The following is a 72,089-nucleotide window of genomic DNA, read 5'->3' as shown; positions in this document are numbered from 1 at the left end:
GAAGACATGAGGGGGAATCTGAGTCTGGTGGCTACTGCCATCTCAACCATAACCTTTCAAGCTGCATTTAACCCTCTAGGAGGCCTCATCCAACAAAATATCAGACCCAGTGATGCTGATTTTAACCTCACTTCCAGTAACAATGCTTCTCTCAATGGCTACGCACCCCTCGGCTGCTTGCCGGTCCAAGATAGATATTGGCACAAGCGCTACTTATGTCCCGGAAAAGCCGTACTTGCTTGTACTGAGATACGTCGATTTGACTATTTTATAAACTATAATACCATCTCTTTTGTGGCATCTCTGTGTGCTGCCCTCTTGCGTGTAAGTGGGGTTCCTCTCAAACACAGATTTGTGTTGGGGCTGCTATCTATAGGCATGCGTATAGCTCTCACCTGCCTTCTAAGCGATTATTTTGTTGGCCTCAGCCTCGTCACCCCATACACCGTGCGTCTCGATGAGGGGGTGATGATAGTCACTCAAGTTTTTATTGGTTTGTATGCACTGATTGGTGTATGTATGGCGATGAAATTTGTTACATGAGTGGTGAAGAAATTTAATATTGGGTTTTTGGACGTACCTGGACGTAGGTGATATTCGGTATGCTTTTTGCCTCTATGAAGTCTGTTAATAGGTATGGACACATACTTATGGTTTATAGCAAATGCACAGAAGGGAAGAGTTTTGGGAAGAAGATTTTCCGGGGTGAGAAAGAGAAGTTACTCTGCAATTTTTTCTCATCATGCGCATATCTTGATAGATATGCGCATACTCCCACTCAACAGTTCCCACCAAAATTCAAATAAAAATTGGGTATTATACTAATATCTATCCTAATCTTTTAGTAACTTACAATTGGACCCGAAGCCTCTTGGGCTTGGGTCTAATCCACTAAGAGTGGATTAAGTTTTATTTTAACATCTCCCACTCACGTTTGGTGGATTAATGATTATGGATCACCTTCTCTTCTTTTTTTCATACTAAGTGCTTTGCCGTAACCGCATGGGCAAGACGTCTTCATTTTAGGTGTTTGTACTTGAAATCTCTTTTGCAAGATCAGCACGAGACAACATTCTTTGTGTAGCTTGTTCTCGTAGCTTTTTGTTAAATTTTATTATACCTCATATGTCCTAGATTTATTTGTATACACTTTCTTATAGCTAATCTAATCCCTCTCGAGCCAATATAAGACTCAGATTGCCTTCCTTATATGCATAGTGTCCACACTTATGAAACTAACAAAAATCATAGGGGACATGTCTCAGACACTAGCATAGGCATGTATATTTCAAGAAATCTTCCTTTTGCCCATATATCATTTCAGTATGCACTAGCAGCTTTCCTAGCATAATACCTTAGATTACATCAATCATCATCATGGGTTGTATGCTAAAGTAGCAGACACTGAAATATATTTCTATGATAATGTCAAAGTCAAAAGACATCAATAGAAGTATTATACCTTTCAGCGACTCACACAGCAATGACGCAAGGATCTTATCGTTTGCTTACTATTTGCATATTTGTTAAGCACATGCTGCATAAATCGCATGCTACGATGTTGCTCTTATCCTATAAGAGCGTAGTTGATTTGGAATTTATTATTAGCATTGTACAAACTTACTTCTAACATTCAAACCTAATTTCTTCATTTCACTAATCACATATGATATCAATTTGTGAACAATTTAAATGTGTTTTTCACTATACCAACCGGGCTAGGCTTCTCTCCATTTCTTTTTCTCTCCGCCACAGTCCGTTGCCCTCTTCTTCTCTTTTCCCTCTTTCTTTCTCAACTCTCCACCAAGCCTTACCAGGTTGCCTCTTCCTCACACTTTCTACTTAACTTGAACACCTCATCTATGTTCCCAAGACAATATAACAAAACCCGGAAAAAAATAAAGAAAAGAAAAGGTAGACACACAGACATATCTTTACTTCTATTATCTTGATATAATTGATTTTTTTTTTCCAAAAATTGATTTTATTGTTAACTCTCATCACTTTTTTCATCATAAATATTAGTCCCTCTGTTCATAATCCATTAATTTTTTATGTTCAATATGTCAAGTTCTCTAACCACATATGACCATGTGTCCTATTTCTAAAATATTAATATCTAATAATATTTAATTATAAATTCATATAAAAAAAAGGCACATAACCCTTGAAATAATAAGTATAAAGAACTTGAACTAGACCTGATTCTTTTCCTCCACAATTTACCTTATTCGTTTCATCACCTGAACTAATCCTAATTAATGACAAGGTGTAAGTAGCTAGTTCTATAAAATCTTTTTTTTATTAAAAAGAAAGAAAAAGTGGGAAAAAAATCATAAAATAGACTTTAGCAATAAAAAAATTATAAATAGGAGCCCATTACAACATTAATATTGGTTTTGACAACAATTGATAAGCAATTGACAATAATTTTTGTAAACAGGTTCTTGTATGCAATTTTTCAATTTTAATGGTCTTTCATTGCAATTTTTCCAAAAAACTATGCCTTCAAAAGTTTATTTAATATTGAAAAAATTAAATGGTTTTTAGATTGTTTATAAATTTTATAAGAAATGATTTGTAGTTTATCGAGTTTACCAAATAAATATTTAAATTCTTCTTTGTTTGCTTATAATAATAAAGAATGTTTTATTATTCAATGATTTTTAAATTTTATGGTATCTTTATTTATCTTTGTAATTTCATCAATATTCTTTCTCATCCTTTTCACTATTACAAAAAAATAAGATATAATATTGCAGCCCCAAACAAATGGGAGCTGTTATGGTATTCACATAAGCAATTTTTATAACAATGTCTTGGTTGGTGAAAGCATTTATATACCTCTATCATGCAGTTGAATGACTAGACGTGTAGTGGATAAAATATGTACTGCTTGGATTTATGATTTGATAATTTAACTTTTGTGTAAAAAGCCAGTTTAAGTCAAAAATAAAAAGTAACTTTTGTTTTTTGTTTTTGAAAAGTAGAAAGAGAAAGTTAAAAAAGAGGTGGATCCTATTTTTAAGAAATTTATTACTTTCTCTTATTCATGTGATAAGCTTTAAATGATTAATTTACGGATAATAAAAAATTAGTTAAAATTATTTAAAAGTAATAAATAGATTATAAATATATTCTTTGGTCCATAATAAGTCATTTTAATTGATTTGTCAAGTAATTTATATTTTGAATCATGTCATTCTTCTAGAAGTGATTTATATTGTGGTGTAGAGAGAGAACTTTTGATTTCAAATATACCTTTATAATAAATAAAATAAAAGAAAATATATGAAGCAATGTAACTAGAGAGTATAACATAAGAGAGAGAATAATATACATTCCTTGATAACATTTTTTTTGTTATTTTATAATTAAACTTACTTTTTCAATGATAATCCAAACAATTCTACTTTTGTAAATTGCCTTATTTACACAAACCCTTAATGAAACCAAGTTTGTTTGTACCTTGTAAGGCCAAATGCATGGCACGGCTCCAAATGAGATAATTATTGGAACCCGTAAGCACTTGAGAAACCAGAGTGGTCGCTTGGGTGTCAGACAGATGTAAGAAAAGATGATGATTTGCATCGATCACTGGAATATTGGAGGTCATTTTCTCTGTCATTATAGTGAGTTCTTGAAGGATCTTGAGTCTGATTACAGAACTTGATTAGTGAGACGAAGACAAATCTGGGAAGCTGTCGCGAGTCGCTTGCGTAACATTTGATAATCACAAACTTGTTGAAATCTTCAGAGTCACTGTGGCAACAGATCACGGATTCTTGATTTATTTCAATGAGGCAACTGCAAAAAGATTGAAATGGCGGTTTCCCATGCTGTTCTGGGTGAGCCGAAGCTTTGTGAAAACAGCGAGATGAATATTGATTCAGAAGGAATTGTGAAACCCTGCTAGATCGCGATCTTGGCTTTGCGTTCTGCAGATGGTGTTTCTAAAACGACAGCGTTGCAACACTGCAACTATAATCTCTTAACGGTTCCAATCGGAAGTTGCCATTTCTGGGAAGCTTCTTAACTTCGCAATTTTTGATGGAGTGGCCAACACCGTTTTCCATTTAGCAATCGCATCCAAGCAAGTTGAGGTATGGTACCCTTCCTGACATAGAGAGTTTTCTTTTTACATGAACGAGTTATATTTTTCGTGAATTTTTGGGTCCCCCCCCCCCCCACCACCACCCCGAAGTCATATATGACACTTTCCACAATATACTAACATGTAAGTTTATTATTTCAGACTATAAGACACCTCTTATCAATCCCAAATGTACTAGAAATGGCAAGCTTGAAGAACGATAGGGGTCTTACAGCCTATGACATCCTTAAACGTAATCCAAAAGATTTCAAAACCTAAAAAATACAAGTCACGCTGATGGACTATTCTGCAATTAGAATTGGGAAGAACGGAATCCACACGCATTCAACTCGTCACCACCAGTTGCAAGACCAAAACCTCAAACTCGAAAGAAGAATTGAAACTGCTTCATAAAGATTTTGAAATGGATTGGAGGCTGATTCAAACACAAGGGTGACTGGGTAGAAGAAATGAGAGGAAATCTGAGTTTAGTGTCTACTGTTATAGCCGCCATAAGAGTTCAATCATTGATAAACCCACCTGGTGGCTTCATCCAACAAGGTTTATCTCAAGGCTCATCCAATATTGAAGCCCTAAAGTGCACTTTCCTTCCTAACAACGTGTCCTATTGTCCTGGGAAAGTTGCCTCACCTTTTAGTTCCCAAGATCTGTTTTTGCAGTTTGTAATTTACAACACTATCTCTTTCATTTCATCACTTAGCGTCACCCTCTTGCTTGTGAGTGGAGTTCCTATGAAGAACAAAGCTTTGATATGGCTTTTATCCATAGGCATGCGTATCACTCTCACAACGCTAGCCCTTGCTTACTTAACTGCTCTTGTATGGTGATGCCAAGCCATCTTTGGAATAATAAAGCAGGTTGGAGCACCCTTGCAGCCTCAATTTGGGCCTGGTCTCGATTGCTTGTGCTGATTGTTGTGTTAATCACGCCGCGGTTTATAATTTGGATCGTGAAGAAATGTGCCAGACTAATCAGAAAGCTGTTGCCATGTGGAATTAGAGAAAGTTGATGCCGTTTCTTTATATATCACATCTCAACTAATGCTATTTATTGTCAGGCCGGTCATAAGTGGCATGGGTTGCTTTTAGGATAATAATTCATGATATATCATGTTTATATATTTCTCTTATATACTCTCTCCGATCCTAAATATAAAACCTATTTTGTAGTGTAAATACTCCCTCCGGGCCTAAATATAAGACCCATTTTGTAGTTGATGAGAGCCTTTTGTCGTTTGCCTTGGGGTTCCCAATCAAAAATAAATCCAAGTAATGCAATATAGTACAAAACTCGGGTCGTTTCACTTTGAGGAGCCTTTATTTGAAATCCTAAGCAACTAAGTATCAAAAATAAAGAATTGACTTGGAAAGGGATTGATTTTCTTTTTAATTAACTAATTGGCAAAATTTAAAAGGATGCAAAATGAGTAAATAATTTTTGGATTTTTTAGTTTATAAAATGGATATGAATGAAATAAATAAAGAGAATTAATAAGTGACAGCAAATGGAAGAGCAATCCTCTAGCACAATGATTAAGGCTATCACTACTTCAATTAATTTGGGAGTTAGCTAAATTCAAAAGACTCCAAGGGCCACCCCCTAGACTCGGTTTAATTAGAATAATCAACACCAAGCCACCTTGCATATTAATTATTCGCAATTAAACTGTTTCAGCACAATTAGCCAAAAAGAAAATCAAAGAAAAACAATTAACATTTTTAGTCCAATAACCAAGCCACCTTGAATTACTACTAAATGTTCACAATAATTTCAAAACATAGTCTGACCCAGTACAATGTAAAGAAATTAAAGCTAATCACAGCATAATGTTAAATGCTAATCAAAGATTCCAACAACTACAACCAATCTCAATACAAATATAAATCATCATAGCCCATTCAAACATTATAAAATTCATTCTAAGACCTAGAAATCATAATTATAATGAAAGAAGTAAATATTAGAAGAGCTGAAACTCCCCTTTGAAGCTCCAAGTTCAAGCCATAACCATTGCTCTAGAGAATTGGAAGAATTTAGCTACTCCTAACCATCACCACAGCTCCACCAAAATTCCAATTCGGTTCAGCCATGAAGAACAATGAAGATGGAATCTGGAGGAGTGATTTTGCCGTGAAGCTATGGTCCTTCGTTCTCTCTTCCTCGCTGCTGGTCTCCTTTTCTTTTCCTGCCGCCAGTCCCCTCTCCTTCGCGTGTGCGTCTTTTTGTTCAGCTTCCGCCTCCCAGGTCCTTTTTTGCGCCGCTCACGTTGAAGATCATATCAACAATAGGTTTAGTGGGGAGGGGGCAAAACGCAACGTTTTGCTCCCCCCTTTTATTATTTTAGTTTTTTTTTCTTTTTATTTATTTATTTTTTTTTTCTTTTCTTTTTTTTTTATTTTTATTTTTTCAAAATCTTCCAAATACCTGCAAGCAAAAATTCAAAGATAAGGTAGCATTAATTGTCCTCAAAAATCAATTAGTCATAATTAAATCAAAACATGACAATTTTGCCCCTATAAAATAATAATTCAAAATAAAATAAATTAAATCAATTAAGGCAAAAAGGGATCAATTAAGCTGATAAAACTCATATAAAAGATACTAAAATATATAAAAATAATTGAGTTTATCAGTAGTCTAATTTACACTACAAAATGGGTCTTATATTTAAGACCACAGGAGTATTTTAGATCTGATCTGTTCTAAGTTTGTACTTTGTAACAAGATTATATTTTCATAATTTAAAATTATTGTCATCTCAATCTTCTGATTAATTGAAGTTTTCTGTCAAATTAAGATGTGGTTGTGCAGAAGTCATGTTTATGAACGTTTGGCATCAAAATAGGGAAGAAAGGAGAATTTATAAAAACCCATACGCGCCCAGTACCGGAAACAAAGTACCAAAATGTTGGAAGAGAACTTGTTTCATAAGGATTTTAAAACAAATAGGAATTTGATTTAAATATAAGGATGATTAATGGGTATAAGATATGCGAGGAAATCTGACTCTGGTGATCAATCGTTATATCAATTACCTTTCAAGCTTTAATTAACCCACTTCGTTGCTTCATTCAATAAGGTTTATCGATCTCATCGTCAAATGTTTTGTGCTGGAGAAGAAATCTCATCCTTTCGTTACCCGTGGTCTTGCATGGCCTTAGCTGTATTGCTTGTTCTAATTATCCAGTTGTAATCGTGAAATTTGTTTTTTATGATCTTAAAGTATATAATGATCAAAGTATTGTAATTTTCGTTTTAGTGAGTTGAAATTCACATAATAAGTACCTAAGTTATTTTTCACCATAATAATGTGCGCTATATATAATAAGTAGCGTATAAACGAATCATATGTGCAAGAGAAATGAGAACTTTATGTGATAGCAGCGGCAAAATGAGAGATCTTTAAAGACATCACTTAGAGTGGGGTATCAATTTTGAACTCATGGGTGCAGCAAAACCCGTTAATCCTCTTCAAGATTTCAAGAACTGCCTTCTGTGAAACTCCTTTACACGTACGAGCTTGCTAGATCATGTTGAATTCACAAGGGCCCTTCTCATGCACAACTCAAAACTCGCCATTGAGTTGGACTCTTGTCGAAGCACAGTACTCCATTTGGCTTCTGCGGAGGGTCATGTCTACATTATTGTGAAGGAACTTCAAGTTTTTGACGAAGCATGCTTGGTTCGTGATGAAGAAGGAAGAATTCCTCTACACTGTGCAGTTATGAGAGGACGATCGAATAGAGGTTGTGAGAGAGTTGGTAAAAGCGAAGCCAGAATCCCTGAGTTATAGTGTTAATGTTGAAACTGTTTTTCACTTGTGCATAAAGTAGAACCATTTGGAGACCCTCCAAGCTTTGGCAGAACTGGAGCTTGCCGTCACCGGCGAGCCTATCAACTTCACAAGCTCTGATGACGCCGGCAACGCCATTCTCCGCTTAGTAATTATGTTGAAGCGACTTGAGGTACGGTTTATCAATAAAACTTTTATTACATGGCTTTGTTTTGAATGACTCCTTAGAATTTATCTTTCTTTTTTCGTCTTGAAAGACGTGTCCCTCAAAACCTTCAATTATAAGTCTAGGGCTAGTGACAGCAGGATCTCTTTGGCGGGGGTCTGTTTTTTTTTGTTCCATATTAGGTTAAAGTACACATTTAGTCTTTTAATTTTATATGAAGTTTCAGTTTGGTTTCTTAATTTTAAAATATATACTTTTAGTCCTTTAATTCCAAAATTGTTCCTCTTAAATGATAATTTTTTGTAACAATTATGGTTGCTTTGAATATTATATTTAATATGTTAACATTTAATAATGTTTTATCAGTATTCAAGAGCTCAATATTATCATTTCTTGTCAATAGTTTTAGAGTTAGAGAACTTAAAGTTAATGGACCAAAATAAAACCTTGTGTAAAGTTAAAGGACTAAAAGTATACTTTAGCATATTTTTTAATATGTTTTTTTATGGGTAAATGAGGAATAAAAATTTTGTTGTGTTAAAAAAAAAGATTGCGCCTTGACCATATTAACTGCGACTTGCTCCTTAAATCCAAGAAATTCGATCGATTAGAACATGTAAATTTTACCTTTCTGTTTTGATACTTAATAGTTACATCAACTATATATATTTTAGCTAGACTTTTCACATCTCGGGAAGACGGGAACTCAATTCTTGCCCATCGATCCTATACCCGAGCAATACACCGACTTGTATTTATTTTTTGGTTTAGATCGTGATGTACCCCTTTTAATTCATACTTGAATCGAACACGACGATGATGTTATATTGTGGTTTGTTCTTCTAGTAGTGGAAGGCAATAGGGTTAATTTGCATGCTTTATTATTTCTGGGATGCTCTGTTAATTAATGTCATTTGAATTTAAATCTGCAATAAAGATGAGAAAAAGATGAGAAAAGAAAAGAAATATTAATGTTCCTATCTACTTTGGTGTGCTTGAGTTTTCGTTGATGGGAGAGGAGTATAACTATTGGTTATATTCATCATTTTGGGAATTGATGCCGGTGATAAAATAGAGTAGAACATTATATTTAATTAATCATATACAGTTGAAGGATAAACATGGTTAGGATTATATCAAGTCATTGTATTCCAAGCTATCTATAATTGGAACATTTAATATATAATAACAATAATATATAGTACATCGATTACCAATTCCAAGTGCTAACTGGGTTGCATAATTTTTTTTTTTTTGCCCCCAATTGGGTAATATAATGACGAGTGTTAATTTTTTGGAACGTCTAATAGATATACATTTGAATTGGTCTAATGGAGACACGAGAACTCAGCCCATGAGATAAAGACCATCGATCCTCTTGTGTTGTACTTCCCCCCAGCCTATATGATTAATATAAAAGCTAGTTTAATTTTTAATTTGATTCTAAATATAATATTTTGATTCATTTGGTTTTTAATATTTATTTATTTTTTCTGAAGTAATTCTAATAATTGTTGCACATATTAAATTTTTTATTAAATGATAACTTTAGTGAATACATATTATTAGTAAAAGTATTTTAAAGAAAATAAAATATATTTATTATAAATAATTAAATTAACTAATTTTCTTAATTTTATCAAATTAGTCAACTAAGTCTTATAATAAGGACCAGTTTTAGTATAAGAATTAGTTTAACATTCAGTTTAATTCTAAACATAAGACCCCAATTCATGTTGTTTTTTATGTTTATTCAATTTTTTTCTAAGGTAATACTTGTAAAAGTTATACATGTTAAATGTTTCATCAAATAGTAATTCTAACTAATACACATTATTAGCACAGGTATTTTAAAAAAGATAATATCTATTTATTACAAATAACATACTTAACTAATTTTTTTAATTTAGTTAAATTAGTCAACTTACTCTTATATTAAGCACCGATGGAGTATCATGTATGGTTTTTGTTTGAGCCATCTAACTTCACTAGTGTTTTTTTTTAAGAATATTTTGTTAAATTAATTGAAATAGTCACAAAAAACGAGCAAAAAAAACAACAGGGAAAAAAAAAAACAGAAAAACTGGACACTCTATCCATAGATCCACTTTAATCCATTATATTGTTGGCTAAGCCACGTACACATTACCTGTCAGAATTTAGCTATTACAAGGAACATATCGGATCTAACAGCATTATATGTTATAATAAGCATATATATAAATATGTACATATTTGTATGCACATCTACTAAATTATATTTCTCCTGTTTTTATACTCCTCCGGTCTTTAATATAGGACTCAATTCTTGAGTTGGTTTTGGTCCTAAATATAAGACCCATTTATCATATTTATCAATTTTTTCTAAATTACCCATATGAATATTCCTTCAACCATAATTAGTAGAAGAGGGAGAGGGAGTATTAAGAAAGATGATTATGGTGTTTTAGGAAACATTTGTCATTTTTCTTATAATTAACTAACTTACCTAACTTCCTTAATCTAATCAAATTAGTTAAATAGATTTTATATTAAGGACCGGAAGAGTATTATTCATTTTTCTTTAAACTGGGTCATTGTAATTAACTTTTATTGAACCGTACAAGTCAACATGTCAGGATACTGTTTTTAATAATAATTTGCGTCTGGTGTACAATTGGAGGCCGTCGAATTCTGGCCGAACTTCTCAACTTATTAAGCACCAACTTGTTCCTGACGGAAGGCCCATAAAGAACTTGATCCTGATGGGTCAGACCATAAAATTATAGTAGTCCTGTTGTTGTAGCCCTTCCATTTACTTTCGTTTGGAACTATTAACTAATCTTAAGACGCACATATGACATCAACCTGATGTGTCGGACAAATTGATTATTGTGAGATGTTGGCCTAGAGGAACTATAAAAAAAAATTAATAATAATATATCAAGCTAAACAACACGGAAATACTATATATAGAGGTACTTAACGAGAAAGAAGGTATGGTTAAATAATTATCTCTCTCTTTCTATCTCTTTTTTAAATGACAAACGAAGAATGCTGGATTGATCAAACATGCCCACAGAAAAAGGTCTTCCGAAAGAAAACTAATTCCATGTGATTAAAATAACGCAGAAGTTAGCTAATTTACATATACATTGTAAAATACAAATGGAATAAATTGAGGGGCCAGAGATCAACAGCAACTATAAATTGGAGAATGAGTTATCGTGAACTTACGTTTCTAACTACCTTCTTCTTCACTTGGTGTAAAGCAAATAGTAGATTCTAATAATTTTTCGCGAGAGATGGAACTCATGAAAGTCGAAACTGCTCATCATCATCAGGACGATGAGAGAATGACAGTTCTTTACGAGGCATCATACAGAGGATGTGTTTCAACTTTGAACATGCTAATACAGCAAGATCCATTAATCTTGCACAGAATTAACTCGCGAGCCATCCTTATTGAAACCCCATTACACATATCAGCTTTACTCGGCCACCTTGAATTCACCAAAGCCCTTCTTGCTCGCAAACCCAAATTAGCCCTTGAGCTTGACTCCTTCCGAAGCACACCTCTCCATGTAGCTTCTGCAGAAGGGCACATCGACGTTGTGAAGCAGTTGTTGCTGTATTATGACGAAGCGTGCTTCGTTCGTGACCAAGAAGGCAGAATTCCCTTGCACTACGCTGTTATAAGAGGGAGACTAGAGGTTGTGAAAGAGCTAATTAGAGTAAAGCCAGAGTCTTCGAGGATTCTTGACAAAGGGAAGACTATTTTTCACTTGTGTGTCGCGTACAACCACTTGCAGATCATGAAAGCTTTGATAGAGTTGGCAACTGATGACACCTACGAACTCCTAAATGCGAGAGACTTGGACGGAATGAACACTGTTCTCCATTTGGCTGTCATGTTGAAGCGAGTTGAGGTACTTCTGACTTATTTTTATAATATAATTCTGCAGTACTATATTAATAGGTTGAGTTCATATATACAGCTAGACGCAAACAAAGTCTGCACTAAATTGGAATTTCGCATAATGAAAGAAGGATCATAACAAATATTCTCAGGGACCAAGTATCAATTATTCTATTCGCCAATTTTGTCGAAACAAAAGACTGTGATCTTGATACCTGATAACCCACTTCAAGTGCAAGAGCTTACTATTACATCTCATGAAGACCGCATATATCTGCTGCCCTATTCGCGTTTATATATATTTCAATCCTTTATCTGTACTGTTATACTACCTCCGGTCCTTAATATAAGACTCTATTTGACTTTTATTTTGGTCTTAAATATAAGACCCCAATCCACTTTGTCTCTTATATTTTACATTTTTTTCAAAGTAGTCCTTCTAACAATGATAGTTCTAATCAATACACTTGATTAGCAAAGATATTTTAGGAAAGAAAACACCTATTTAGGATAAATAACTAACTTGACTTACTTCCTTAATCTTCTCAAATTAGTCAACTGACTCTTATAGTTAGGACCGGAGGTAGTACCTCAAAAGCATTAAAAATATTTATATATATTCATTTAATTATTGCTTAGACTGTGAGGTACCTCATGTCAATTCCTGAAATAAGAGAAGCAACGAACTTGACGAACAACATAGGTTACACTGCCCACGATATTCTTCAGCGAATTCCGCAGGACTTCAAGTGCCTCGAAATCCAGGTTATACTGATGAACTACTCTGGCATAAAAAAAAATGGAGGAACGAACACTCCTGCAGCACTGACGAATAATACTAATGTTGTCGGCCAACAACAACTGAGACCTCGGAAGAAGTTTTGGAGAAATATTTTGAAGCGTATGGGAAAATGGTTCGATCATAATAGTGACAATAATTGGTTAGAAGACATGAGGGGGAATTTAAGTCTGGTGGCCACTGTCGTGGCAACCATAACCTTTCAAGCTGTATTTAACCCTCCAGGAAATGTGATTCAACAAGGTATATTAGTTAGTTCCAACAGCACCATCAACGAAGACAAAAATTTTACAGCTTTTATAGAATCAAGTCCCCTCGGCTGCTTGCCATTCAAGAGTAATGATGGTCACAACGTTACTCCGCAAGCATGTCCCGGAGAAGCTATGCTTGCTTCTCGTAATCCAGATGGCTTTCAGGATTTTGTATTTTACAATACCATGTCCTTCATTGTGTCTCTTTGCATTGCCCTTTTGCTGGTAAGTGGAGTTCCTCTCAAAAACAAACTTGTTATGTGGATTTTGTGTATAGCCATGTGTGCTGCTCTCACATTCCTCGCGTTTGCCTATTTTAACGCCGTCTACTTGATCACTCCACACAAACCTAGGTTTACGCCCGCTGATTGGGCGGCTAATATAGGCGGTGTCACTTGGTGTGGATTGCTTTTACTTGTTAGTTTGTACATCATAACCCTCTTGGTTATCTGGCTAGCAAAGATAAAAAAGCATCGGATAAGGGGAGCAGAAACGGAAACAGCTTTTGCTTGATATGATCTCAATCAATGGGTGTGTTCTTGAGCCGAAGTTAACGTTTGCAGAGGTTTTTCAAGATTATTGTAGTTGTTGGTGTGTCATTGCGTTTGTATTCTCTGGTATGCTATGTTAATTAGTGTCATTTAAATTTAAGTTTGTAATAAAATGTTGTCTCCCTGCCAAAAGAGAAAACAAAGATGTAAGAAAAGAATAAGAAGAAGAAAATATTATTGTTCATATATCCACGTACTTTCTTGTGTGCTTGAGTTTTCATTGGTGAGAGAGGAGCACAACCCTGGCTTTCCCTTATTATTGGATCTTATTATATTCATAATTTTGGGAATCAATGTTGGTGATCAAATAGAGTAGAAAATTATATCTAATTAATTATATATAGAGTAATCTGGTTAAGTATAATTGTAATTAAAAAAAACAGTTGAAGACTAAACATGTTTAATATTATATGCATGCTGTCCTTTTATGGTCATAAGGATTATAATAAATCCAACTTGACTATTGCCGTGTATTCCAAGCTTTCTATGAGTAAAGGATTTGCTACAAAATAACAAAGAGTACTAAATAAAACGTCAGTTCGCTGAGAATTTAAAAAATGATATACAAAAGAATATTGCTAACGTATGCATTAATATAAATTAAGAACACTAGAGTGACGTGAGTGATAATTTATTTAATCAGGTAATTTAATATTCAAAGTTCGCTTTCTGGGCAAGACGTTTAATAATATTACGCATTATTGTATTAGTCAAATGCAGAAAAATCGGCCCATGAGGAAAAATGATCGTTGACCTGCTGTATGGTACCGGTTTTGAGGAATCAAACGAAACTAAATTATTTAAATTTTAAAAAAAAATTATGGGCTCTATGCCTCTATCCATGGATCCGTATTAATCACAAGTCAACTCTATCTCTCTATATATATAATCAAGCTATTGCTTGAATTATTAGTAGTATAAGCGTGGAAATAAACTCTTGAGAATTCTAAAGATTATATATACAAACCTATGCACCAATTAACTTATATCATTAGGTACACGATGTTAGTGACACTTTAACACTTATAATATGTTTTCCCTCTTCTACAAATTTTCTTTCCAAAGAAAAAAAAAGGAGGTTGAATTCGTCAGAATCGGCCAAAAAAAAATACAGCCTACGCGTTTGGATGGAATGGTTAACATTCAAATAACATTGCCGATAAAGTATTAATTTATTATTCCGATAGTGTGATGATACTTTGACAAACTGAGTTCTGGAGAATGCTTTCACATAATTCCACAGAACTAGAAATTACTTAAGAGGATTCCCCATATCAAATTTTTAAAATAAATAAAACAATTGCAACATCCCATTTATGGTTTAGTTTATTAGCCAAATGAATTTCCATCTTTCACTAAATAAGAACTCAGTGAATGTATTCTTTAAAATAAGATGATGTAATATAAATATATTTATTATATCTATTAATTTTCGCAACCCTAAAAACTATCCAAGTACACACCTAATTAGAGTAATCAACGATTAGAACATCAAGAAATCAACGCAAAATACTTTAGCAGATTCTTTCAAAATGACATGCGCGTGTATCGTAACATCCTGAATTTTCTGACTCAAGATGAGCAGAAAAGAGAAAATTCATTAAAATTATTTAATAGCCCAATTACAATGGGGAAAAATTATGGAATATTGATTTTCAAGACCTAGAAATATTTTGAAAAAGTTCATTCCTCAAAAAGTGGATTAAATAATTTTAAAGCTATTTTCATAGCAAAAGGGGTTTTTTCTTAGAAAATTCCAAGAAAAATACTTAGAGGTTTCTAATTAACTAGAAAATTTTAGGGAAATTATTTTTATGAGGTAAAGAAGTTATTTGAGTCATAAAATCCTTAAAATGGGTTAAGGATTAATTTCTAGAATTGAAGGCTATTTCTTGGAAAATTCAAAAAAAATAGCTGGGAGATGATTTTTGGCCAAAAATTTTTATGAAAATTATTTTAAGGGTCACAAAAGCTATTGGATGAGGAAAATCCATATAAAATACTATGGATTAATTTTTGGATTCACAAATTCAGAAATTATGTGGAAGGGAGAATAAGAAAGAAGGAATAATTAAAGGCAAAATGGTCCATTGCCTTATGTGCACAGCCCGCACGTGTTGCTCCATCCTTATAAAACGGAGAGAGACCAGAGAAAAACGAGTGCTCGACGAAGAAGTGCCGGAGGTATTTGGGTGACATGCAAACCGATAAATTTTACAAAGTAAGCCTCCTGATCATTCTCCTACTCTTTTCTTTTCGGTTTTGTGCGTGGTTTGGCCGTAATGGAGGGGGGAGAGAGAGTTGGGGTGGAGAAGGAAGTGAAGGAAAGAAGAGGAGGACCGGTGAGTTCATGTTATATGGCAAGAGTGAAGTGTATGAAGTTAGTTTTTAAGCTTGCATGTCCTCCTTCTTGCTGTTGCTGTTGGATCCTGAAGTTGCATGTGTATGCTGTGTTTCTAAGCTTTGCGCGTGTGTGGCGGTTCAGTTATAAGAAGGTAAGAAATGAGAGGTATAAGCGTGAAGTGGGTTGCATGTCTGACTCGTTGCATGCGCTGCTTTGCTCTGTTTTGTTCGCCGAAAACAGGGGAAGTTTAGCTCTTTGATTCAAAGCTTCGGGATTTTGAGATTGAACTATAAGATTTTGATTGTTCAAGTGCATTTACAGCTACTCTGTTTTTGTTGCTTGAAACAGGGACTTTGTTGCTGGCCTTATGGGTCACTCGGGTTCCATTAGATGATTGGCTGTAGGAATTTTGGAGTTGAATTTTCTAACCTCCTTAAAGGAAAATGGGACGTACAAACATTGAAAAAAAGGATTAAATGCTCAGGTTTGATGTATAGAATTTTAAAGAGAAGAAGGGGGAAAAAAAAAGGAGATATCCATATACACGCACATATATGGCGGGAGGAAAGAAGGAAGCTAGATTAATATATGCATGTGCCGTTTGGTTGCTGTTGTCCGTGAGGTTAATTTGGTTAGTAACTGGAAGTTAGAATTTTATAGTTAATTAGGAGTACTTGTGAGTTTTGTGATTTATAGGAGAGGAGTGCTTGCTGTTTTATGGTGCAATGTAATAGCAAGAAAAATGGATAAAGCTAGGAAAATATAATGGATGGATTGTTGGTGTTTTTCAAAGTGCTGTATTGAAAGTTATTTTAGGACTCACAAGAGGGATAGTTTGAATTAGTGGGAAGAATTTAAAGTGTGTTGAGGACTCAAAGATGATAGATAGATTAATAATGATGGAGTTTGTCAAGATGAAAGTGGATTTAAATATACTTTGGTTTTGTCCGATTTGAGGTGCTAAACTTGTACATATAGATATTGGTATTGCATAAGAAAGTCGTTGATTAATGTTTGCAAGTGTTGGGAACCAGAAGATAAGGTTTGGGCGTTATCGTTCAATTTGGAAAATTAATACAGAATTAATTGAAAGGGGACATGGAGTTAAAGAGATTAAAATGAAGTTAGTTAGCTATGAAATGTGAATGAGTATTTTTCAAGAATTTAAGAGAGGGATGTAGAAGGAAATTGGCTAGTAGCTATAGAATAGAAATAATGGGAAATTTAGATATTGAATTTAACCAAAAGAAAAAAAGTATCTATGAATATTGTTGGATGTATAGGAATTAAATTTCTTAATGAACTTAAATGTTTGTGCTTGCTGACTCAAATTTAAGATAATTAAACTTAAGTTTTGATTACTATTGGAGATATTTGAAAGAGGTGTACCCAAATGATCTAGGAAGAGTATTCATATTAATAAACTAGAAATATATACCTGTTTAAATTGAAGTTAAATGTTGATTGAATATACGTATATTTTGTTCTATTTTTCCATGTCGACCACCCACTTGATAAAAGTGGAGCCACCTGGGCAGAAAGGACATGGCAATTGTCCTTAACTATAATAGACAAAAATAATTTTTTGACCAAGATGACTGGAAAGGAAAACCTTTCAAAAGTTATATTATGGGTATAGAAAATTGTCTAGGATGACCAACTAGTAAGGGCAAAGATTAAAGAAGATTTGGGATTTAAAGAGAGTTATTTAATTTATGAATTATAGTTGGATCAAATATTGATCTATCCTTACAAATATGATAGGTTTTTATATCTACTCAAGCCCAACAAGAAGCAAAAAGAAAGTAGAACGGTAAGGTTTGATTTGGAGGGAAGCAGTCCAGGTAGTAGTTCTTTTCTACCTTACACTTATGTATGATTACTGCATGTCTGTTTGTGCCATATTGCTTTTTTAAGGCATGAGAACATTTAACCCTTAATTCCTTGCATGGATTATTGAGCCATAATCACGTGTAGCTAATAGAAATGGGGTATTATCTGTCAATTATTTGGGTATTATTTATTCAACTTGTCCATCTGTCATTGCATATAAATGCTTAATTGCATTAGCTTGCAAGGTCATGTTCTACTTTGGCTTGTTTTGTATGCATTATGTAATCTGTATTGGTGTTTGCTGAAAATCACTACTACGAGGATTCTTTAGAATCTCACCCTCCCTTTCATGATATACAGCAAAGGTGCATAGCTCTAAGGGAAAGAAAATTGTAAGAGAAGAAGATGTGCAGTTATGAAGAGCAGGAATACTTGCATTATTTTGTATTTATATAGTAGCTTATTTTATTAACGATGTTAATTATACTACTATATATATATAATCATAGCAAGTAACCAATACTTGCTTTGTGTAGATATTCTCTTATACCCTCCATAAGTAGGTCTGTGTAAACGAAGTATAAGTGCTATCGATTGAGATGGCTTTGGTATAGCTATATATTTATATTCGTTACTAACCTTTGATCCCTGTTTCTACCTATGGATAATGACCTGTTAGTTAATTAAGGCTTCAGCTCTCTTACTAAGTTGTGTAAGAATAGGGTTTGCTTCTAGGTCATTGGTTGGGGTTTTCAAAAGTTTTGACTTTCTTTGATAGAGAATTCTAATGTGATTTACAGGTTCAATCTTGCATTAGAATTTTGTTTTGATGGTTCATGTGTTTTTAAAAAAAATTACCCCATTCTTCCTAGGATAAAACCCAATATTTAGTGATTCATAGACATTAGCAGGACCCTGTTAGTATATAGAAGTTAGGTGTTATATGTATGTATATAATGAAGCATACCTACACCTTTGGCATTCACGCAAGCAAGACTATCAATAATCAAAATGGGAACTTCTCATCATGAAGAAGACACATTGAGCGTTCTTTATGAAGCATCATGCGGAGGGTCTTTGTCAACTTTGAACTCAATTTTGCAACCAAAAAAAAAAAAAACCATTAATCCTGCACAAGATCTCACGAAGTGGCTTCACCGAAACTCCTTTGCACATATCAGCTTTGCTTGGCCACCTTGAATTCACCAAGGCGCTTCCCACATACAAACCCAAACTAGCCATTGAGGTTGATTCTTCCAAGAACACACCCCTCCACTTGGCTTTTGCAGAAGGTCACATCGAGATCGTGAAGGAACTTCTTAAAGTTAATAACAAGCCATGCTTGTTTCCTAATGAAAAGGGGGAAATTCCTTTGCACTATGCAGTTATCATCAGAGGGAGAATAGACGTTGTGAAAGAGTTGGTAAAAGTGAAGGCTGAGTCCCTGAGCTTTCTTGATGACGGAAGCACAGTATTTGACTTGTGTGTGAATCACCATCGTCTGGAGACTCTTAAAGGTTTGGTGGAATTGGACCTTGCCATTTCTGGGGAGCTTCTTTACTTAACAAGTTCCGATGGAGTGGGGAACACCGTTCTCCATTTAGCTGTCACGTCCAAGCAAGTTAAGGTATGATTGATATTATTCTTCCTTCTATATCTTGATACATATGTGTATACATATAGTTTTCTTCTTACAGAAAGGGTTATATTTTTCGAGAATTATTGGCTAAAAGCATAAATCTACTTTTGGTATCAGTTTACATGTTCAGATATTTTGTTTCATAAAGAGAAGTTAATCATTTTTGCTTGTATTTCTTTTTTGTTATCTACTTTTTTATTATTCACTTTTGTTCTCCTAATTTTGAAACAAGATAATGGGAAGCTAATAATTATTACATGAGAAAAGTGTGGTACTAGTGTCCTAACTAATAAGAAGGGCAAAGAAAAGGCCGAGGTATTGTGTTATCTAGCAATCCTGTTTTCCCTATTACTTGGCATATATTAAAATGATTTTCTCTCATACAGAAGAGCTTGCAGCTAGTAAATCTAATTGTTAATTGTTGGTCAAAGATATGCCTAAGTCATTCATTCCTGTTTACAGTGATTGAGTAGAGGCTTTATAGAAGCTTCCTCAAGTTTTGTTGTTGTTACTCCCAAGTGGTAAGTTTCTTCATTTTGTCTTTTCTTAATTACTGTTGTATCTATCTTCCTTGGGTACTAGTTGAAAAAGATTTTATTGTTGTTGTTTACTTCTTTATTCATATAATAGTATTTTTTATCACATGTTTTCAGGTACCAAATTTCGATCATTTGATCTCTTGTTTCAATTTTTTTTAATGTCTCTTTAATAATGAAGGCAGAACAATTTGGTTGTCTTTATGTTATTGTTATGCAAATTGGGTCGGTTGTCTTTTCTGATTTTGAGTCCTAACTGATAACAACCCAGTCCACATCCTTTTCTCTTCTTCTTCTTTTTTTTTTTCAAATTAGATTTTGAATTTTGAATTTCTCTGCATCACGTTTGCCCTCTGCCTGGACATGCTTAGCATACAAGTCTTTGATAAGTCTTTGATAGCAGAATTCATTTATTAGTTTAAATAATCCTTTTGCATGTGTGTAGGCTGTTAGGGAAAATATAAATCTTGTTATATCTATGGAAATTCATGCTAAAAATTTAATTCACTTCTTGTTGACTTTCAGCGTCAAACGTTGATTGAAGAAATGTTTGCGCAATACTCTACGGGTTTGCAGCAGTGAGCCTATGAATTGCAAGCTCTTGTTAGGTTGGACAAACAAGTTGGCTATGACGCCACAAGATGCAAGCTGTGAAGGTAGTGAGATTATTGTTAATTCTTGAACCTTCTCATATGAATTTTGCCATGTATTGAAACTGTACGTAATGGGTTCTGGGCCATGAGTTGAAATTACTTTCAAGCTGAAGTTTTAAATTGTAGTTTGTACTAGCGTAACTTCATTTGTTTTCCTAGTTCTAAAATACTCCTTTCCTTCATATGCAGTTCACATTTCCAAACCATGAAAACTACGGATTTGCAAGGAACAATGTGAACTGTGGATTTTAAAGAAGAGCGATGGATTCTTCCCAGACCGTGAATTTTGAAGAAGAGTGATGGATTCTTCCCATAAGTATAACTGTCAATACTCACTTTGATCTCAATCAGTCCTTTCTAATGGCCTTGTGATTTTACTTGTATTAGATACATTCACGTTACATTATTGTTGTGACTTTTGAGTATTTATATAACACTACAATTAATATATATGCTGTGATTTGACTTGTTATGTTTTTATTTATAAATCTTCTTTATATAGTGACTTTTGAGTAAAGGACTTTTTTTTGTTGGATTGGAAGTGACTTAAAGAGATTTAGAGTTTCCAATCGAACAAAAATGCCTCTGTTTTTTTTTATTTAAAAAAACCACTTTTGACTTCTGTTTTTCTCAAAACAGAAGTGAAAAGAGCCACTTTTGACTTCTGTTTTTAGAAAACAGAATAAAATGTAGCTCCTTTCACTTTTGTTTTTATGAAAACAGACGTGAAAAGTAGTCCTTTTCAGACTTTTCTCATCTGTTTAAACAAAAGTGAAATGTGGGTACTTATTTATGTCCCTTCAAAAAAGAAGTAAAAAGTCCTTCAGAATAGAAGTAAAAGGTCTCTGTTGTAGTACGCACCCGATTAGAGTAATTACCAATTAGAACATTAAGAAATCAACGCAACAAACTTTGACAGATTCTTTCAAAATGATGTGTCCGCATGTGTCTATATATATATATATATATATATATGTATATAAAACTAGCATTTACCCCTCGCGATGCGCGGATGCATTAATTTCACTAAAATCAATGATTATAAACAAATTTAAAGCAATTCTAGCAAAATCAGTAATTCTAAATAAATTTAAATCAACTCTAGCAAAATGTTATGTAATACTATCTCAATACTTAGGCCGATAAATGACATATCAGTTTGTGTTCCTAAACCTACTAATGCCTCCACATTATTTGAAACATAATGATCACAATTCTGAATTTATGAAACACCATAGCTTTGACAGAGTTGGAATGAGTTGGCAGCCCAAGATCTCACTCAAGATTGAGGATCGTCTTCTGGACTTCCTCTCAAATTTTATGATCCTTGATATAACTACATACTAAATGTAAAACTCTAGTCCTGCTACAAATCTGTATAAACATGAAATAAGGAGCTAAATGATATTAGAAATATATATCAAATAATCAATAAACCCAACAGCTACCCATAAAAACATGAAGAGGAATGACCACAAAGCTTAGCACAATGACAAATAATTTCCCGCTCTAAAGTTCATGGAGAAAAAGCTCATTGTACGGCCACCAACCTATTCACCAACTTAGCGGGGACTTAAAACTTAAATTTAGAGAGGTAAAAAGGAACAAAACAACATTCAAACACCATAATTAATGTAAACATTACTCACCGAGTATATCTTAGGAAATATAAACATGGGTTTGATATGATATTATATTTTAGATTTAACAGAGTAACAATACATAAACAGTGCATAACCAAGAAAAAAACAAATGAGTGTAAGTTACATTCATATAAGTCCTTTTTTTATGAAACATAATTCATGCAAGCTAACCAAGAAAAAACATGCACCATTTCATAGTCAGAATTGCACCATGGGTGTGCAATTCCTTAAAAATAAAAAGGTCAATAACCAACTTTAAGGAACACATGAATCAAAAAATAATGGTGCACATTTAGCAACCATAACAAAAGGGCCATGACTATGTAAATGTACTCCACATATTGCATGGCAGACATTGCCCGAGAGCTTCACTTATCCTCTAAATATATATATATATATATATCAAAACTTTGCTCTAACAATACTGTGGGTAGTTAGGTTTCCATTCTCAAGTTTTATGCAATCAATATATAATGACGGAAAAATTGAGGAATTAATGCCTCATTTCAATTTAGGGACTTGCATTTCTCAAACTTGGTTCATACATTATGCATAACTTCAATTTTATGAGTAGAAGTTATGGAGAATGATGAATGAATGAAAACTTTGCAATAGTTAATGCAAATAATTGCTTGTCGTTCCAATTTATTTACCTGCACTTATCAAACTTCTATCACAGCTGTGGACAAATCTATTGCCTTGTTTCAGTGTCACCTAAATAAAGAGTTTCCTTCTTATCAAAAATAAATAAATAAAGAGTTTCCTTCTTATCAAAAATAAATAAATAAAGAGTTTCCTTATTATCAATTATAAGTATGACGTATTCAATATACCTTAAAGCTTATCAGTTAGTATTTGATTAATATGTGAACAAAATGCAACGATAAATCCAATCAGCAAAACACGAAAGATTGGTTCCTAAGCAAACCAACTTGGAACAAAGGACGATAAACCACTTTAACAAAATATATAGATGCCTATTGACATAGAATATAAGAGAAAGAACTTAAATATTTCAAGTGTAGCAATATGAGAATCAATGGCTATCTTCTTTTTGACGCAATTAGGAGACTACTTATAAGATTATTGAGAACATTATAGATGGATAGATAAAATCACCAACTGAGAAAACAAAAACAACTAATTAATAACTTAGAGATTAAGGCTATTGACTTCTTAGAGAATTTTTGACAGCATAGACTCAGTAATGAAAAATTAACAGCACATTATTTCAACTCATCGAAAGTACAGAAAATTACTTCAACTCAACTTAATTGTTCTCGAGAATTACTCATTAGAATGGACATAGGAACCAAATATGACTACAGTTGAATATCTTTGGGCAAGCTGGACCCACTAATTCTAAGTTTTTTCAACTTCTCCAATGTCTCATTTGAAGATTTGGTCAACAAACCACTCCATGCTAAAAAAGCAAGACACTTTCCCATCATTGTTTCTCTCTCCACTGATCTTCAAATCCGTTAATCTCTCTGTTTCCTTCAATTCCAAATCACATGCCGTAGTTGTAACCTTATCTAACAAAAAGGAAGAATACACATTCAGTCAGTTGTTTCATCCATCTCTACTATGCGATTAATTCAATCAATGAGGCCCTGCATACTATCCCTAATTTACGCTATAGCAGGAGTCAAAAGTCAAATAGAATATATATATATTGATAGAGCAGAGATGTGATTCGTAATTTAGTTTTTTATACATCAACCACAATATTGATTAGATTATGAGATTTTAGATTTAAGAACAATTTAAAGATCATCAAAATTTTTCGGTGACATAAAGATCAACAACTTTAACTAACTTGCAGCCATGAGATATGGATTTGAATGGAGAAGGCTTTAGAAACAAAATGCACCAGGGGTAATGACCATATGATGTTGAGGCACCAAATATTAGGGAAGGCTGAATTCACACCATATTCTGAGGCAAGAATGCAGAAATCATCACTGTCCCTTCCTCTAATGAAACTCCTAAATAAAAGATAGTGGATAAAAACTTATTATGAAAACATAGACTTATTAAAACCAACAGTTAAGAGATTCAAAATATAGGAAATGATGGCTAAGTTGCTAGACCATAACACACTTCCTGGAACTATAACTCACAACACATTGTCCATTACCAACTGTTGCACAAGTGAAGAATATTTAGTAATAAAATTGCACTCACGGTATTGACCAAATCCCAGTTTTCTTGTCACCATACCGTGTGATGGCAGAGATTTTTTTGAAGATCTTGTGAAAAAAGAAAATCCTGGAAAACATCAAGAGGGCAAAAATATTTATAATAAAAATCCAAACAACTGAAAATGCATAATAATCCAAAAACCCAAAAGAAATCTTGCTTGGATTTACCTGGAAGAAATATACCTGGTAGCATGGCCGCTCAAACCACTGCTACTTAAGCCATCAGGTTTATAGTTTTGGCATATCCACTCTCTGCCTTCTATCATAGTCTGCATTTTAAAAGCATGATGAACATCGTTTTGAATGAAGAGCAGGGGAGATGATGAATCCACTGTAAGAGAGAGCCAAAAGAGATGAAAAGAAAGCGAGGGAGAACGGAGATGTGTACCTGAATGGATAAGAAGGAAACAAATCTCTCTTGATGAAAGGAGATAGAGATGAAGAGAAAAGAAGAAAGAACGGAGACGACTCAAGATGAAAATGAAAAAAATGTAGAAAATGAAAGAGGGAGACGAAATAATGAATCAATGAACATGACCATGGAGGGAATTTCAAAATTTAAAATTCAAAAGAGATAATTTTACGAGTAAGTTATACTGCAACAAATCAAAGAGAAGTCATACCTTGCACAAAGCCCAAAGAAGCAGCCAGTACTGTTCATAAAGCCGACACTGTTCATAGAACAGTAAAATGAGTGAGGAGCCATTGTGGACAGAAAAATGGCTCGGCTATACTCTGATTTTTATTTATTATGTATATAGATGAAGCATAACTACGCCTTTGGCATTCACGCAAGAGAGCAAGAGAGACGATTATAATCAAAATGGGGAATTCTCATGGTGACGAGGACAGATTGAGCGTTCTTTATGAAGCGTCAACCAAAGGGTCTGTATCAACGTTGAACTCACTTTGCATAAAGAACAATTAATCCTCCACAAGATCTCACAAAGTGGCTTCTCCGAAACTCCTTTACACATATCAGCTTTGCTTGGCCAGCTTGAATCCAACAAGCCGCATCTCACATACAAATCCAAACTAGCCATTGAGGTTTACTCTTCCCAGAACACACCCCTCCACTTGGCTCCTGCAGAAGGTCACATCGAAATTGCGAAGGAACTGCCTAAAGTTAATAACAAGCCATGCTTGTTTCCTAATGAAGAGGGCAAAATTCCTTTGCATTATGCAGTTATCAGAGGGAGAATAGAGGTTGTGAAAGAGTTGGTAAAAGCGAAGCCTGAGTCTCTGAGCTTTGTTGGTAATGGAAACACTGTATTTCACTTATGTGTGATACACAATCATTTGGAGACTCTCAAGGGTTTGGTGGAATTGGAAGTTCCCATTTCTTTGAGGCTTCTTCACTTCAAGAGTTCTGATGGAGTGGGAAACACCGTTGTCCAAGCAAGTGGAGGTCTGATTGATGTTATTCTTCCTTTTATGTCTGCACACACACAGTTTTCTTGTTACATGAAGAGGTTATATTTTCCGTGAATTATTTATAGGCTGAAACGTTAAATCTGGAGTATTGGTGCCATTTCCTTGTGTTATAAAGCATGACAGATGCTGTTCACTTGATGATATTTTGCAAACTGGGATAAAAATTGAATTAAAAAAATACATATGTAAACTTTGCCATATAGCTAGCTAGTTTGCCTATTTAATTTATTAACGAGTACTGATACGAAAAATGGCTATAGTTTTCAGTTTATAGTTTAGTCCCTTTAGATAGTTTGCTGACTTTTCCCAATAGTTGAATCACCGGCAAATTAAGTCATTAGCAAATGGATGATAGGGTCAATGGAGGAAAAATTGAAGAAATTTCGGGCCAATGGGTTATAAGGAAGGAAATGGAGCCCTATCTTCGAATGATCCCACCCCGGCCGGTTATAATTCTACAACAATAATTCATTTATTATTATTATTATGATATTACAGATAATTTGACTTTAACCTCAAGTTTGAAATATTTAAATAGGAGGAAAAGATGAAATTGAAATGCAAAGCTTCGACTTATGCTATGATTGGTTGACAGAAGAAGATAGAAGACAGAAGACATACGTGGAAAGAGAGAAAGGACTGATATTGCTAGGGGAGAAGAAAGAAGTGGAATGAAGAAGTGGTCATGGAGCAATGTTTTGGAAAGTATAGACAAATGGATTAAGTATAATGGAGATTGGTCAGAAGAAATGAGGGGGAATCTAAGTCTGGTGGCAACTGTCATCTCAACCATAACCTTTGAAGCTGCATTTAACCCTCTAGGAGGCCTCATCCAACAGAATATCAGACCCAGTGATGCTGATTTTAACCTCACTTCCAGTAACAATACTTCTCTCAATGGCTACGCACCCCTCGGCTGCTTGCCGGTCCAAGATAGATATTGGCGCAGCGCTACTTATGTGCCGGAAAAGTCGTACTTGCTTGTACTGAGAGACGTCGATTTGACTATTTTATAAACTATAATACCATCTCTTTTGTGGCATCTCTGTGTGCTGCCCTCTTGCGTGTAAGTGGGGTTCCTCTCAAACACAGATTTGTGTTGGGGCTGCTATCTATAGGCATGGGTATGGCTCTCACCTGCCTTCTAAGCGATTATTTGTTGGCCTCAGACTTGTCACCCCATACACCGTGTGTCTCGATGAGGGGGTGATGATAGTTACTCAAGTTTTTATTGGTTTGTATGCACAGATTGGTGTATGTATGGCGATGAAATTTGTTATATGAGCAGTGAAGAAATTTAATATTGTGTTTTTGGACGAAACTGGAGGCAGGTGATATTCGGTATGCTTTTTGCCTCCACGAAGTCTGTTCATAGGTATGGACACATACTTATGGTTTATAGCAAATGCACAGATGGGAAGAGTTTTGGGAAGAAGACTTTCAGAGGTGAGAAAGAGCAGTTACTCTGCAATTTTTTTCTCATCATGCGCATATCTATCAAGATATGCGCATAGTCCCGCTCATAAATAACGGTTCCTACCAAAATTCAAATAAAAATTGGGTATTTTATTAATATCTATCCTAATCTTTTAGTAAGTTACAATTGGATCCAAAGCCTCTTGAGCTTGGATTTAATCCACTGACAAACTCAATTATTTTTATATATTTTGATATCTTTTATATGGGTTTTGTCAACTTAATTAGTCCTTTTTTAACTTAATTGATTGATTAATTGATTTAATATGTTTTATTTTGAATTATTATTTTATAGGGGCAAAATTGTCATATTTTGGTTTAATTGTAACTAATTGATTTTTGAGGACAATTAATGCTACCTTATCTTTGAATTTTTGCTTGCAGGTTTTTGGAAGATTTTGAAAATAAATAAATAAAATAAAAAGAAAAGAAAAGAAAAGCAAAAAAAGTAAATTAAAAAAAAATAAAGGGGGGAGCAAAACGCAGCGTTTTGCTCCACCCCTAATATATATTATTACAATCTTCTTCTTCATCTAGGCGGAAGACAAGCTGAACACAGAGCAACACACACGCGGGACGGCGGCGGAAAAAACAGAGCAACACACGAAGGAGACGGGACGAGCTCGACGGCGTGGAGAGGCAGACTCATCCATCCCTCATCATCACCTCTCCCATCTCCATTCAAAACCATCATCATCGTCATCTTCTTACTGGTGGCAGTGAGCTCGACGGCGACGAAGCAGGGAGCTGACGGCGTGAAACAAGTGACGAGTGCGGGTGTTGAGTGAGCTGAGGGCCGACGGTGCTGGGGAAGACGCAAGACGCAACAGAGACACTGAGTGGCGGCGCACACAAACAGCGAGCAGAACAGCACGGTCGGCGTCATCCTTCATCAATTCCTCACCGTATTCTCCCGGCGTGAACAGTGTTCCTCCATGGAAATTTGCAGCAGAACTTTGATTACAGCAACTCTTATGGCAATCCGTGGCTAAGGTCCCATAATTCTCTAATTCAACAATAATGGCAGGAGCTCGGATCATCAAAGGGGAGTTTAGTTACTTTAATTTCCTGTCTAATAATTGTTTAACAATTCCTCAGTCTTAGGATAGTTATTCTGATTATTTTGTATTGTTAAATCTGATTATCTGCAGAGATTATTGTGACTGGATTATTGTTTAGCATTTGACATTGGGCTGTTTATAACTTTGATTTCAATTATAATGTTGTGGTTATGACATTTATATTGATTTTGGAGTTAATATATTGTGATTTTCTAAGGTGATTTGGAATTTTGGATGATATTGTCTCTTGCTAGCTATAACTTTGTTATTTTGGATTTAAGAGTTCTAATTAAGCATTGGTTTTTAGCATCCTTAATCGCATTTTACTATTCTGGTTGCAGTTAGTAAATTAGGATTTTAGAAAAATATTTTGTGGCAATTTGAGGTGGCTCGGTTGTTGGATTAAAAGCTTAATTATAATTCTTAATTCATTGTTTTAATTCCCATATCTTTTAGAGTGATGATTGCCTGCGTTGTTGAATTGGAGGATTGATTTTTATTAGTGTTATTTGTGTGTCTCATTTTCATTTCTTTAATCTTCATTCATTTTAATCACTTTTATATAAAAACAAAAAAAAGGTATTTAATTTCAATTTGATTCGTAGTATTTAATTAACAGTTTTTCAAAATCAAAAATCCCTTTTTATAGTTTAGGTTACTTGCATTTATTTACTATGGTTTAATTTCATTTTCAGCTCCTCAAAGTGAATACGACCCGGATTGTGCACTATATTGCATTAATTCGGTTAATTTTTGGAGTAACCCCAAAGCGACAAATTAAGGGAAGTTAACTTCATCCACCAAGAGTGGATTAAGTTTTATTCTAACATCTTCCACTCACGCTTGGTGGATTAATGATTATGGATCACCTTCTCTTCCTTTTTGCATACTAAGTGCTTTGCCGTAACCGTATGGGCAAGACGTCTTCATTTTAGGTGTTTGTACTTGAAATCTCTTTTGCAAGATCAGCACGAGACAACATTCTTTGTGTAGCTTGTTCTCGTAGCTTTCTGTTAAATTTTATTATACCTCAGATGTCCTAGATTTATTTTATACACTTTCTTATAGCTAATATAATCCCTCTTGAGCCAATATAAGACTCAAATTGCCTTCTTTGTATGCATAGTGTCCACACTTATAAAACTAACAAAAATCATAAGGGACATCTCTCAGACACTAGCATAGGCATGTGTATTTCAAGAAATCTTCCTTTTGCCCATATATCATTTCAGTATGTAGCAGCTTTCCTAGCATAATACCTTAGATTACATCAATTATCATCATGGGTTGTATGCTATAGTAGCAGACACTGAAATATATTTCTATGATAATGTCAAAGTCAAAAGACATCAATAGAAGTATTATACCTTTCACCGACTCACACAGCAATGACACAAGGAGCTTATCATTTGCTTACTATTTGTAGATTTGTTAAGCACATGCTGCATAAATCACATGCTATGATGTTGCTCTTATCCTATAAGAGCGTAGTTCATTTGGAATTTGTTATTAGCATTGTACAAACTTACTTCTAACATTCAAACCTAATTTCTTCATTTCACTAATCACATATGATATCAATTTGTGAACCATTTAAATTTGTTTTTTCACTATACCAACCGGGCTAGGCTTCTCTCCATTTCTTTTTCTCTCCGCCACAGTCCGTTGCCCTCTTCTTCTCTTTTCCCCCTTTCTTTCTCAACTCTCCACGAAGCCTTACCATGTTGCCTCTTCCTCACACTTTCTCCTTAACTTAAACACCTCATCTATGCTCCCAAGACAATATAACAAAACCCGGAAAAAATAAAGAAAAGAAAAGGTTGACACACAGACATATCTTTATTTCTATTATCTTGATATAATTGATTTTTTTTTACCAAAAATTGATTTTATTGTTAACTCTTATCACTTTTTTCATCATAAATATTAGTCCCTCTGTTCATAATCCATTAATTTTTTATGTTCAATATGTCAAGTTCTCTAACCACATATGACCATGTGTCCTATTTCTAAAATATTAATATCTAATAATATTTAATTATAAATTCATATAAAACCAAAAAAAAAAGAAGGCACATAGCCCTTGAAATAATAAGCATAAAGAACTTGAACTTGACATAATTCTTTTCCTCCACAATTTACCTTATTGTTTTCATCACCTGAACTAATCCTAATTAATGACAAGGCGTAAGTAGTTCTATAAAATCTTTTTTTAATTAAAAAGAAAGAAAAAGTGGGGGAAAAAATCATAAAATAGACTTTAGAAATAAAAAAAATTATAAATAGGAGCCCATTACAACATTAATATTGGTTTTGACAACAATTGATAAGCAATTGATAATAATTTTTGTGAACAGGTTCTTATATGCAATTTTTCAATTTTAATGGTCTTTCATTGCAATTTTTCCAAAAAACTATGCCTTCAAAAGTTTATTTAATATTGAAAAAATTAAATGATTTTTAGATTGTTTATAAATTTTATAAGAAATGATTTGTAGTTTATCGAGTTTACCAAATAAATATTTAAATTATTCTTTGTTTGCTTATAATAATGAAGAATGTTTTATTATTCAGTGATTTTTAAATTTTATGTTATCTTTATTTATCTTTGTACTTTCATCAATATTCTTCTCATCGTTTTCACTATTACAAAAAAATGAGATATAATGTTGCAGCCCCAAAAAAATGGGAGCTTTTATGGTATTCACATAAGCAATTTTTATAATAATGGCTCGGTTGGTGAAAGCCTTTATCATGCAGTTGAATGACTAGACGGGTGGTGGATAAAAAATGTACTGCTTGGATTTATGATTTGGTAATTTAACTTTTGCATAAAAAGCCAGTTTAAGTCAAAAAATAAAAAGTAGCTTTTGTTTTTTGTTTTTGAGAAGTAGAAAGAGGAAGTTAAAAAAGAGGTGGATCCTATTTTTAAGAAATTTACTACTTTCTCTTATTCATATTATAAGCTTTAAATAATTAATTTACGGATAATAAAAAATTACTTAAAATTAATTTTGAAACCCTGCTAGATCGCGATCTTGACTTTGCGTTCTGCAGATGGTGTTTCTAAAACAACAGCGTTGCAACACTGCCGAGGAGACACTGGGGCTTCGACTTTCGCCTTGGATATGGGCTCAATCACCGGACTTGGCTCTTGGTACCATGTGAAGAAAAGCATAACATTTTTGGGTCTTTTTTTTTTTTTTTACCACCCCGAAGTCATATATGACACTTTCCACAATATACTGACATGTAAGTTTATTATTTCAGACTATAAGATACCTCCTATCAATCCCAAATGTACTAGAAATGGCAAGCTGGAAAAACGATAGGGGTCTTACAGCCTATGACATCCTTAAACGTTATCCAAAAGATTTCAAAACCTCAAAAATACAAGTCACGCTGATGGACTATTCTGGAATTAGAATTGGGAAGAACGGAATCCACACGCATTCACACTCGTCACCACCAGTTGCAAGACCAAAACCTCAAACTCGAAAGAAGAATTGAAACTGCTTCATAAAGATTTTGAAATGGATTGGAGGCTGGTTCAAACACAAGGGTGACTGGGTAGAAGAAATGAGAGGAAATCTGAGTATAGTGTCCACTGTTATAGCCGCCATAAGATTTCAATCATTGATGAACCCACCTGGTGGCTTGATCCAACAAGGTTTATCTCAAGGTTCATCCAATATTGAGGCCCTACAGTGCACTTTCCTTCCTAACAACGTGTCCTATTGTCCTGGGAAAGTTGTCTTACCTTTTTGTTTCCAAGATCTGTTTTTGGAGTTCGTAATTTACAACACTGTCTCTTTCATTTCATCACTTAGCGTCACCCTGACAAACTCAATTATTTTTATATATTTTGGTATCTTTTATATGAGTTTTGTCAGCTTAATTGGTCCCTTTTTGCCTTAATTGATTTATTTTGTTTTATTTTGAATTATTATTTTATAGGGGCAAAATTGTCATATTTTGGTTTAATTGTGACTAATTGATTTTTGAGGACAATTAATGCTACCTTATTTTTAAATTTTGTTTTCAGGTTTTTGGAAGATTTAAAAATAAAAATAAAAAAAAAGAAGAAAAGAAAAAAAAAATAACAATAATAAAAGGGGAGAGCAAAACGCAACGTTTTGCCCTCCCCCAACCTAATATTCTATAATCATCAGCTGGAGAGGCGGAACACACGCGAAGACGCCGAACACACACACGAACAGAGCTGAGCGGCGGCAACGAACGGGAAGACACAGACGGAAGGCGCGGAGCGGAGGCGCAGTTGGAAAAAGCAGAGAGACGGAACGGAAGCTGCAAGTCGAAAACAGGAGCTGGACGGCGAACACGGACCTGGAGCAAAAGGGAGAGACAGCACCCATCATCTTCTTCTTCTCCTGAACGCAAGCGGCACCAGCGGAAAAACAGAGCACACCGAACGGAAGCTGAAGACGCACGCAAAGGAGCTGAGGGCTGGGAAAAACAGAGGACGTCGACGGCGAGTAAACCAGCAGGCTCGACGGCATTGTCTGCTTCTTCTTCACTGCTGCCAGCAACGCAGGAGAAAGAAATCATCCACTGTTCCATTGTTCCCTCCATGGCAAACCGTAGCAAAATTCTGAATATGACAATTTTTATGGCAAACCGAGGCTAGACTCTATAATTCTCTGATTCAACAATAATGGCAGGAGCTTAGATCATCAAAGGGAGCTTTAGTTGCTTTAATTTCCTGTCTAATAATTGTTTAACAATTCCTAGGTCTTAGGATAGTTATTCTAATTATTAGAAAATAATTGTATTGCTTAATCTGATTATATTTGGGGATTATTGTGACTGGATTATTGTTTAGCATTTGACATTGGGCTGTTTATAGTTTTGATCTCAATTATAATGTTGTGGTTATGACATTTGTATTGATTTTGGAATTAATATATTGTGATTTTCTAAGATGGCTTAGAATTTTGGATCATATAGTCTCTTGCTAGCTTTAATTCTGTTATTTTGGATTTAAGAGTTCTAATTAAGCATTGGTTTTTAGCATCCTTAATCCCATTTTACTATTCTGGTTGCAGTTAGTAAGTTGGGATTTTAAGAAAATATTTTGTGGCAACTCGAGGTGGCTCGGTTGTTGGATCAAAAGCTTAATTATAATTCTTAATTCATTGTTTTTAACTCCCACATCTTTTAGAGTGATGATTGCCTGCGTTGTTGAATTGGAGGATTGATTTTTATCAGTGTTATCTGTGTCTCTCATTTTCATTTCTTTAATTTCCATTCATTTTAATCACTTTTATATAAAAACAAAAAAAAAAGTATTTTAATTAACAGCTTTTCAAAATCAAAAATCTCTTTTTATAGTTTAGGTTACTTGCATTTATTTACTAGGGTTTAATTTCGTTTTCGGCTCCTCAAAGTGAAACGACCCGAGTTTTGCACTATATTGCATTAATTCGGTTAATTTTTGGAGTAACCCCAAAGCGACAGTTAAAGGAAGTTAACTTCACACCCTCTTGCTTGTGAGTGGAGTTCCTATGAAGAACAAAGCTTTGATATGGCTTTTATCCATAGGCATGCGTATCACTCTCACAACCATAGCCTTTGCTTACTTAACTGCTCTTTGTATGGTGATGCCAAGCCATCTTTGGAATAATAAAGCAGGTTGGAGCACCCTTGCAGCCTCAATTTGGGCCTGGTCTCGATTGCTTGTGCTGATTGTTGTGTTAATCACACTGCGGTTTATAATTTGGATCGTGAAGAAATGCGCCAGACTAATCAGAAAGCTGTTGCCATGTGGAATTAGAGAAAGTTGATGCGGTTTCTTTATATATCACATCTCAACTAATGCTATTTATTGTCAGGCCAGTCACAAGTGGCATGGGTTGGTTTTAGCATAATAATTCATGATATATCATGTTTATATGTTTCTCTTATATACTCTCTCCGATCCTAAATGTAAAACCCATTTTGTAGTGTATGTACTCCCTCCGGTCCTAAATATAAGACCCATTTTGTAGTGTGATTTACACTACAAAATGGGTCCTATATTTAAGACCACAGGAGTATTTTAGATCTGATCTGTTCTAAGTTTGTACTTTATAACAAGATTATATTTTCATAATTTAAAATTATTGTCATCTCAATCTACCGATTAATTAAAGTTTTCTGTCAAATTAAGATGTGGTTGTGCAGAAGTCATGTTTATGAACGTTTGGCATCAAAATAGGGAAGAAAGGAGAATTGATAAAACCCATACGCGCCCAGTACCGGAAACAAAGTACCAAAATGTTGGAAGAGAACTTGTTTCATAAGGATTTTAAAACAAATAGGAATTTGATTTAAATATAAGGATGATTAATGGGTATAAGATATGCGAGGAAATCTGAGTCTGGTGATCAACCGTTATATCAATTACCTTTCAAGCTTTAATTAACCCACTTCGTTGCTTCATTCAATAAGGTTTATCGATCTCATCGTCAAATGTTTTGTGCTGGAGAAGAAATCTCATCCTTTCGTTACCCGTGGTCTTGCATGGCCTTAGCTGTATTGCTTGCTCTAATTATCCAGTTGTAATCGTGAAATTTGTTTTTTATGATCTTAAAGCCTATAATGATCAAAGTATTGTAATTTTCGTTTTAGTGAGTTGAAATTCACATAATAAGTACCTAAGTTATTTTTCACCATAATAATGTGCGCCTATATATAATAAGTAGCGAATAAACGAATCATATGTGCAAGAGAAATGAGAACTTTATGTGATAGCAGCGGCAAAATGAGAGATCTTTAAGAGGCATCACTTAGAGGGGGGTATCAATTTTGAACTCATGGGTGCAGCAAAACCCGTTAATCCTCTTCAAGATTTCAAGAACTGCCTTCTGTGAAACTCCTTTCCACGTACGAGCTCGCTAGATCATGTTGAATTCACAAGGGCCCTTCTCATGCACAACTCAAAACTCGCCATTGAGTTGAACTCTTGTCGAAGCACAGTCCTCCATTTGCCTTCTAAGGAGGGTCATGTCTACATTATTGTGAAGGAACTTCAAGTTTTTGACGAAGCATGCTTGGTTCGTGATGAAGAAGGAAGAATTCCTCTACAGTGTGCAGTTATGAGAGGACGATCGAATAGAGGTTGTGAGAGAGTTGGTAAAAGCGAAGCCAGAATCCCTGAGTTATAGTGTTAATGTTGAAACTGTTTATCGCTTGTGCATAAAGTAGAATCATTTGGAGACCCTCCAAGCTTTGGTAGAACTGGAGCTTGCCGTCACCGGCGAGCTTATCAACTTCACAAGCTCTGATAACGCCGGCAACACCGTTCTCCGCTTAGCTATTATGTTGAAGCGACTTGAGGTACGGTTTATCAATAAAACTTTTATTACATGGCTTTGTTTTGAATGACTCCTTAGAATTTATCTTTCTTTTTTCGTCTTGAAAGACGTGTGCCTCAAAACCTTCAATTTTAAGTCTAGGGCTAGCGACAGCAGGATCTCTTTGGCGGGGGTCTGTTTTTTTTGTTCCATATTAGGTTAAAGTATACATTTAGCCTTTTGATTTTATATAAAGTTTCAGTTTGGTTTCTTAATTTTAAAAAGTATACTTTTAGTCCTTTAATCTCAAAATTATTCCTCTTAAATGATAATTTTTTGTAACAATTATGGTTGCTTTGAATATTATATTTAATATTTTAACATTTAATAATGTTTTATCAGTATTCAAGAGCTCAATATTATCATTTCTTGTTAATAGTTTTAGAGTTAGAGAACTAAAGGTTTACTTTATAAAGTTAATGGACCAAATGAAATCTTGTGTAAAATTAAAGGACTAAAAGTATACTTTAGCCTATTTTTTAGTATGTTTTTTTATGGGTAAATGAGAAATAAAAATTTTGTTGTGTTAAAAAAAAAATTGCGCCTTGACCATATTAACTGCGACTTGCTCCTTAAATCCAAGAAATTCGATCGATTAGAACATGTACATTTTACCTTTCTGTTTTGATACTTAATAAAATTACATCGACTATGTATATTTTAGCAGACTTTTCACATCTCGGGAAGACGGGAACTCAATTCTTGCCCATCGATCCTATACCCCAGCAATACACCGACTTGTATTTATTTTTTGTTTTAGATCGTGATGTACCCCTTTTAATTCATACTTGAATCGAACGCGAAGATGATGTTATTTATTGTGTTTTGTTCTTCTGGTAGTGGAAGGCAATAGGGTTAATTTGCATGCTTTATTATTTCTGGGATGCTCTGTTAATTAATGTCATTTGAATTTAAATCTGCAATAAAGATGAGAAAAAGATGAGAAAAGAAAAGAAATATTAATGTTCCTATCTACTTTGGTGTGCTTGAGTTTTCGTTGATGGGAGAGGAGTATAACTATTGGTTATATTCATCATTTTGGGAATTGATGCCGGTGATAAAATAGAGTAGAACATTATATTTAATTAATCATATACAGTTGAAGTATAAACATGGTTAGGATTATATCAAGTCATTGTATTCCAAGCTATCTATAATTGGAAGATTTAACATATAATAATAATAATAATATATCGTACATCGATTGCCAATTCCAAGTGCTAATTGGGTTACATAATTTTTTTTTTTGGCCCCCAATTGGGTAACATAATGACGAGTGTTAATTTTTTGGGACGTTTCATAGATATACAATTGAATTGGTCTAATGGAGACACGAGAACTCAGCCCATGAGATACAGATCGATCCTTTTGTGTTGTACTACCCCCCAAGCTCATATATGATTAATATAAAAGCTAATTAGATTTTAAATATAATAATTTTGATTCATTTTATTTTTAATATTTATTCATTTCTCCTAAAGTAATCGTGACAATTGTTGCACATATTAAATTTTTTATTAAATGATAATTTTAGTCAATACATATTATTAGTAAAAATATTTTAAAGAAAATAAAATATATTTATTATAAATAATTAACTTAACTAATTTTTTTAATTTTATCAAATTAGTCAACTAAGTCTTATAATAAGGACCAGCTATAGTATAAGAATTAGTTTAGCATTCAATTTAATTCTAAACATAAGACCCCAATTCACGTTGTTTTTTATGTTTATTTATTTTTTTTCTAAGGTAATACTTGTAAAAGTTATAGATGTTAAATGTTTCATTAAATAGTAATTCTAACTAATACACATTATTATCAAAGATATTTTTAAAAAGACAATATCTATTTATTACAAATAACCTACTTAACTAATTTTTTTAATTTACTTAAACTAGTCAACTTACTTTTATATTAAGCACCGATGGAGTATCATGTATGGTTTTTGTTTGAGTCATCTAACTTCATTATTGTTTTTTTTTAAAAGAATATTTTGTTAAATTAATTGAAATAGTCACAAAAAACGAAAAAAAAAACAACAGGGGAAAAAAACAGAAAAACTGGATACTCTATCCATAGATCCACTTTAATCCATTATATTGTTGGCTTTAAGCTACATGCACATTACTTGTCAGAATTTAGCTATTACAAGGAAGCTACATGCACTTTACTTGTCAGAATTTAGCTATTACAAGGAACATATCGGATCTAACAACATTATATGTTACGATAAGCATATATATAAATATGTACATATTTTTATGCACATCCACTAAATTATATTTCTCCTGTTTTTATATTATTCATTTTTCTTTAAACTGGGTCATTGTATTTAACTTTTATTGAACCGTACAAGTCCACATGTGAGGATACTGTTTTTAATAATAATTTGCCTGTGGTTTACAATTGGAGGCCGTCGAATTCTGGCCGAACTTCTCAACTTATTAAGCTCCGACTTGTTCCTGATGGAAGGCCCATAAAGAACTTGATCCTGATGGGTCAGACCATAAAATTATAGTAGTCCTGTTGTTCTGGCCCTTCCATTTACTTTCGTTTGGAATTATTAACTGATCTTAAGGAGGCGCATATGACATCAACCTGATGTGTCGGACAAATTAATTATTGTGAGATGTTGGCCTAGAGGAACTATAAAATAATAATAATAATATATCAAACTAAACAACAGGGAAATACTATATATAGAGGTACTTAACGAGAAAGAAGGTATGGTTAAATAATTATCTCTCTTTCTATCTCTTTTAAATGACAAACGAAGAATGCTGGATTCATCAAACATGCCCACAGAAAAAGGTCTTCCGAAAGAAAACTAATTCCATGTGATTGAAATAACGCAGAAGTTAGCTAATTTACATATACCGTGTAAAATACAAATGGAATAAATTGAGGGGCCAGAGATCAACAGCGACTATAAATTGGAGAATGAGTTATCGTGAACTTGCGTTTCTAACTATATTCTTCTTCACTTGGTGTAAAGCAAATAGTAGCTGCTAATAATTTTTCGTGAGAGATGGAACTCGTGAAAATCGAAACTGCTCATCATCATCAGGACGATACGAGAATGACAGTTCTTTACGAAGCATCATACAGAGGATGTGTTTCAACTTTGAACATGCTAATACAGCAAGATCCATTAATCTTGCACAGAATTAACTCGCGAGCCATCCTTATTGAAACCCCATTACACACATCAGCTTTACTCGGCCACCTTGAATTCACCAAAGCCCTTCTTGCTCGCAAACCCAAATTAGCCCTTGAGCTTGACTCCTTCCGAAGCACACCTCTCCATGTAGCTTCTGCAGAAGGGCACATCGACGTTGTGAAGCAGTTGTTGCTGTATTATGACGAAGCGTGCTTCGTTCGTGACCAAGAAGGCAGAATTCCCTTGCACTACGCTGTTATAAGAGGGAGGCTAGAGGTTGTGAAAGAGCTAATTAGAGTAAAGCCAGAGTCTTCGAGGATTCTTGACAAAGGGAAGACTATTTTTCACTTGTGTGTGGCGTACAACCACTTGCAGATCATGAAAGCTTTGATAGAGTTGGCAACTGATGACACCTGCGAACTCCTAAACGAGAGAGACTTGGACGGAATGAACACTATTCTCCATTTGGCTGTCATGTTGAAGCGAGTTGAGGTACTTTTGACTTATTTTTATAATATAATTCTGCAGTACTATATTAATAGCTTGAGTTTACATATACAGCTAGACGCAAACAAAGTCTGCACTAAATTAGAATTTCGCATAATGAAAGAAGGATGATAACAAATATTCTCAGGGACCAAGTATCAATTATTCTATTCGCCAATTTTGTCGAAACAAAAGACTGCGATCTTAATACCTGATAAACCACTTCAAATGCAAGAGCTTACTATTGCATCTCATGAAGACCGCATATATCTGCTGCCCTATTCGCGTTTTTATATATATATATATATATATATATATTTCAATCTTTTATCTGTACTTTTATACCTCAAAAGCATTAAAAATATTTATATGTATTCATTTGATTATTGCCTAGACTGTGAGGTACCTCATGTCAATTCCTGAAATAAGAGAAGCAACAAACTTGACGAACAACATAGGTTACACTGCCCACGATATTCTTCAGCGAATTCCGCAGGACTTCCAGTGCCTCGAAATCCAGGTTATACTGATGAACTACTCTGGCATCAAAAAAAAATGGAGGAACGAACACTCCTGCAGCACTGACGAATAATACTAATGTTGTCGGCCAACAACCAGGGAGACCTCGGAAGAAGTTTTGGAGAAATATTTTGAAGCGTATGGGAAAATGGTTCGATCATAATAGTGACAATAATTGGTTAGAAGACATGAGGGGGAATTTAAGTCTGGTGGCCACTGTCGTGGCAACCATAACCTTTCAAGCTGTATTTAACCCTCCAGGAAATGTGATTCAACAGAGTATATTAGTCAGTTCCAACAGCACCATCAACGAAGAAGACAAAAATTTTACTGGTTTTATAGAATCAAGTCCCCTCGGCTGCTTCCCATTCAAGAGTAATGATGGTCACAACGTTACTCGGCAAGCATGTCCTGGAGAAGCTATGCTTGCTTCTCGTAATCCAGATGGCTTTCAGGATTTTGTATTTTGCAATACCATGTCCTTCATTGTGTCTCTTTGCATTGCCCTTTTGCTAGTAAGTGGAGTTCCTCTCAAAAACAAACTTGTTATGTGGATTTTATGTATAGCCATGTGTGTTGCTCTCACATTCCTCGCGTTTGCCTATTTTGACGCCCTCCTTCTGATCACTCTGCACAAACCTTGGTTTACTCCCACTGATTTAGCGGCTAGCATAGCAGGTGTCACTGGGGAAGGATTGCTTTTACTCGTTAGTGTGTACATCATAACACTCTTGGTTATCTGGTTAGTAAAGATTAAAAAGCATCGGATAAGAGCAACAGAAAAGGAAACAGCTTTTGCTTGATATGACCTCAATCAATGCGTGTGTTGTTGAGGGAGTACTAATATCCCGGCAACAGAGTTTTTTCAAGATTATTGTAGTTGGTGGTGTGTGTTTGTATTGTCTGGGATGCTTTGTTAACTAGTGTCATTTAAATTTAAATTTGCAATAAAATTTTGTTTCTCTGCCGCAAGAGAAAGCAAAGATGTAAGAAAAGAAGAAGAAGAAGATATTATTGTTCCTATATCTACTTAATTTTCGCTTGTGCTTGAGTTTTCATTGATGAGAGAGGAGTATAATCCCGGCTTTCCCTTATTATTTTATCTTATTATATTATTATATTCATAGTTTTGGAAATAGATGTTGGTGATCAAATAGAGTAGAAAATTATATCTAATTAATTATTTATAGAGTAATCTTTAGGTACACTTGCAACCAAAAAAAAAAAAAGGAAAACAGTTGAAGACTATACATGTTTAATATTATATACAGCCCTTTTATGGTCATAAGGGTTATGACAAATCCAACTTGATTATTGCGTGTATTACAAGCTTTCTATGAGTAAAGGATTTGATACAAAATAGTAACAAATACTCTCTCAGGTCCTATATATAAGCTTTATTTTTGGAGATGGCCCTGGTTCAAAATATAAGCTTCATTTTTCAGTTTGTCTGAATATTTATTACTTTTTTCTTTTTTTTTTAGTTGACTGTATTTAGTACACACACTCTCTCATTAGTATTACCCCATATTTTCTCTTTCATCATGTTTGTATTTATTGCCTCTCATTTACTTTCTTAATAAATAGGGCAAATTTTTTTAAAAAAATCTATTTCTGACCTATTTATTATTTTGAACTAATTTTAACAGTTAGTTTGTTAAACGTGATTTAGTTATCTGAAACTTATATATAGGAGTGGAGGGAGTAGTACTAAATAAAACCTCAGCTCGCTAAGAATTTAAAAAAAATGAGATATAAAAGAATATTGCTAACGTATGCATTAATATAATTTACGAACACTAGTGTGACGTAAGTGATAATTTAGTTAACCAGGTAATTTAATATTCAAAGTTCGCTTTCTGGGCAAGACGTTTAATAATATTACGCATTATTGTATTAGCCAAATGCAGAAAAATCATCCTATGAGAAAAAAAGATCATTGACCTATTGTGTGGTGCCGCTTTTGAGCCATCAAACAATACTAAATTATTTAAATTAGAAAAAAAAAATTATGGGCTCTATGCTTCTATGCATAGATCCGTATTAATCACAAGTCAACTCTCTCTCTCTCTCTCTATAAATATAATTAAGCTATTGTTTGAATTCTAAAAATTATATATACAAACCTATGTGCTAATTAATTTATATCAGTAGGTTAACGATGTTAGTGAAACTTTAACACTTATAATATGTTATGCCCCTTCTACCAATTTTCTTTTCGGAAAAAAAAAAAAGAGGTTTCTACCAAAAAAAAAAAAAAAGAGGTTGAATTGGTCAGAATCGGCCGAAAGAAATACAGCCTACGTCTTTGGATTGAATGGTTAACCGGGTGATGAGGATATTATTAGTGTAATGATCAAATGGACGGGTCAAAATTCAGAAAACAATATATTCAAGTAACATTGCCGATAGAGTATAAATTTATTATTCCAATGGTGTGATGTTACGTTCACAAGCTGATTTCTGGACAATGCTTTCACATAATTCGACGGAACTAGAAAATACTCAAGAGGATTCGCCACATCAAATTGTTTTAAAAAAAATACATAAATAAAACAATTGCAACATCCCATTCATGGTTTAGTTTATTAGCCAAATAAATTCCATCTGTGACTAAATAAGAACTCAATGAATGTATTCTTTAAAATAGGATGATGAAATATAAATATATTTATTATATCTTTTAATTTTCGCAACACTGAAGACTATTCAACTACACACCTGATTAGAGTAATCAACGATTAGAACATTAAGAAATCAACGCAGCATACTTTGACAGATTTTTTCAAAATGATGTGTGTTGTTGTGTGTGTATATAATGAAGCATACCTACACCTTTGGCATTCACGGAAGCGAGACAATCAATAATCAAAATGGGAACTTCTCATCGTGAAGAAGACAGATTGAGCGTTCTTTATGAAGCATCATCACGCAGAGGGTCTTTATCAACTTTGAACTCAATTTTGCAAAAAGAACCATTAATCCTCCACAAGATCTCACAAAGTGGCTTCACCGAAACTCCTTTACACGTATCAGCTTTGCTTGGCCACCTTGAATTCACCAAGGCGCTTCTCACATACAAACCGAAACTTGGCTTCTGCGGAAGGTCACATCGACATCGTGAAGGAACTTCTTAAAGTTAATAACAAGCCATGCTTGTTTCCTAATGAAGAGGGCAAAATTCCTTTGCACTATGCAGTTATCAGAGGGAGAATAGAGGTTGTGAAAGAGTTGGTAAAAGCGAAGCCTGATTCTCTGAGCTTTCTTGATGACGGAAACACTGTATTTCACTTGTGTGTGATACACAATCGTTTGGAGACTCTTAAAGGTTTGGTGGAATTGGAACTTGCCATTTCTGGGAAGCTTCTTTACTTCACAAGTTCTGATGGAGTGGGGAACACCGTTCTCCATTTAGCTGTCACGTCCAAGCAAGTTGAGGTATGATTGATATTATCCTTCTATATCTTTATATACAAACACACACACACATATATATAGTTTTCTTCTCACATGAAAGGGTTATATTTTCCGAGAATTATTGGCTGAAACGATAAATCTGGAGTATTGGTGTGATTTCATTGTGTCATAGAGTAAGACAGATGCAGTTTATCACATGACGATATTTTACGGAGTGAGATAAAAATTGAATAAGAAAATCCGAACTTTATCATATAGCTAGCTAGTTCGGTTATTTAATTTAATAACCATTATTAATACGAAAAAATTGGTTGTAATGTTCAGTTTATAATTTACTCCCTCGAGAGAGTTTACTGTTTTTTTCCCGATAGCCTGCTCAGATGGATGATAGCGTCGATGGAGGAAAGATCAAAGAAACTTCGGGTTAATAAGGAAGGAAATGGAGCCCCATCTTCAAATGACCCCACCCTGGCCGGATATAATACTACTCAATAATTCATTTATTATTATTATATTACAGATAATTTGACTTTATGCTCAAGTTTGAAATATTTAAATAGGAGGAAAAGATGAAATTGAAATGCAAAGCTCGTGATTCGTTGACGAGTTTGGATTTTTACTATTCTCTTCTTTTTGTCGTTTACTTCTGCTTTTTCTTTTTTGTCAGCAAAACTATATATCCTCTCTTTCTTGTTTTCTTTCTTTCTAATTATTTTCGTTTTAGCAAATCAAGAAATATGAACAGAGATACACATGTCCGCGCGCGCGCGCTTCGTTTTCCAAGTTTTTCTTGTCATGAGATGAAAGAAAATTACCGTACAGGGAAAATAAGCCACTTCGATCCAGCTGAGTTAATGAGTTTATTGGGCAAAATAAGCAAACTAAAGATAAATTATAAAATAAAAAAATATTTTAAAAATATTTGGGTCTAATGTTTTTGCCCCAGAATCATATGACACCTCCATAATATATACTAACATGCATGTTTATTCTTTCAGACTATAAGGTACCTCCTATCAATTCCAGAAGTAACAGAAATGGCAAGTTTGGAGAACGAAGTGGGTCTCACTGCCTATGAAATCCTTAAACGCTGCCCGAAAGATTTCAAAACCCTAGAAATTCAAGTCATGCTGATGGAATATTCTGGAACCAGAGATGCTGAAAAGAACAGAATCCACACTCCTTCTCACACGTCACCGCCAGTTGCAAGACCTCGAATTCAGAAGAAGAAGAAGAAGAAGAGAAACTGTTTGATAAGGCTTTTGAAATGGATTGGAGGTTGGTTCAAACACAAGGGTGACTGGGTAGAAGAAATGAGGGGAAATCTGAGTTTAGTGTCTACCGTTATAGCCACCATAACATTTCAATCATTAGTTAACCCACCTGGTGGCTTCATCCAACAAGGTTTATCTCAAAGCTCATCCAATATTGAAGCCCTAAACTGCACTATCCTTTCTAACAACAAGTCCTATTGCCCTGGGGAAGCAGTCTCATCCTTTCGTTCCCAAACTCTGTTTCTTCGATACGTAATTTACAATACCATCTCCTTCATTTCATCACTTAGCGTCACCCTCTTGCTTGTGAGTGGAGTTCCTATGAAGAACAAAGCTTTGATATGGCTTCTATCCATAGGCATGTGTATCACTCTCACAACCCTAGCCCTTGCCTACTTAGTTGCCCTTCAAATTGTCATGCCAGATCATATTTGGAATGATAAAGCAGCTTCGATCACCTTTTCAGCTTCAATATTGGCCTGGGCTGGATTGCTTGTGCTCGTTCTAGTGTTAATCACACTGCGCTTTATAATTTGGATTGTGAAGAAACTTGTCAGAGCAATCAAAAAGCTATTCAGGTGTGGAATTAGGGAAAGTTGATGCTGTTTTTCTTCACATATCACATTTCAACTGATGCTGTTATCTGGCCGCGCTCAAGTGGCGTGGGCTGCTCTTAGGATTATAATTCATGTTATATGAGGGTTATGTTTCCCTTCGTGTAATAATATTATTCAGTTTTGAGTTCCCACTTGTAATAAAATTATTTTCCGATAATTTAACTATGTTATCTCTATCTACAAAATGAAGTTCTCTAATTAAGATGTGTTTGGGTAGAACTCGTATTTATGACCGTTGGCATCAAAATAGGGAAGAAAGGAATTGATAACACTCATCCACACACCAACCTCGGGAAACAAGTACCAATATGTTGGAAGAGAAATGACATTGTTTCATAAAGATTAAAACAGGAAATGGGTTTAAATATAAGGATGATTGAGCAGAAGAGATGAGAAGGAATATGAGTCTGCTGATCAAATTTTATATCAAATATAACCTTTCAAGTTTTAATAAACCCCCCTGGTGGCTTAATTCACCGAGGTTTATCTCAAGAATTGATTACATCATCAAATGTTTTGACGGTGGTAATGGTTCTTTAAAACTAGAAGGAGGATAGATGATGAAAAAAAGTTGTGCACTCTATCTTGGAGAGTAAGTAACACTTTTCTTTAATTTATTTCATCTCCACCTATTTCAATCTTTGGTTAACAAATCTGGAAAAAGTCATAAAATGTTATTTCATGAAGATTAACGTCCTCCTAATAGCATGTAGAAATTTCTTAAAATAACACAACATTTTACCAGTTGTAACTCTCTACACAGCCTTTTTATATAAATGTCTTAATTTATAAAAACATGAACTTTTAAAAGCATATCTCTTCACTTTAAAAACATTTCCAACATGTTTCATTTCGTATGGCCTGAGCTAGATTGCTTGCGAAGAAATACGTCAGGATAATCAAGATCTCTATGTAAATGACCGAGGAATGAGAACGTAACATATGTGTTTCCCATATGATTTATTTCTCAATTAATTTGTTTTGTTGTTTGGCACTGAGCGACAAACAATGTGGATTAATTTTACTGTTGACTGACTAACGAACACTTACTTTATTTGTGTTTACATGGTTTATTTCGTAAGCTCTAAGACACTTATCATGATTATATGGCTTAATGATATAATATTTGGCTTAATTATTTTTCATGTGATAATTAAAAATTTGGGCTGAGTTAACTCACTTTCTACTAGGGAGAGAGAATTTCCAACAGAACTAAAAATTTCATGGAATTTCCATTCCGCAGGGTTGCAATTCCTTTCCATTTAACCTACACCTATTACCAAACACTTTTTTAGCTAACCCTAAACTACGTCGAGAGGTTGCAAAAGGCTAGGCGACGATTAGAAAAAGCGGGTTGTGAGACAGCGAACAGAAAAAGAAGAAAGCAGAAGAGGAAGTCGCAAGCTGCAGAAACCATTAGGCGATTATCCTCATCTCATCCTCATTCACACCCAACGTCCCATGCACACCGTTTTCACCATCCTTCTTCCGCCTCCGTCAAATCATCTTGATCTTATCGCGTTCTAACATGGCTGAAGCTTCTCACTCGATGGTGGCTTCTGTGATGATGCATAGGTGTGACTGAACGTCCCTTCTTCTGAGGCAGTGAGAAATTGTCCAATAGCTCTTCTCTGCGTTATATTGTCTTATTGTTATTCTTTTTGAAGGCAAGTTCCATTTTTTTCCACATCAAAATAAAGTTTGAACGAGGCACTTGGTTCAACTGGCATAGAGTTGCGTTGTACCCGTTTGGAATCCTAAAAGTGCAGCCACGTTAGATAGTTTTTTTTTTGGGGGGGGGGGATGATTTGCTTTTTTTTTTTTTTTTAAATCAATGAATACAAAACCGTATCGGAGTGAACGACGGGATATACGAAACAGCAACCGAGATAACTTCCGACTTGTTTCACATGGTTTACGCACTTTGCTAGTTGCGCTGTTTCAGACCGCTTGAAACTGCTCTTTGGGCTGGAAGCTGAAGTTGACCTGGGACTTGACTTTGTAAAAAGTACTCCCTCCGGTTCTAAATATAAGATCTATTTAACTAATTTAATTAAATTAAGAAAGTTAGGTAAGTTAGTTAATTATAAGAAATATGACATGTTTTTCCTAAAACACCGTAGTCATTTTTCTTAATATCCTCTCTCCTTCTTATTTGATTATGATTGAAGAAATATCCATAAGGGTAATTTAGAAAAAAATTGATAAATATGAGAAATAGATCTTATATTTAGGATCAAAGTCAACTTAACAATAAAGTCCTATTTTAAGGAGCAGAGAAGTATTTTATTATATTTCTGCCCACTCAATACGAATTAATATGGGCCCAATTAAGTTCTCTAACTAAAAACGGAGCACATCCAATATGTCACGTAATCCAATTCAAAATAAGGTCAAAAAAATTGTAAACCCTTAATCTCTATGAACTCTTCATTCTCCATCCCTCCCTCATTCTTTAAAATTATATTCTTTAGATGACTAGAATCAATTATATTCTTTAAAATAATTATCCTCCGATTCGTTTAATAAGTTTCAAATAATTAAACTACTATATCATTCAAAAAAAATAATTAAACTACACAAATCAAACAATTAACTAAAATTGGTTAACAATAATACATAATTCAAAAAAATACAACTTATTTTCTCACAACACCCTTATTTATTAAGAGTGTGAATGTGAGAGAGAATAGGTGAAAAGGGATAGGACAGAATGAGTAAGAAAAATTAAATAAAAAATATATAATTAATTAGGAATAAAAAAAAACACATTAAATATTAAACATCTTCCAAGTAGCACTTTTTAAAAGGATTTAACCCATTCAAAAAATTAAAGCATATAAAAAAGGACGACGTGGTATTAATTATTAAGTACGAATGGGAAAGTTTATGCGCTATTATAGGGTCCGTTTGGATCAGGGATTAGAAAAAGTAGCTTATGGAGAAGTGAAATTGGGTAAAAGTTAAATTAGATAAGTTAAATTGTGTTTAGATTGGAGTTTAAAAAATTTAGTTTGTAAAAGTGAGATTGGTAAAAAGTTATTTGGATTATGATTGGGTAAAAGTAAGTTTATTTGTAAAATTATCAAAATGGGTATGAGTTTTAATAAATTATAAAACATGGTTAAATTATTCATTTTTCAAGTTAATCATTATAATAATCATAGTTCTAACTAATACACTTAATTAATAAGAATATTTTTAAAAAGATGATATTTATTTATTACAAATAACTAAGTTAAATTTTTTAATTTTAATCTATTATATTTGTTGGTTTTCAGAATAATTACTCACTAGTGAAGATAAATATTTTTGAAGACAGCCTGACACGCACATGTGCACGTCACTCTCGCACTCTTCTAGAGCTGCTTCTCACCGCTCGCATGGATTGCAACAAGCTCATCCCATCAGCTTATCAAAACGCACGATGCAATGTCACTTTTGGTCCTGAAGTGAAATGGTTAAAAAGCTCTCCCAAACTGCCATCAGCTTATCCAAACGGACTTATCATCAATTTAAAGATGTGTTTGGAATAACAGTGATAAAAGTAATTTTTTTTCAATTTAACTTTTATAGAAGTGAGATTGAGTAAAAGTTAGATCATGTAATGTGATTTATGTTTAGATTGAGTTTTGTAAAAAAGTCAGTTCGAGAAGTTGAAACTTATTTAGATGATAAATATAAAAATAAGTTTAAATGTAAAATGACTGAAAAGGATATAAATTTTATTAAATGATACATATTTAATCAAAATTAAAATTATAAAAATAAAAATAGTTATTTTTAAGAATAATTAAAACTAAAATAATATATTTAAATTTTAGGAAAAATTGAGAAAAAGTCCTCCTATCAAAAATATAACTAGTGAGAAGCATTTAAATCATAATACAAGCATTCTATATCTATAATATTTACACTTAGTATATAAAAATTTATCAATTACTTCTTACTAATTAAATTTTTAATACAACATTTTTCTCAGTTTTCCATAGATTTTATAAATATGATAGAAAATAATAAAAAATAAAAAAAATTATTTTTAAAAAATGGTTTTATTATTCAAAAAATAATTTCTTTAACATTAAAAAATGGCTGGGCTCAAAAATTAAAAAAAAAAAACACATCATGCATAAAACATTCTTTCTCCTCCCTCACTCATGGGCCCCACCTATTCAACCGTGCTTGGAGAAGCTAAAAGCCATGAATTTGAGCTTTTGGAAAAAAAGTTTCTTTTTGGCATAAGTTCATTTGCCTTTAAAGTCAGTCCAAACATGAATTTTAAAGAAAAAGTTGCTTTTCTTAGCTTTTGCGGTGAAGAAGTCAGTTTGGAAGTCCTGGCTGTGATACCAAACACACCCTAAGTCACTTTTGGTCCAACAACGGCTCATCCAAATAGGTTGATAGTTTATTTATGCTCTGATCAATGAGACCAATAAGAATGCACCAACTCAAATAATTTTAAATTTATGTGCCAGCTAACTATTTTTTGTTATTTTATTTGTGGCTAAAATACACTTTTGGTCTCTTATCTTTATATAAGGTTTTATTTTAGTCCCTCAATTTTAAAAAGTAAATTTTTAATCTTTTAAATCTACAACCATTAACAAAAAATGATGATATTGAGTTTTTCAATATTGATAACACATTACCAAATATTAATATATTAAATTTAATTTTTAAAATAATCATGATTATTATAAAAAAATTATCTCTAAGATTAATAATTTTAGGATTAAAGGATTAAAAATATATTTTTTAAAATTAAGAGCAGTGATGTGAAAACCGGACTGGACCGGACAGTCAGACTAGTCCAGCCATCAACCGATGAGTTCAACAGTTTAGTTTACATGATTGGACCATTTATATGGTTAGACCATTTTCAACCATTCAAAACCAGTATTTGAGCCGAAAATCAGGGTTTGGCCGGAAACCGGAGCTAGCATAGAAAAACCGGATGGTCTGAATAATGAAAGAAGTTCAAGAAGATGACGAAAGGGGGGGTAGAAGAAGAAAAAAAATCTAAGAAAAATAACAGAGAAAATAGAGGTTAAATTTCAGCAAATAACTAACTCGGATGTATTTCAATCACAAACTGAAATCCATCTTTGGAATGATCTGATAACCGCAAAATAAAAAACTTGCACCATAAACACCAGCGCCGACAGAGAGAAACACAGAAAGTTGAATGGCCACGACTTCAATCACGAAGATGGGGTTGCAACTTACAAGAGTGAACTTCTTTTCTCACCATGTGCGTCCCTTTGATTTGATTTTAAAAACTAAAACGAAGCAGAAATTTTGACCCAAAAAAAACGGAGCAGAAATAAAATTTCGGTCAAAGGCTCAAAGCCTTAGAGCATTAGAAGCTGTAAAAATAATTTAATATTATTAAATAAATTATTTTCTGCCTCCTAATAATTAAGTCTATGCTATTTTCTAAACAAATTAAGAAATATACATTAAATCTTTTATAATTTTTTCTTAATAAAGCTTACAGAATAATTTATAATTAAATTTTATATATTATAAATTAAATTTTTATGCATCCAATTTTATTCTTTTGTTTATAAAAATTTTTTAGATATTAATTTATTGCTTATTGTACTCATAATTTGACATATTTGTGGTGCTATTTAGAATTTAATATTATATTTCTTATTCATATATTATTATATATGTATATAATATTATATTTAACAGTTGAGCCGTAAAAACCGTGACCGATTTTTCCGGTTCAATCTCTAATCCGGTTTTTAAAATATTAGTTAAGGAATTAAATTAAAATCTTATATAAAATCAAAAGATCAAATATATACTTTAGTTTTTATTTGTTTTAAAAGTAAAAATTGGTTAGGTTTAGCAAATTACTCAACTACCCCTTCCTTCATTCTTTCTCTCTCTCTCCACCTCCATTCCTTCTCTCTTCGTCTGGTCTCGAACCACGGTCCGCACGTACCCTGAACCTTAGATTGCCTCTCTTTCCTCTCTTTCTCAGATACTCTCTGCCTTCTCTCTTTGTTCTGTCTCGGATTGCCTCACCTTTTCCATACACTGACCGCCTTTCTTCTAGAACCACCATTGAAGCGTGTCCTCAATCTCTCCCCATTTCCACGATGCTGAAGACGGACTGTGGTAGATGGATTAAAAACGCACTTGAGAAGGAAGCACCGTCAAAGCCTGTGACGCTCTTCATCTCTTTTTGTTTTCTCCTTGACTGTTGATTCCGGTGGTTAAGACGTTATGAACGGCACAGGAGAAAAATCTACTGCTCTTCATTTTATTCTCATCCTTACTCTTCTACTGTTATGGCATTTTCCATTATCTTGTCGAATATATGCCTCTAAATTGTTTTTCATATATTCCCTTTTTGCGGATCTGGGTTGATTTTGTAGTTCTAACGGTTATTTAAAAAAGCAAAAAAAAAATTAACTCATACTGAAAGCTAGAAGCCAACAATAGAGGGACATTTCTGCTTCATTTAAAAAGGAATGGAGTTTTATATGAGAACCAAAAAACAAAAATCTTATTTTGTTACAAAGTGCCGGTTGGGCGGCGTTTTAATGGCGAGTGGCGACAAACCAAAGAAAGAGAAGTGACGGGAAGAATGAGTACCCAAAAAAAAAAGTAAATAAAAAAGATATATAATTAATTAGGAATAAAAATAAAAAACACATTAAATATTTAAAGAACTTTAAAGTTTCACTTTTTCAAAGGATTAAATCGTTCAAAAAATTAGAAAAATTGGTAAAACAATCCCTATTTAAAATTTTAATTGGTCAAAAGGACTTAAAATTGTCCAAATACAAGTATAATCATTGAATTGCACACGGCGGATGATATGTTGTACTCACGGGTCATACTTGTACTTGCACAATTCAGGTTTTTCTGACCAATTAAAGTTTCAAATAGAAATTTTTTACTAATTTTTTCCAAAAAATTGGAACACATAAAAATTAAAAAGGGACGAGGTGGTATTAATTATTAAGTACGAATGGGAAAGTTTACGCTCTATTAACAAAAGCCCTCACGTTCAAAATTTTAAGTGGAGCCTGGCATGTGCGCGTGTGAGGTGTGCGAGTGAAGCCGCCCCTTGTAACCAAATAAAAAATAAATAAATTTTAAGTGGAGCCCAAATAGAAATAAATAATTTTAGGGAGGCTTTGATTTGGGCCCGGACTTTAATTCCGAATATTGAAAATCAAATTATTGACAAGGAAAATCTCGCCGACATTTTTATAGTATAATAATAAAGGTGCGGCCGGCAAAAAAACATAAAAGGTGCCGCATATAATTACTGTGATAAAAGAAATCAAATTAATTAGTAGATTAAAAGATTGTGGTATGGGAGGCTTTTATTTTGCCTAGTTTTTGATCAGTAAGAATATTTAATCTTTGGATATTTCATATTTGTTAATCCACGAAAGAGTTTAAATATGTGATATAACGCCAAAAATATAATATCCGTTATTTTATAATTTATGATGCACGTGTCATTTAAATTTTGAAGCGGGATCTGGGATGACGATAACAAATGAGAAGTGGCGACAGGATACGAAGGCGTATCTCTTGTTTATTCTATACTACCTCGAATATGAGGTCCCTGCAATGGCTTTTGTAATACCGTTAGTTAAATGTTAAAATTTTTTATAAATTTTCAAAACCACCTTTAATCAAAGTAAAGTCATTATTTAAGTTAAAAGTCATCAAAAGTATAAGAGCATTTTCAAAAATGTGTCATTTTAAAGACCAATAAGCAGAGTCTTATAAATAACATCGTTGAGGGAGGGACATCGGAAGGTGGCCAGGCTCCTATACTTCATGAGAAACCAGAAAAAGTATATATAAATTCTAAGATTCCCTCATCGATGAATTTAAGCCATTGTTGTTACTTTCTGCCTTACCTTATTGGTAATCTCTCACTTATGTATTTGTTTTTTAGACTTCCATCTGGGCTTATTAGGTTTGATCAGACCAAAGAACTAAACAAGAAGCACCTTATAATTGTCGCTAAACCCCGAAATCTTTAGCCATATATATGCATATGCTTTTCAGATTTCTGCTTGGTATATTTCATTTAATCAGACCAAAGTCCTTCAACTAGACAAAAAGCCATATTATACCAGATAATGGGCACAATCCCAAAACAAATTCATCAAGCATGATACTACTGAATGTCACTAAAAAATGGATAAAAAAATCCTGCTGAAACAGTTGTCAAGAACGATTTTCTCCAGTAGAAATTTTATCATCACATATGCAACAGCGTAACATGAGAGGAATATATATAGAAACGTAAGCACAACAACATAAGCTTGGCAGAGAAAATATAAAACCAAAAACACAGCAAAAATAACAACAATCCTAAAAAAACCTATTCATGCGTGACACAATACATTGCATGTCTCTTGCCGCCTGACGACACAGAAGGCATAAATTGGCAGATACAGATCAGCAGCAAAGTCTTTTTAACTTGTTGATAATCCGGCAACATTTCTTCACTATCCAAATGAGAAAGCGCAGTGCGTTAAACAACCCAATTAGAAGGAGAAACTCACAAACCCAGACAGCTAATGCAGCAATACAGAAGCTGAACACTACGTCGTCATAAATATGATCTGGGACCATAATTGCGACGGCAAAGTTGAATGCAAGTGCAAGAAAGAAGAGAGTGAGAGACATGCCTATGGATAGAATCCATATGGCAGCGCTATTCTGCAAAGGAACTCCACTTACAAGCAAGAGAGTGACACAAAGTGACGCATAGAAAGAGATAGTAAGGCATACCACATACCATGTAAATGGATTTTGGTGACCAAAGGATGAGAGTGCTTCCCCAGGACAATATTGTCCTTTAGAAAGATTCATGCAGCTGAGGGGCGTAGATGGTGGTAAGGTGGTATTCGAGTGTTCAGATGATGAGGTGGTATTATTGTCTTCAGATGATGATGAGCCTTGTTGAATGAAGCCTCCTGGTGGATTAATTAAAGCTTGAAAGGTTACAGTTGATATGAAAATAGATGCCGCACTCAGGTTTCCCCTCATCTCGTCTAACCAATGAGTATTACCCCCATGATTGAACCGATTTTGTATCCATCTGAAAGTCTTCTTAAAGCAGTCTCCAACAGTCGATGTTTCTGAATTGCCAACGTGGTCCTTTGTCAACATGATGAGTTTCATTTCGGCGGTTTTCCAGTCTTCTGGACTACGTTCGAGGATATCGTAGGCTGTACGGCCTTTCCCGTTCTGCGCCCTTTCTAATTCTCTTCTTTCTGGAATTGATAGCAGATACCTTACAGCCTAAATACAAACAAGTAATTATTAGCAAGGTATTCGGATCGATCTATTGCGATTTGTGAATGCGTTGTGTTCATAAATAACCATGTTCTTATATATTCATATCAGAACCAGCCAATTGTTATATGTTAACATATTGATATGCCACTAACTCAAAATAAACTCCTGAAGAAAATTAAAACACGTCTATATGTTTCTTCGTAACAAGATAAAGTGAATCAACAACACACGGCGTGTGTTTGGAAAAATGTTTATACATTAATATTTTGTTCTTGTCATGTAAGCGTTTGGCTACCCAAAAGAAAAAGGAAACTGCGACCACAATTCAGAAAAAGAAAAGGATAGAAGAATAAAATATGTATCATGTACCTCATCTCGCATGTACATGACGGCTAAATGGAGAATGGTGTTTCCCGTACGATCAGGGAGTGTAAAGATGGAAGCACCCGTGCCTACAGTAACATCGGCAGTGACATAGTTCAATTTCACCAATGCTTGTAGAGTCTTGAAATGGTTATATATGACACACAAGTGAAAAACAGTGTTTCCTTCTAGGTCAAGACGACCCAGAGAATCTGGCTGCGCTATGACCAACGCTTCCACAACTTGTGTCCTCCCCCTCATAGCCGCATAGTGCAGAGGAAGTCTTCCTTTTCCATCAGCAGCCAAGCATGGCTCATCATTAAATTCAAGCAGTGCCTGCACGGCCTCCAAGTTATCCTCCGCAGAAGCCAAGTGGAGGGCTGTTCTTCCAGAAGCATCCTTTCTAGTGGCAAGGTCACCATTACGATTCAGAAGAACCTGTGTGAATGAAGCATGATTAAGCAGTGCAGATATGTGTAAGGGAGTTTTACAACCATCATGTGGAATGTTGTCAAGGATTGATGCGTTTTGCTGCAACAAATGCTCCAAAGCTTGTACATCCCCACGACGTGCTGCCCGATAGAGAGCACTGAGAGTGAGATCTCTCATTTGGCTATTCGCGTTGTTGTTACTTACGTTGTTCTGTGCTAGGTAGCGCTCACCAGCTATATGGTGGGTACCCTATATATGGACATGGCTAGTTTATTATAGACCCATTCTATAGAGTGATGGAAATTTCCCATAAATATATTTTTTATTCTATAAATCACTATTAAAAAACAATTTATAAACTGTTCTAAATGGATCATAATCTCACTCACTACTACTTTTCTGTATCATACACCGACATTAATTTTCTGATATTTCCAAAAAAAAACTGACAAATAAATTTTTTTAAAAAAAAGTAACACATAAAATCGAACTAAACCTATTGGGAAAATTGAAGATCGTGAAAAGGAGAGAAAGAAGTATTGTCGCTTAGCAGTAATGTGGAGTCAAATCATACTGGGATATATCAGCACGCTTTTCACGCATGTGTGGTTGTGTCTGGCAAGAATTGTACTCCACCGCGTTTCTTCATGTTAGAAAGAGAAATCACAAATAAAGGAGATGAGATTATTAGAATAAAATGTGAGAACAAAGACGCAGAAAAAGATGCATATCCCTCCAATTACGCACTTAGAAGAGTTAATGTCTCAATACTGGTCAAAAAAAAAAAAGGAGTTAATGTCTCGAGTACTGTATGACTGCGGTGATATCATCGTTTATTTAGACTTAGAGGTGTTTGTATAAAACCAAACCATGGTTTAGAGAATAGTTTCTGGATAATAGATTTTGTGAAGAATAGATTTTGTGAAAAAGTGATTCTGATAAATGAGAGTGTTTGGATAGTTGTTATCAGAAGAACTTTTTATATATACAAATTTTACTAAAAAAAGCATAATTTAATATGATGATTACATAAAAGATAGATTTTATAATATATTTTAATTTGAAAAAATAAAATTGCTAATAATATATTTTTTACCAACATAATTAATAATATATAAAATAATATAATTAATATGTATATATATTTATAAAATATGAAATTAAATATGTTTATAAAAAAATAATTGAGGAATGTTAAAATTATATTATCGTTGAGATCTACTCTACAGGCACAATCATACTATCCCATTTGAACCAGAAGTAGAAAGGATTCACTTCTTCTGAAACTATGGTTTTGAGCTCCAAACCATGGTTTTGACCCAAAACCATGGTTTCTGTTTTTTCCTGAATGTTTGACAAGTTTGGAACCCAAAACCATAATTTTCTATGTTATCCAAACAGGCCCTTATTCACAAAAAAACAGAGAGAAGACCACAAGATGTGACCCTAGGGCGGGGACATCGCCTCCCAAAATGTCGGTACATAGGAAAATTCTTTATAAAGGAATGGAAGAATAATTTTTGAGATCATTAACTTAAAAACAGTGATCCAATCGTTCTCAAGGGATAAACCATAGTAGCTAGTTATATATTTGGCCAATAAAACAGCTAGTTATATATAAGTAAATGCGAACTGGTTTTTTTAAGATATCTTGTTTAATTATTTGTATTAGAAACTATTCTTTTGATCCTATTCATATAACTTACAACATGCTTTTTTAAAATTAAGAAAAATCTTGAACTTTGTTAATAGTCTCAAAATTTAATAATTTTCTAATCTCACCCTCATTTAATGCATATGCTTTTTTAAAAAAATAACAGCTACTGTACATAATAATAAATGAAAGAAAATATTACAGGAATAGTCTATTATTGATGAAAATATTGATTTGATATGCATAATTAGTAGAGATAACTTGGGAGAAAATTATAAATTTAGAATACAAATATTATTGAGATTTCACATTTAACACTAAAGCAAATTTTTCAACTATCTCTCACTCTTATTAACAAGATACTAAAAATCAAACCGATCAATGAACCAGTCAAGGTATTGGTTTAAGGGTTAGTAGGTTAGATCGGAGTCAACTCGTAATTAGACAGGTAATAATCAAAATAATATAGTTTAATTAAAATATATAAAAATATTTATATTTTTAATTATAAAAATATAATATCTCCGAATTACAAAATATTCGTATGTGTATGAATTTTTCTCTCCATTATATTTTTCTTTGTTCTCTTTCCTGTGACCCAATCTTTCCTCCTCTTTTCTTAATTATTTTGCTCTTTATTCTTTTTCTCTCACACACGCGTTCACTTACCTCCCTCCTCTCCTCACACATCATGTGCTCAAATCAGTGTTGTCCTTTCATTTGCGTTTCCTTCGCACTCATCATGGCAGGTTTGGAGGCAGATTTCTTTCACACTTCCTTCTTCTCTCTTTTTTGAGAGCGTCCATGGCTTCTCCACGCCTATCTGGTGAGTCGTAGTGAAGAGTGGCAGGAAGATCTTGCCATCACGGATTAAAAAGAATGATGGCGAGAAGACAACCACAGCAGCAACACGGTTTAGATTTAAGAGCAAAAGAATCCGACAACGGTCTGTGTCTTTCAATTTTTTTTTTTTAAGTTTTTGAAACCAGGGAACTAGGGAGCTTTAAAACAAGTAAACAACTCAGTAACCCGCTTAGACCGACAGGTTGAACAAGTTAATCCCGGTTTATTCTAAGTTTATCCGAGACATGCTGGTTCATTTTGTCACCAGTTTTGTCAATTATCAGGACCAAACAGGTTACAGTTCCCCCGTTTCCGGCCTGAACCGGCCAGTCTGGCCTAGGATTTTATTCCTTGATAAAACTCACACATCCACTGGCTCGCCACGTCGCCATGGGCTCATTTAAAAAATTAACAGTGAGAAAATTATTTTTTATTTAAAATTCTATACCCATTGACAAACTTATGTTTTACATGCATTTTCACATATTTTTTTGTGGGTTTTTGTTATTATTATTGGCCCTTAATTGTATTATTTGAATATAATTCATATTAGAGTGTTTTAACTTGAATTAGTGCATAATAGGAACAAATTTGTCATAATTATAATTTATTGATTTTTAAGGACAATTAACGCTACCTATCTTTCAATTTTAACTGCAAGATTCTTTTTGAAGGATTAAAAAGAAAAGAAAAGAATAAATAAAAAAAAAAATAGTAAAAGAGGGCCCGGGAGTAAAACGCACTGTTGTACTACCTGCCCTAAAATATGCATCATCATCTTCGTGAGAGGGCAGAGTGGAGCGGGGGTCAACGGCGGGAGCAAGGGAAAGAGCGAACCAGAGTGGAGGAGAGACGAACTCGACGGCGTGCAAGACAGAATGAAGGACTAGAGGTGCTCGATCTGTTCTCCATTAATCTTCTTCTCCGTTGAACCTTCCTGGTGGCAGGGAGCTCGCAACGAGCAGAGGCAGACCCGGGGGGGTGAGAACCAGAGGAGTCGATGGCGAGAGGCAGAATCACCGTCATCACCATTTCCGGCCGGATTCCACTACTTCCACCGATCATCTCCCTCATTCCTCCCAGTCCGACGCATTCCCCATCACAGGTCGCGATTTGATGGCTGATAGAAGGCATGAAGCTCGGTGCAGCTACCTTCCGGTCATGAGCTTGTGATTTCGCCCCTCCTTGGTGTCTGATGAAGCTACTCTGAGTTCCTGAGCTGACAGGGAAGTTCATTTGTATCTATTTTCGGTTTCCACTCTCTTGTATATGCCGATTTGAGTTTCTGGTTTCAGGACTTAGATTGATGCATTAGGGGAGGATTATTACTGGGTATGTACGATCAGGAGGAGATTGATACTTGCCTTGGATTCGTGTTTCTTGAATTATAACATGTTACGTGATTGTGATTCATTTGACTCATGGTTCTTGAACGTGGTAATTGACATCGCGCCTACACCACCAGTTGACATAGAAGCCGATGTCAAAAACTCATTTTAAATCGAATTAATTTTAAATGTTACATCGAATTTGATAACACTCAGTTCTTTCCTTTTATTTAAACCAGGAATATTTTTTACCCCAATTTCAGGGTTCATTGTTATTAATCAAAAAGAGAAAAATGCGTTAAAAGAAACAAAGATAAGAATAAATCATCACAAAATGGATTATATATTATATATTTTTTGTGGGGTGCAAAGGCAGCCTTTACAAAATATTTATTAAAAAAAAGATTACACTTTTACTATTGTTTTTTGCCATTTCACCATTGTGGGGCTACTAACAATAGTAGACAATGAAGATGGCAAAGAATAAAAGTTAGCTTCTGACCTTAAATAAACGATGATAGGACATGGTAACTGTTTGAGTTTAGACTACTTCAGGGGAACGAAAAGACAAGGGATATGCCAATATAAAGATTAGTAGCATCAGTTGTTTCCAATGACTAATGTCATTTAAGTATATTTACATCAGTTGGGTTAACGTTCGATATAAAAAGTAATAATGACCCCAGACGTAATAATAACCGGTGTAAAAATTGTATCATTATTTACAAATATGCCATTACCTCATTTATTACATCGTCAGCGCAATAAGCAGAGTAGATAAGGCAATGTAAAAAGATGTTTTTCTAGTAGTGGATATTTGATTAAAAATGATTGTGCTAAGTTGTTAGTTCAAGCATTGAACTTTATTTTTTAAAAGATGATTCGATGATTCATGATTAAGTCAATCATTTCATTTGAAAATTATGCTTAAATTAAGTGCTTTATGCTTGTAATAATTTGGAAAATTTAAATATTTGATATTTGTGATTGTTAATAATTCATTTAAGTGATTTAAATTTGTGAAAAAAAATTTCATTATATTTTCATATATATATATTACAAGAAAAAGATATAAAAGATAGAACAATAATATGTACTATTAAAAAAACAGGGTGTTAATATGCTTGGATTTTTTTTTTTCTTACCTTGATAACATGCTTGGAGTGACTAAATGCTAATTTGCATGGAGGCAGGCTTTTTCAGCGCCGCCCCGCTAGGCCTGCAACGGGTGGCACAAATTATTGGCTTTAGCCAAAATTAATCATGATACTTTATTTTCATAAATAAGTACTTACCTAGGCGCTTCTGGAAGCTAAATAACATTCATTTAATTTGGATGATCTTGGGCATGCTTGGATTGTAGTTAGGAACTGCAAAAGTGCTTTGAAATCTGTAAAACTGAAGTTGTAAATTGAGTTAGATAAAAACTGGTGTTTGGTTGGGCTAACTTTTCCAACAAATTTCTGGCTTTCAATTTTAGTTGGACTCAACGGAAAAAATTTACTTTTCAAACTACAGTTTCAAACAGTGATTATTAAAAATAAGCATCTCAGATTTATCTTCACATTTTTTCTTCTGCCTCATCTCCTTCGTTAGCATAATAAGCTTTTATTCAGACCAAATAAATTTTAATTTATATTCATGTTTGTCCATTATGTATATTTAATTAATTATCTATAGTGTATTTTCAAATTTTTCTTTGTAACAAATATTTTTATTTTATAATTTCACAAATAAACTATTTATGTTTTATCATAATAATTTTATGTATTTTTTAAACTATTATTACATTAAAAACATAAAATTTCAAACACTACTATTCAATAAAGCCCATGCCATTTTCAGTCATTTTACAACTAAACTAATTTTTCTATTAATCATCAAAACAACTTTCAACTTTTTCAACTGACTTTTTAAAAACACTTATCCAAACATACCCTAACTGATTTTTACTCTAACTTCAGTGACAAAAGTCAACTGAGCTAGAAGTCAGTTTTGCCCACCGCTAATCCAAACATACCCTTGTCGGTAGCAAAGTTATTCTTTTGACACGTTTGTGGAATATTTTTTATACTTTACTTTTATAAATGGGGGAATTATAATGATGTCTTAAAAAAATTACAAAATATGTTTCAAAATTTATTATTTTTCACTCTAAAACTTGTTATTAAAAATTTTTAATAATTAATTTTTTTGGGACTTGATTATAATTTTTTTTATAAATTCACATTATTGTGCTTTTGTCTGTAAAGAGACCCGCCAACTAATTATGGTAAAGAGATAAGGGGGGACAGCGACAAATTGAGACGACCATATAAGTGATGCTAAATTTTTCATTATTTCAAAAAGCAAATTCTCAGTGCTGGTACACGCCTCCCCTCTTTATAACTCTATCTTTATGGGTTTGAGCCGAAAGAAGTTGGAGTATGGCCCGAGCATGGCCCCAGCACCCTTCTTCATTTCTGGATTTTCCCCGTATTTTTGGTGATTTAGCATATTCCCTTAATTGCCTCGCATCACATGTTTAGATTTATAATCATTTTTAACTCAACAGTAATATAACCAAGGACTTTGCCACTTGCTGGCGCGGAAACTCCTCCATTAAAAAACAATTTTAAAAAATACGTCCATGTAAATTGAAATAAAACCTCTCATATACTTAAAGGGTGTTTGGATAAATTCAAATCATGGTTTGGAGAATAACTTTTGAGTAAAAAATGATTTTGAGAATAAATTTTGGAAGAATAGATTTTGTGAAAAAAGTAATTTTAATAAAGATATAGTATTTGGATAATTATTATCAAAAATACTTTTTTTAGGTATACATTACTAAAAAGGACATAAATTAATATGATAATTATATGAAAATATATTTTAATTTATATTTTAATTTTAAGTTCTTCTACAGTTCTTAACTAAGATCTAATTAATTAATTTGAGTAGATTAAGAATGTTAGTTAAATTAGTTAATATGATTTTTTTTCAAGACACCCTAAGCATATTTTTTAATTTTCTTTCTCCCTCTTCTAATTGATTATTGTTGAGAGAATATCAATAGGGTTAATTTAAAAAAAATAGATAATCATATAAAATAGGTCTTACATTTAAGATTAATATTAACTCCCCAATTAGATCCTACATTAAGGACCGGAATAATAAACTTATTAATAGTTTTTTTTGCCAACATAATAAATAATGTGTAAAAAATATATTAATTAATTGTTAATATGTGTATATATATTTATAAAATACTATAAGATTAAATATGTTTTTTAAAAAATAAATTTTTTTTAACAGAAAAATACTCCTCCGGTCCTTATTATAAGACCCAATTTGACTTTTTATTTGGTCCTAATTATAAGACCCAATCCATTTTCTTTCTTATATTTATGCATTTTTTTTCAAGATAATCCTTCTAATAATGATAGTTTTAACCAATATACTTAATTAGCAAGGATATTTTAAGAATAACAACACTTATTTATTATAAATAACCAACTTAACTTACTTCCTTAATCTCCTCAAATAAGTCAATTGGGTCTTATAATTAGGACCGGAGGAGTATTATTTTACCTTAATGGGGGAGGAGAACCAGTCAAAAGACAAAAAAAAATGAGGGAGGAGAAAGAAGGAGAAATGCGAAGGCCTTTTGATCTGACATTGATGGGGCAAAAAATTTGTCCAAATTTGTTCAGAAAGCGAAAATATTTCGCTTATGATAAAACCATGTTTTTGACAAGGTAAACCATGGTTTCAAAAAGTTATGGGGTGTTTAGATATTTTTGGGACTAAACCTTAGTTTGAGTTTTAAAAGTGTTTTTCCCAAATTTGCCAAACACTCCCTTATTCTATATACTGTAAAATTACTTTTAAAATCATAATTTAATTTTCATTCAAACACCTTTTATATAAAAAATTGTGCAATTTATAATATTGAGCTGTTACTACGTATCTCTTTAATTGAAGAGGGTCTCGCAGCGCATTGGAGGAAAAGCCAACCCAAACAAGCATGAGTATCAAAACAACTCTCTAACTACCGTTTCACATTGCCAAAGTTATGTTTGGTAGACGTCAGCATTAGTTGTGTAAGTACCAATGACGCACGCCCTTGTCGGTAGCAAAGTTATTCTTTTGACACGTTTGTGGAATATTTTTTATATTTTACTTTTATAAATGGGAGAATTATAATAATGTTTTAAAAAAATTATAAAATATGTCTCAAAATTTATTATTTTTTACTCTAAGACTTATTATTACAGGTTATTAAAGTTGTTATTAAAATTTTTTAATAATTATTTTTTTGGAATTTGATTATAATTCTTTTTTTATAAATTCACATCATTGTGTTTTTGTCTGTAAAGAGACCCGCCAACTAATTATGGTAGAGAGATAAGGGAGGACAGCGACAAATTGAGACGACAATATAAGTGATGCTAAATTTTTCATTATTTCAAAAAGCAAATTCTCAGTGCTGGTACACGCCTCCCCTCTTTATAACTCTATCTTTATGGGTTTGAGCCGAAAGATGTTGGAGTATGGCCCGAGCATGGCCCCAGCACCCTTCTTCATTTCTGGATTTTCCCCGTATTTTTGGTGATTTAGCATATTCCCTAAATTGCCTCGCATCACATGTTTAGATTTATAATCATTTTTAACTCAACAGTAATATTACCAACGACTTTGTCACTTGCTGGCGCGGAAACTCCTCCATTAAAAAACAACTTTAAAAAGTACTTCCATGTAAATTGAGATAAAACCTCTCATAAAGGTATTTGGATAAATTCAAATTATAACTGTACGACAACCTATTCCTTTTTCTTTTTTTTTACCAGGACAACCATATTCCTTTCACACAAGAAATAGAGAAGGGCTCCAGATCAAATACAAATTGTTCTGGACGCATGATGGCATAAGCCGCCAGGGCCAGTCTCAACTTTCTACAAAAAAAAGTTATGGTGGCGAGGGAAAAGAAGGGGGTGATATGATACGACAGCACCGACCTGACTTTATCCTTCCCTCTCCACGTATCCGATGTGGCTCTAGGATGCCCATGGAATATCTTAGGTACGGAGGAATATTCTTTATTAAAAAAAAGTAAAGCATTAATTAGAATCATACTCCTCTTGTGCTATTTATAGGACAGAGAGAGAATGTTTTTTTTATCATATTTATAAGTCACTTTATTAAATTTTCAGTATGAATGTACTATTTTGTCCTTCATTTATTATAGTGTAAGTAGTTATCTTTTTTTGAAAGGAGTATATATTAAATAGGGGTAAAGTTGGAAAGTTACTATATTTTAATGAAAAGTTAATGCAGTTTAAGATTTTTCTTGATCTGTATGAAATATATTAGAAGTTTCTTATAAATAGCATCAGAAGAGTATATATATTGACCATACAGAAGAGAATAGCTTGAAACGGCTGCAGGATTGGTCTATTTGGACCCTCGTATAAGCTACAAAGCATATCCGACATTTTGAGTGCGTCAATAAGGTTTGTTGCTTATAAACCGGCAAATTAATAATAGACACCCATATTGCGCAGCCTTTCGTTTGAGGTTAACTTTATGAGCATTATCTCGACTTTTGAAAATCATTTTTTAGGAATTATTAATTTAATTCCAACTTTTTTTACGACCAAATCTTTTAACTTTCTACGACCAAATATGTTGGGCCCCGTCTTTTGTGTGGAATTATTAGAGGTTGTTTCATAACAACCCCAGCTAGCAAAAATTTACCGTCAATCATACATGTGTCATTATTTGTTTTAGATTAAAAAAATTAAAGAGATAAATTATAATTACTACCTATCTGACCTTATAAGATTCAAATTTTTGAACTAGTCTGTCCATTTTGAATTAGTCTAAATAATAAATTCATTTTTACTTATTTTATTCGTCATTAATATTTTTTATTATTTTTTCCATACATTCTCTTATCTTTTTTCCCCCTCACTCTTACCCACTCTCACTTATAAATAAGGGCATATTTAAAAAATAAAATACATTTTCTACATACTTATTATTTTTAATTAATTTTAATAGTTTTCTTAAACTATACAATTCGATTATTTGGAGGTTTTTTTTTTACTCATATATCGCAAACAGAAAAAAAAAAGAAGTGAAGAGCGATTTTACCTCTGACACTGAAGTACGGTAAAAAAAAAAAGAAGTGATTTCTAAGATAGTTATGGGGAGGGGTGTCGGTGGGCTGGTGAGCGAGACTTGATGGGTGGGTGTGTGCCCACGCATACGATATTGGGGGGGCGTCTTCTTTTAGAACGCCTGATCCATTCCTTTCATATCTTTACGTATATGTGCCTAATAATAAATTTATTATAAATAAGTATTATAAATTTACAAAAATATATTCCAGATTTTTCAGTCTTAGTTGTAATCTTTCATGAATGACCATGCTATCCTAGCTTCAAACTTGTTAAATTATAAACACAAATTCATAATTACAATTACTAAAATACATACAAAATTTCATAAATAAATTATAATATAAAATTATAATTTGGAAAAATTGTAAAAAAAGACCCCTGAAATAAAAAAATTACACACAGGGACTTGTTCACAAAAATTATTGTCAAAACTTACACTATTATTGTCAAAATCTATACCAATGTTGTCATGGGTCCCCATTTATAATTTTTCTATTTTGGTTATCTTTTTTTTTTACAATTTTCCCTTATAAATTTGAAATTCATAATAAATTATAATTAGAAACATGCTTATTTGTAATTATGATTATAAATTTGTGTTTATAACTTAACATAAAAAACAGGGTAAAAAAAATAAAAAATTATAATACTTATTAGTTGGAGAAAGGCATTCTAATCGCAAAGTGTCATCCGAGTTAGTTGGTTATTTAGATAATAGGATCCAAAAAATAAAAATTTCATACGATAATAGAAAACTTGTATGTATTTTTATAATTATAATTACAAATAAGGATATTTTGGAGGAAAACACTTCCAATTCTTACATATTTATTATCTTTAACCAATTTTAACTAACTTGTTGTATTCAAGAATTGCACTTGAGCCCAAAAATGATCTGAACTTTATATTTCTATTAGGTGATATGAATGTTTAGTCACATAGGGCCTGTTTGTTTATTTATTCTGAAAACAGTTTTTTGTTTTTAAAAACAAAAAAAAAATCCTGTTTGAAAAATTATTTTTACTTAATTGTTTTTAAAAACAATCAACCAAACATGTTTTTTTTTTAATTCTTAAAATTTGTTTTCAAAAACAGTTTTTTAAAATTGCTTTGAAAACAAAAAAACAAAAAACATAGCCAAACAGGCCCATAGTAACAGGTAGACTTTTATAATTAAGTAAAACAAGCACGGGAGAGAGCAAGGGATAAATTAGATAGAGATTAAAATTCATATTCAATTTGGTAAACGAGAAAACTGTTCTATCCCAACCAAGGTTGTCGATCGAACTTATGAATTTAAGTAAACTTGTGACAGAGACAAAAACTTATAAGAGTTTATTTTATCAATAAATAACTATTAAAATTATTTAATTAAATAATTAAATATTAAAAGTAACAACAATTTGGTTTGAATATATTTCATGTCCGAATAATTGAAATTTAATGCATCAACATCCATATTTTATTATGCTTAATAAAGAAGTTTCTATGAAGTTCATATATGCAGCCAGTACACATAATCAAGTCCAAAAAGTTATTATGAGTTTATGAGTGAGATGACAAGATTTTATAATATAAGCTAGCAATGCAAAAATTCGTGAGTTTAATCGAGTTTCTAGCATAAGTTAATATGATTTTGTAAGCTAGAAACACAGAAACGATGAACTTGGTGAATCAACTGCAAATTTGACAATAATGATCCCAGCCTTTCCTTTTCCAAACTCAACACTTCCATTTTATCAAACATGGTCGTATATCACAGTATTTGTTTTGGACTTGATATTTCACAGCATTTGATCTTCAGGAATTTTAAATTTGTCCAAGCCAATTTCGAACAAATTATCAATTCGTTAGATTAAGACAAATACTTAAAGTTGAAAGTTCAACGGTTAATTCTCTAACTCGGCCATCTCCTACCTAGCTTTCATACCAAGGGTCAGTTGCTAATCAACATTGACGCTTCAACTGTTTAACTGGTTACATTAAGGCAATTATTCCAATTCAAAGTTCAATAATTATATTATAGCTCCTTTACTGATAGTGTACTTTTATTTCCAACCTCTCTGTTTTTTTTTTTTAAAAAATCAACTATGAGGAGAGTTGTTATTGTTATATAAATAATAATTAAATCGTAGTTGACTCGGTCAATAAATCGACATCCGAAACATATACGCGATCGAGATCCCCTGTTTATATTTTATAAATTGTGGCGCATCACGGAGCGAGATGCCTCTTATTTTTCTTGATGTATAGGAAACTGTTTATTTATAAACAAAATTCATTCTAATTTTTATGAAAAAGAGATTTAGCCCTAATCTAGATTAACATATTTTTATATAAACAAGGTTAATACATTTTTTATATTTTAATTTGGATGTATGAGATTATCCCAATGCATCCAAATGAAGTCAGGCCGTTTGAGTACCCTCAAATTGTATTGGTCTCCATCAGTCCATTTACAGCCATGATGGAATCTCGGTCCATGGTCCCCCTATACGTCGGTTGATTTTTGTTCAGAACTTTGACTTACTTTTTCATTTTTCAATTTGAAATTTCTGCAATCGATTCTCTTCTAATTCATTGTGACGTTATTTTTTTTTTATAAACAACATTTTAAAACTACAAAATGCAACTATTTTTCTTCAATAATTTTCATTAGAAAAAAGATATTTTCTCACGGATATTCGAAGATAAAATCTTCTCTCAGAATTTTCCATGACAAAGCAACATTACCTACAATCTATTTCTCTCGCAATTTAAATCGTGAAAAATTCTCACCTTGTTTCTGAATTTCTCATGGATTTTGGGAATGAGAAAACTCTGATGTTCTTGTGTAGTAGAGGAATTTATTGTTAAACCTTGACAAATAAAAAAGTTATTAACAAGAAGTTGAAAGAAGATTCGATGCAATTTTTTATGAACTAAAATTTTTTAATATAATAGAAAGAATGCAAAGATGGATCTAATAATATGCTGCCAATTATCAAAAGTAAGAGCAAATTCTTCCCGGCTATATAGGAAAAGGTGAGATGGAAGAGGTTTGTGTAGTCTTCATTATAATATAACTTCAACTGTCAAACGTAAGTGGTGGGGCAAATTCTACACCGCAACACAGGCATTTCAGCAACTAATAATTCATTGGTTAGATGAAGGCAATAGTAATTCAAGTTGAAAATCCTGATATGGTGAGCCACACCCTTTGTTCCTTCAATAGTCCAACCTCTCATTTGTTATCTATTGAAGATTCCTTTATCTGTATGTTGCACTAAACTGGGGACCTGCAATTATGCTAACTTGATTGGTATACGGAGTGAATTTTTGATTTTGATATAAGGGAACAAATAAATTCGTTACGACAATAATTTTAGTTGAAAGTTCAACGGTTCCATATGCGTCTACCTCACTTGTTATATATTCCATCTTTTACTTTTTATAAAATTCAAAATTTTAAATTATTTTGGTCCTTTTTATATGAGATCCACTTTGCGGTTATCTAAGATTAAATACATTTTTATCAATTTTACCCCTAACTAATTTTTCCTACACATTGTCTTTCATCATTTTTTCTCATTATTACTCTCTTTCATTTACCCTCTCGTAGATAAAGGCATATTTGGAAAAAAAAAATTTCCTGCATATTTATTTCTTTTAATTAATTTAACAGCTTTTTTAAACATCATACACTTTGGTTATTTGGACCTTATAACAAAGGATAGAGAAAGTAATAACTCTAATTGTCATCAGAAGATTCCCTCATCAGTATTAAATGACAAAAAGAGTCAGATTCTTATTTTGATATAAATGGAACAAATCAATAATTATTAGAGCTTAGGACGTCTTTTTAAGTTGAAAGTTCAACTAGCGTGAGATGTATGGTTGATTTCGTGCCTCTCGTTTCCTACTTTATATTCCTTAGTAGTTTGCATTAAATTTGATATTTTGATACGTTAATTAATTCGTTAGATGAATTAAGGCAATCATTTAAGTTAAAAAGTTAAACTATGGTAAATGCTATTTGATAATGATACTACATATGTACTAATCTTCATTCCAACATCTTGCTCCTTACAGCTACATAACAAATAATATACAAAGTGGCTAAGCTTGGCTGTTGACAAGAACCTGTGGCAACACAAAAATTTGGGAATCTTTTTCAAGCATTGGAAGCGCAATACCTAGACATGTAATGATTTATTATATTTTTAATATAATATATCTTATTATTTTTAAGTGATATAAAAAATATTTTTATCTACAAATGTATTTTTTTAGATATTTTCTGCTTTTTTTTTTTTAAGTTGCCTGGTCCCTGCGTAAAAATTCTTTTATTAATAATACCATACATTTTGGGCCTGTCAAAGGACGCTTTTTCCCAGTGCATTTAAATGACGGACCAAGTATACGATTGCTTTTGACCAACTGGCATCGGTCATAATACAAAGGTCCTCCCCCCCCCCCCCCGGGGGTTAAGTAGGAAGTTTCAAATTATGTGAACGTAGAAAATGCTTTTTAGAGAGCTACTTTGAATTAGATTTGATTATTTTTTTAATTTAAAAAGCATTTATTGAGGAAAACACTCCCAAACATCTTGTTGATTTTACAACCCTAACCTCTCCCTCGCCACTTGTCTTCATTTCCCATAAAATAAACACTCTCATAATTATTTTTTATATTCAAATATCAATTAGTTTGATTATTTTTAGAAGTTACTGAAAATAAATTTTCAAAATAATTAGAAGCATGTTTTTCATATATTGATTAGTTTTAAAAAAATTTAAATTAACATCTTGAAATCTCTTTAAAAAGTGCTTTAATGTTTTTCCGAAGAAGCGAACTTTTTCCCCTTAAAAAACTTTAGATAAACGGGGCCTTAATAGCTAGGAGGAGCCAGATTGAAATTTTCTAAGAAAAAATATTTATATTAAAATGTGGTCATGATGGTTTCAGGCTTTCAGCCTTACAAATGGGGGAAAAAGCATAAAGAAATACATTTTGAGCTTCACCATTGATATTTAATCTTGCATTAGCCAACATTATATATAATAGCTTCTCTAACTGTCACATCACCACGCATGTTATATTTTTTACCTCATAAATATTAAACTAATAATGTTATTTATCAGGGGAAAAAGCTTGATGTCAGTGCCATCAGCGCGCACCAAAGGTTTAGTTTCCTAACCGAATTTAATGTTCAGGACTAAATCACTAATATGCTAACGGAGACAAATATAGAAGAACATTTTTCATAAAGTTTTGAAATATAAAAATTTACATGAAAATATAGGGAATGATAGATATTATTGTTTCCTTTTTATCTTAATAGAGATTATAACTAATAACAATGAAGAAGAGAGGCGAATGAGGAAGCTATGCGAGGCAGCACAAGAAGGCCGTGTTTCAAATTTGAACACACTACTCCAGCAAGACCCATTGATCTTGTGCAGACTCAGTTCACAAACAACGTTCTTTGAAACTCCTTTACACATATCAGCTTTACTTGGCCACCTTGAATTTACCAAAACCCTTCTTGCTCACTGCCCCAGACTCGCCCCTGATGAGTTGGACTCATCTCGACGCACGCCTCTTCACTTGGCTTCTGCACAAGGCCACATCCACATTGTGAAGGAACTGTTGCAAGCTTGTGGAGAGGCATGTTTGGTTCGTGACCAAGAACACAGAATCCCTCTGCACCATGCAGTTGATAAGAGGCAGAAGAGACTTTGTGTTGGAGCTGATTACAGCAAGGCCAAAGTCTTTGAGCTCACATGATGACAAGGGGAAAACTATTTTCCACTTGTGTGTGATGCACAACCAGTTGGAGATCTTGAAAGATCTGGTGATATTGGATATTGATGGCACCCACGAGCTGCTTATTAAGGGAGACTTGGATGGAAACAACACCGTTCTCCATTTGGCTATCATGTTGAAGCAAGTTGAGGTACTTTTTTCTTACTCTTCATGTTTGTGTTTCCATCCTTTTCTGGTTCTGCTATGTGTAAGTCACAAGCATAACATGTTATACTAGGAGAATTATAATCAAGTCTCACAGAAGAAAAATAATTACTAAAAAATCCCAATAACAACCCCAACAGTTCATAATGATAAGTCTTATAGTGAGAATGACAACCTTTTGGATTTGTTTTTCAATTGTTTTCCTTGCTTAGGACCTCATTATTATTCTCCCTATTATATTTGCTGCTTGTTCGTTGTTGTTTAGACTGAGTTACCTCTTTTCAATTCAAACAATAATATCAGAAGCATTGAACTCGAAGAACGGCATGGGTTTAACCGCAGCCGATATTGTTGAGCGAAGTCCCAAGGACACCAAGAGCCTTGAAATACAAGTCATATTGATGGAGTCTGGAATCAAATTCTGAAAAAAAGAAAGGATTGATGGTGTTGCGAGCAAAGAAGAGAGATGTAGGAAAGAGAGGTGGCCGTGGAGATATGTTTTGGAAACTATAGACCATAATGGGGATTGGCTCGAAGACATGAGGGGGAATCTCAGCACGGTGGCTACTGTCATCTCAACCATGACCTATCAAACTGTACTTAGCCCTCCAGGAAGCGTAGTCCAACAAGGAATAAGACCGAACGATCCCATTGGCTGCTTGCCGTACAAAGATGAGTCTGAGCATGATAAAGGCTCTTCCGGACAATGTCCCGGGGAGGCCATGCTTGCTTATCGTCAAACACGTCTTTAGCCTCTTCATAATGTACAATACCATCTCTTTTGTGACATCTCTGTGTGTCGCCCTCTTGCTTGTGAGTGGCGTTCCTCT

At 33.4% G+C, this 72,089-nt stretch overlaps 5 protein-coding genes and 1 long non-coding RNA gene across 6 annotated transcripts; 4 read left to right on the top strand and 2 right to left on the bottom strand.

Moving 5' to 3' along the window:
* Positions 1–11,357: 11,357 nt before the first annotated feature.
* On the top strand, positions 11,358–13,534 carry LOC114748911 (ankyrin repeat-containing protein At5g02620-like). The gene is made up of 2 exons (XM_028937376.1): positions 11,358–11,981; positions 12,611–13,534. Exons 1-2 carry the CDS (start codon positions 11,358–11,360, stop codon positions 13,532–13,534), a joined length of 1,548 nt encoding a protein of 515 aa, XP_028793209.1.
* Positions 13,535–23,335: 9,801 nt separating this feature from the next.
* Positions 23,336–24,889, bottom strand: LOC114748895 (uncharacterized). Its single transcript, XR_003740512.1, has 3 exons — positions 24,813–24,889; positions 24,608–24,683; positions 23,336–23,755 (listed from the first exon to the last, which is right to left on the bottom strand). It is a non-coding gene; the product is annotated as an uncharacterized LOC114748895 (long non-coding RNA).
* A 10,435-nt stretch (positions 24,890–35,324) lies between these two features.
* LOC114748910 (serine/threonine-protein phosphatase 6 regulatory ankyrin repeat subunit B-like) lies at positions 35,325–39,991 on the top strand. The gene is made up of 4 exons (XM_028937375.1): positions 35,325–35,525; positions 35,602–35,733; positions 38,896–39,405; positions 39,794–39,991. Exons 1-4 carry the CDS (start codon positions 35,325–35,327, stop codon positions 39,989–39,991), a joined length of 1,041 nt encoding a protein of 346 aa, XP_028793208.1.
* Positions 39,992–40,058: 67 nt separating this feature from the next.
* On the top strand, positions 40,059–45,411 carry LOC114748909 (ankyrin repeat-containing protein ITN1-like). Its single transcript, XM_028937374.1, has 3 exons — positions 40,059–40,625; positions 42,955–43,356; positions 44,334–45,411. The coding sequence occupies exons 1-3, from the start codon at positions 40,059–40,061 to the stop codon at positions 45,207–45,209; spliced, it is 1,845 nt and encodes a 614-aa protein (XP_028793207.1). The 3' UTR covers positions 45,210–45,411.
* An 8,263-nt stretch (positions 45,412–53,674) lies between these two features.
* LOC114748908 (ankyrin repeat-containing protein NPR4-like) lies at positions 53,675–55,492 on the bottom strand. The gene is made up of 2 exons (XM_028937373.1): positions 54,890–55,492; positions 53,675–54,523 (listed from the first exon to the last, which is right to left on the bottom strand). The coding sequence occupies exons 1-2, from the start codon at positions 55,490–55,492 to the stop codon at positions 53,675–53,677; spliced, it is 1,452 nt and encodes a 483-aa protein (XP_028793206.1).
* A 15,173-nt stretch (positions 55,493–70,665) lies between these two features.
* On the top strand, positions 70,666–71,076 carry LOC114748907 (ankyrin-1-like). The gene has a single exon (XM_028937372.1). The coding sequence runs from the start codon at positions 70,666–70,668 to the stop codon at positions 71,074–71,076; it is 411 nt and encodes a 136-aa protein (XP_028793205.1).
* Positions 71,077–72,089: the final 1,013 nt, after the last annotated feature.

The sequence above is a fragment of the Neltuma alba genome, unplaced genomic scaffold (assembly GCF_004799145.2).
Source record: "Neltuma alba isolate B1F8T4 unplaced genomic scaffold, ASM479914v2 tig00005857_pilon, whole genome shotgun sequence".
Taxonomy (NCBI): Eukaryota; Viridiplantae; Streptophyta; class Magnoliopsida; order Fabales; family Fabaceae; genus Neltuma; species Neltuma alba.
The sequence above is the reverse complement of the archived record's forward strand: the minus strand, read 5'-3'. Positions and strand labels throughout refer to the sequence as shown.

Bases quoted from the DNA above. Each gene is read 5' to 3' on its own strand.
- LOC114748911 (XM_028937376.1), top strand. From the start codon at position 11,358: ATGGAACTCATGAAAGTCGAAACTGCTCATCATCATCAGGACGATGAG. The intron at 11,982-12,610 runs GTACTTCTGACT...ATTATTGCTTAG, and splicing joins TCATGTTGAAGCGAGTTGAG to ACTGTGAGGTACCTCATGTC.
- LOC114748910 (XM_028937375.1), top strand. From the start codon at position 35,325: ATGCACAACTCAAAACTCGCCATTGAGTTGAACTCTTGTCGAAGCACA. The intron at 35,526-35,601 runs GTTGGTAAAAGC...TGCATAAAGTAG, and splicing joins CGAATAGAGGTTGTGAGAGA to AATCATTTGGAGACCCTCCA. The intron at 35,734-38,895 runs GTACGGTTTATC...ATGCTAATACAG, and splicing joins TTATGTTGAAGCGACTTGAG to CAAGATCCATTAATCTTGCA.
- LOC114748909 (XM_028937374.1), top strand. From the start codon at position 40,059: ATGGGAAAATGGTTCGATCATAATAGTGACAATAATTGGTTAGAAGAC. The intron at 40,626-42,954 runs GTTAGTGTGTAC...TACACGTATCAG, and splicing joins GGGAAGGATTGCTTTTACTC to CTTTGCTTGGCCACCTTGAA. The intron at 43,357-44,333 runs GTATGATTGATA...TTATTCTTTCAG, and splicing joins TCACGTCCAAGCAAGTTGAG to ACTATAAGGTACCTCCTATC.
- LOC114748908 (XM_028937373.1), bottom strand. From the start codon at position 55,492: ATGAGAGATCTCACTCTCAGTGCTCTCTATCGGGCAGCACGTCGTGGG. The intron at 54,524-54,889 runs GTACATGATACA...GTTTGTATTTAG, and splicing joins TCATGTACATGCGAGATGAG to GCTGTAAGGTATCTGCTATC.
- LOC114748907 (XM_028937372.1), top strand. From the start codon at position 70,666: ATGAGGAAGCTATGCGAGGCAGCACAAGAAGGCCGTGTTTCAAATTTG.